This window comes from Chrysemys picta, chromosome 4, assembly GCF_011386835.1.
Source record: "Chrysemys picta bellii isolate R12L10 chromosome 4, ASM1138683v2, whole genome shotgun sequence".
In the NCBI taxonomy this organism is placed as follows: domain Eukaryota; kingdom Metazoa; phylum Chordata; order Testudines; family Emydidae; genus Chrysemys; species Chrysemys picta.
The window spans coordinates 48,642,074-48,714,162 of NC_088794.1; positions in this window are offsets into that span (position 1 = coordinate 48,642,074).

Consider the following 72,089-nt stretch of genomic DNA (forward strand, 5'->3'; position numbering starts at 1 on the left):
CCTCAGAAAATTCAGCAGACTGCAACATGCTTATCATAACATGTGGGGTACCTTATCCAATGCATCAAAATCCCCAATCACAACTATATGGGTGAAACTATGCAATCACTATACTCTCGAATGAACGCTCACAGAAAAATGATAAAAGACAAAAACACCATATCACCCGTGGGCGAACGCTTTTCATAAAGCTTTCATTCCCTATCTGATCTTTCAATACGTGTCCTCAAAGGAAATCTGCACAACGCCTTCAAAAGACAAGCCTGGAAACTTAAATTCATAACTATGCTAGACACCAGAAACCATGAACTTAACAGGGACATTGGTTTTATGGCTCATTACAACAATTTGTAACACATCTTACTGCCTGCTACCCTTAATTGTCCACTTCAAAACCTTTATGCATAACAATCTGACCCCCAGTTGACCATTTCAAGTGACCTCCAACATGCATTATCCCTTCTATTCAACAATCTGTCCCAATTTGTAGTAAGCTCAGACACTCTGCTTTCTTCCCCAGACCTGAAGACGAGCTCTGTGTAGCTCGAAAGCTTATATCTTCCAGTAACAGAAGTTGGTCCAGGAGAAGATATTACCACACCTACCTCAATTGCAGAATACAACTGACCGTTTAATTGCTCTGTCCTGAAGGGAGCACATTACACCTGTGTACCATCATTTGCACTAACTTTCCCTTCATTTCTAGGTGCAATATCAGCGATTGCTTTAAATGGTTTGAGTCCGTGATACCTCAGAGATTGCCCCTCTCTTCCTGATACCATGGCAGAAAAAAGTCCAACCCTTATATGTAATAACACTTGTTTTAGTGAGGAAAATATTTTTTTAAATTTAAAGTTTCATGAAAAGCCCCCAGATTTGTTGCCCCTTTGCATCAACCTTGCTAAAGGTCATTAGGTTTCTGTCATCAGTGCATATGAACTGACCATGATCTATCCAGATGAGGATAAGGAGGATTTCTATAAAATGTTTGATAGCACTGTCGGGTCAGTTCCACATAATGATGAGCTGATCGTTTTAGATTATTTCAATGCCGGGGTTGGTTGTGACTATGCATCATGGGACAATGTGATAGGTCATCATGGAGATGGTCATGCGACCTCTAACAGCTTGCCACTACTTTCTAAATGTGCAGAGTTCAACGTAGTTATCACCACCATAGTGTTTCAACAGGCCAACAAGCATAAGACATCTCGGATGCACCCTCATTTATAACACTGACATATAATCAGTTACCTTATTGTATGGCAAAGAGATCTCCACAATGTCAGTCTCATTCTCATCATGAGAGATGCTGACTGCTGGTCATACCATAGACTTGTGAGAAGTCAAACGTTTCTCCACATTGTTCTCAAGCAACTCTGTCTCAAACCAGTGAAGAAAATCAATATTTCAAGCCTGGAAAACTGTGACAGTCTGAATTTCAACAGAAAATCATGGAAGCATTTCCTTGAGTTATAAAAGCCTCAGTGAATGTTGAGACATCCTGGAAACATTTTTGGGACATGACATAGAACATGGCTGCTGAAGTTCTTGGCTTTGTTAAAAGGAAATATTAGACCTGGTTTGATGAGAATGACCCTGAAATATGACCTCTCTTGAACTCCCTGTATGCTACCCATCGAGCTGCCGCCGCCGCTGCCTCCTCGCCTCGTTTTTCTGGTCCTGGCTCAGCATAAACTCCACGAGAATGCGCGAGGTGTTTACAGTTCATGACTGCTGTTTTGAGCTGAGCGGGCTCCATGCTTGCCGTGGTATGGAGTCTGCAGTGTTCACCCACCCAGGAAAAAAGGCGCAGAATGGTTGTCTGCCGTCCGTTGCTTTCATGCAGGGAGGGAGGAGGTGAGGCTGTACCCAGAACCACCTGCGACGATGTTTTTTGTCCCATCAGGCACTGGGATCTCAACCCAGAATTCCAATGGGCGCGGGAGACTGCGGGAACTATGGGATAGCTATGGGATAGCTACCCACAGTGCAACGCCGCAGAAATCGACGCTAGCCCCGGTACTTGGACGCACACCGCCGAATTAATGTGCTTAGTGTGGCCGCATACATTTCGACTTTATACAACCTGTTTTCCAAATTCGAATTATATAAATTCGGATTAATCCCGTAGTGTAGACATACCCTCTGTTACCCTTTGACCATTTCTGAGGTTACAATTAATGCCCTTCAAGAACTCCCATTAAAAGAAGATCTTGCACTATTCCCTCCTTATATGAGACCATAACAGCAATCAAACAAGGCATATGGGAAAGCACTTAGACAGTAGCATTCCAGTAGAGATCTATAAGCAGGGTTGCTACCACACTGCAAAGCAGCTCACATGACTTTTCTGCATTATCTGGGAGCAAGAGTTGGCACCACAGGATTTCAAGGATGTCAACATTGTCCATCTCTTTAAATTTAAAGGACAGGGTGATAGGGCAAACTGTGGTGATCACCATGGCATTTCCCTACTTTCTGTTGCTGGAAAAATTCTTGCATGGATCATATTGAATAGACTTAATACCGGTCTTGTGGAAACCATCCTCCCCAAGTCTCAGGAGAGATTTCGGTCTGGATGGGGAACTGCAGACATGATCTTCACAGTCCATCTGCTTCAGAAAAAGACTGAGACAAAACTTGTGGTCTCATAGTGTTTGTTGACTTAGCTAAAGCTTTTGACTCTGTAAATTGTGAGGGACTCTCAAAAGTTTTGTTCTTCTTTGGATGCCCTGCAAAGTTTATTTCTGTCATTCTGTCCTTCCATGGTAGGATGATAGCCAGAGTTGTGGAAAATTATCAGACCCCTTTCTGGTCACCAATGATATCAAGCAAGGTGGGTGCTGGCTCCCGCATTCTTTTCCATCCCTTGTTTCAACTATGCTTATGGCTGTATTTCATGATATTGACGAGAAATATATCCTGTTCTGCACTGATGGAAAGCTGTTCAATCTGCAATGTTTCCATGGCCATACAAATGTGGTGGATTTACTCATTAAGGAGTTTTTATTTGCTAATGTCACTGCATGGGTTGCTTATCCTATTATTAACATTCAATTTATAACTGATCCCTTGTGCAGGCAATCATTTTAATTTCATAATCAAATTAATGAAAACTGTAATACTATACCAACCTGTGCTGGGGGATGCACCTATCTACCCTTTTATTAAGATTAACAATGCTCCTCTCAAGTCTGTGGAGAAGTTTTGCTAGGGAATATGCTGTCGTAGCATGCCTCAATTTGTGATGAGATTACTCATTGGTAGAGAGCCCTGCAAATCCATGGATATCCGCTTTCTATCCACGGATGCGGATATAGTGGTATCGTTTACCACCTTTACTGATCAGCTGAAGATCCATATTTTTTTATCAGCATAGGGCTTTAGAGTAGTGGTTCTCAATCAGGGGTCCATGGCCTCCAGGGGGCAGCGAGCCTGTGTCAGGGTGTCTGTGGGGCCCCGGAGGGCAGAAGGCTGTAGCCCTGAGGCCCGGTGCCCCCTGCGGGGCTAAAGCCCAGAGGCCTATGGGGGTTGGGGGGGAAGCGCTGGGACTTGGGTCTCTAGGCTTTAGCCCTTTTGGGGCTCCAGGCTTTCAAAGTATACTCTTAAAAGCTGCATTGCTCTGGGCATCTCGTTTGTATAGTTGACTGGAGAATACCCAAGGCCATATTTTATGGTCAGCTAAAGCAAGGCATTGATTCTCATAGTGGCCCAGGCCCACCGACAGCAATTCCGGGCCCCAGGGCAGAACAGTCAATGGACCCCACGCACTCACAAGCTGTTCCTGCGCGGACATGATCTGCCTGACATTTGAGCAGTGCTGCGCCTCGCTGGCTGGTGCCCAGCAAGCCACTGAGTGCATGCGCGTGCTCTTCCAGCATGGCCAGGGCTTTCACATGCTAGGGTTGCCAACTGTCTATTTGCACAAACCCAAAGACCCTTCCCCCCTGCCCTACCCCTTACCTGAGGCCATGCCCCCGTCCTGCCTCTTCTCTGAGGCCCCGCCCCCTGCTCTCTATTCTGCCTCCCTCCGTCGCTCACTCTCCCCCACCCTCACTCTCTCTCCCCAGGCTGGGGCAGGGGGTTCAGGTGTAGGAAGGGGTGCAGACTCTGGGAGGGAGTTTGGGTGCGGGATGCAGGCTCTAGGATGGGGCAAGGGGTTGGGGTGCAGGAGGGGGTCAGCGATTACTTGGGTTGCTCCCGAAAGCGACTGGCACCCCCCCTCTGGTAGCAGCTCCTAGGTGGAGGGTTCGGGGGGCTCCACACACCGCTGCTTGCAGGTACCACCACCCACAGCTCCCATTGGCCGCAGTTCCCAGCCAATGGGAGCTGTGGAGTTAGCGCTTGGGGTGGGGACAGTGCGTGGAGACCCTCTGCCCCCCCTCCAAGGGCCGTAGGGCCGTACTGGCTGCTTCCAGGGGTGGCAAGGAGAGAGGACAGGCAGGAAGCCTGCCTTAACCCCACTGCGCTGCTGGCCCCTTGGGTCACTAGGCCCTTTTAAATTGCCTAGGCCTCTGGGCAATTGCCCCCTTTGCCCCCCCTGTCGGTGGGCCTGTAGTGGCCAGTACAAATAATATTAAGGTACACTGAAGTCAAACTTGAAAGCATGTCTCATTGGCCCCAGCAACTGGGAAGCAACAGCCCATGACAAAGTGAAGCCAGATTTTCATATCACTGTTAACTGCTTCGAAGCAAAGCACAATAATGTTTTGTGTAATAATCGTGAACAGTGCAAAACAAGGCTACAACAGTCTGCAATGGTCATGAACAATCATGTCTGTCTGGGTAATTCTGTTTGTGGTTCTTGCATTGGTCTGACCTTGCATATATGTGTTCATCTGTGGTGGTTGCTGAATCCTTGTACATTGACATTGAGGTGCAACTCCATCATAAATAGTCGTCATCATCCTTTCTTTGCATAGTGTTCCATGTTAATATAAGCCTCTCTAGCATTTTATTTTTAGTTACTATACAGCAACTGGAAGAATAGGGTACAGAAAATAAGAAAGAAGAGAGAAACTTCTAATACCTATATTAGGTGATGATCCTTCACTTGCTTAACTTTACTCCCATTGATATGAATAGGATTACTCATGTGTAAAGCTAATCATGGACGCAAACATTTGCAGGATCAGGACCTTATTGATAGCAGAAAATCAGACATAAGTGATAAATTCCCCCTTCCATGGGTATGCAATAGACAGCACTTACTGAAGTCATCCGAGGGCAGCATTTCGTCTTAAAAAAGAGAGAAAAGAAACATCTCTTGGTTTTTTAGCCTGAGAAAATATTACAGAGAAATTATTCCACTATAACCTACTGTTTGTCAGGGAAAGTAGCTTAGAAAGTCTTTACAACCAAGGTATCTTAAACCCAATGAAGCAGGAAGCTATGAAATCATCCCTAAATTAGAAAGAGACGTTTATAACACTGGAATTTCAATAAAATTAGGTTTAGTTTAAGTTAACAGTGGACTGTGGGGGAAAAAGAACTAGGTGGCCTTCTTTATGGCAGCCAAAGTAACACCGAAGGCCCAAAATCAGGCCCTCTGACAGAAGCTGACTATACAGACAGCCTTTACATAGAACAGTACAGGCCAGGGCCTGAACAAAACTAAGCTGTACAGGCCCCTGCCAAATACAGTCATGGGCTATGACCAGAGGAGGGAGGGGGAGGGAGCAATGCAAAAGGCTTCAGCAACATAATAACTGCTTGTTTATGAAACATAATAACTGCCTATATGAAGAAATTGCTTCTAGTAAAGGTCAACTTCCCCTGTAGTTCCAGCTAATTGCCAAACTAGCCAATCATATATCATCTTTGGGGGTCCCGTAATAAACCCCTATGTCCTTAACCGTAAAACCCCGGAAAAAACAATATGTACCTTGATGAGAACAACACTCCAACTGGTGCCAAGTACCACCCATGTCGGAAACCATCAAGAAACCCACCCAAATAGGCACCCAATTCTCGTAAATAATGAGGAAGCTACCGGGAAAAGGGACAGACCCCCAACTCTTATTTTCGCATAAATGACGTATTTTTTGTACTATGCTTGCGGTTTGATGGAATAAAAGCAGCCTGCATGCTGTGCTAGGGGTGGTAGTTTTTGGACTGCTACCCCAATGCATTGGTATGTATTGCAATAAACGGGTCTCAGGCTTGAGTCTGTGAACTAAAATCAATGTGTGGGTGACTTTTTCCACGACAATTTGGGGGCTCGTTCGGGATCACTCGACGTCCCACCGGACCAGAGGACCATGGACCGCTTCCACACCGATCCCAGGCGCCAGGTAAGAGACCTTTGTCTCTATTTGGGCTTCGGTGGGGAGCTGCCCGTAGGCTCTGGGTTCAGGTAAGGGCACGCTGTGATCCAAACCTTTAAGGCTAGACTCATTTGCCTGACGCCTGTTCGTTTTGTGTGTGTCTGTTCTGTAACTTGTCTGTGTTGGGTTTTGTTTGTTTTGTGTTAGTTAGCTTCGTGTGGCTCGGCCTTCGGGGATTGGTCCCCTCGGAGGACGATTGACCGGCTGCTGGGTGACCCTGGGAAAAGTGGATCCTATCGTGAGTAGGGCAGAAATCCAAGGAATCCCTGGATCCTACCGTGGGTAGGCCGGAAATCCAGGGAATCCCGGAGCGGCCGAGGGGGTTGGCAGGGCTCCCACCAGCAATAGGTTGGTAGTGGTGAGAGATGCCGTAATAGATATCCCGAAGTAGGTGTGCTGTGTGACTGTGGGCCGTGAGGTGACCCTACCCCTGTTTCCCTTGAACTGCCGAGAAGCAAGGAGGCCCCGGGAAACCGCCCACATACTCCTGGGCAGTAGAGTATCCCATCCCTTTCTCTTGAAGATGGGCCGGTGCTCTCTGCCAGAGGAAGGGTGTGCGGGGACCGTGCCTTTCCTAACCCTTTGTGTGGCTGACCTACCACCGAAACCTTACCCCAGATTTTCCTCTTGGAGCCAAAGGCTCCCTCCCCTTGCTCGGAGAGAGGGGAAGTCCCTGGAAATCGCCGGCCGTACCGGAGGCAATAGGGTACCCTACCCTGTTCCTTTAAAGGACGGGCTGGTGCTCTTTGCCGAAAGGGGTGTGTGCGAGGAACTCCCTTATAAATCCTCCCCATTGGTGTGAATGTTGAGGAGTTGGCCTCGCCTGGATAAGGAGGCCAGGGCTTATCGCAGTAATCCTGTATTGTTTAATCGTTCAGTGAATATTATAGCGTTAAATTAATCACCTCCTTAATTTAGCTAAAAAGTATAAATAAATAAAAGGGGGGTTAGCCAAAAAGGCCACCCTCTTTGCTGAATTGGTAGTAAAACAATGCCTGTGCCCATGGAAAAAAAAGTGAACCAGCAAGAAAAAAGGATCGGGCCCAGACAAGCAGGCAACCGCTGATTAAGGAAGTTAAAAGAAAGAAAGTAAAAGAGTTAACTCTGTAGTTACTGGAAAAAGTTAAGCAGTAACACTACGTAAATGTTTAAAAAAAAAAAAAAAAAAAAAAAAAAAAAAGGTATTATAAAAGAAAAAAAAATTTAGTTTCTTTGCAGCCATTCCTTTGGGAGTGTCTGTAAGGAATCCAGGCAAAAGGATTATTTAAGTGAAATCATTTAACTATAAACAAGTTATTCAAATTTGCTAAAAAAAACACTCCTGGTGTGTACAATTTTTGTTTTAGGAGTTTAAAATTAATTGATGTTGCTTTGGGGTTGTAAAACCAAAAAATACTTTTGCCAAACAAGGTAAACTAGTGTTGTTTGATTTTGGTATTTAGCATTTAATCTTTAAAGTAACTTAATGCTTTACAAAATTTAAATTGTTTTAAATAAAACCAAAGTTGTGGCTGCAGCAGGGCAGACAAAGCCAGGAAAATGGTAAGGGTTCTTGGATGGGTTGCTGCAGCAGTTTGGGCAAAGGTGTTTCTTGGTTTGCCGAAGCTGTTGTGGAGCTTGGTTTAGGAATTTTATATCATAATTTGGCATATCTAAACAAATTGTAACAAGTTGTGTGCAGCTTTATCAATATAGCCAAATGCTTTTAAAGACCACTCTAAATCAAAAAACCAAACTCAGCTCTCATAAATTTCTAACAGAATCGCCCGATGCGACTACCGGCAGTGCCCTGCTGGCCCTGGCTCAGCTAAACAGTCGTTTAATAAATTACACAATAGTCAGGCACTAACAAAATGTGTTAGGTCTTTTTATATACATCAGTCCTGCCATTCACTGAAACCAGGAGACTGGGTCTACATAGAGGTCCATCAGCAGAGAACTGCCCTGGCCCCATGCTAAGGGACTCTTATTAAGTCCTGTTAATTACCAACACCGCTGTAAAGTACTGAGAATTGACTACCTGCCCATGTTTTTCATTGAAATGGCTCTTCGACTGATCTGTCTATCGTTGTTGCTCCTTCTGGACGGCAAAAGTGAAGAACAAGGTAAAAAGCTGGTAACCTCTCCTTTGTCCGCTGACAAACCCACTGAGCCTTTGGATCTTGCTAAGAAAACAACCTCTCCACCTGAGGACATAATAAAGCCTCCAACCAAGCAAGGTGATTGTGCTAGTAACCCCTCCCTTGCAGCCTCATTGCTGGATAGCTAAGTGAACTAGGACTACGAAATCTCGAAGAATAGCTTGCGGAAGCTAGCCAAAACTACCTGAAGATGAAACTTTTGGTGTTCCTCAGCCTCTCCTCCTTGGCGGGCTTGGGGTGGGGAGGGAAAAGTAATATTTTTCTAAATCTTAGCCAATTAGTAGCCTCTGATTTAGCCTGTATCATATTGCAATATGCCCCTACTTATACCATTAATATTAGTGCCTCTTTGCCCTTTGTAAAGGTGTTTAGCCAACAAATGTGGTATAATTCTTCACAGGGAAAAATGTGTTAGTGTGTTGAAACACCGATAAACTGTAATTAATGCCACATTAGGGACCATTAAGTTCACTCTGTCCTTATCCAGTTTTCAAATTACATATTATCTCCACCCTTAGTGCAATAACCCAGAAAACTTGCTAACAAAAATGGTATTAAGTATCAGCAAGTCTAGAGGGGCATTGCAGTGAGATCTGCCATGTTCAAACGTTCGGGATTTTCTGAATGACCAGCTCACGGCCGTTTGGAGCAATCTTAAACATCAGGTGTGGCCTACTGCCCTTATAGACACCTCGAAAGTACCATCTAATCTGTTGCCATGAAGACATACTTAAAAATTTTCTGGGTGAAAGTGCAAACATTCGCAGTGCTCCTTCCAAGCATACAGGCTGGTTAAAAGGATGTGGGCTCCCGCATACCAAATCCTTTCAAATCCGTAAAAAAATGCATGTAACCAATTTATAGTTAGTGCTACCGCACTATTATGCTTTGCACTAAACTAATGTCCTTTGTTTTCTGTCTGAAGACCCCCACCCCTTTCTCAGACCCTGCTCTTCCCCATCACCCAGCCCGAGAAAAATGAAGCTGGTTTCAGGGAGGTACGGTATGCAATGGGGGATGGGGCAAAGTTTGTAGGCCCACTTAGTGTCAGTACCCCTAGCATTTACTCCCTTAAACAGGCCGGCACCAATCTTGGCACTCCCAAGCTGACCAGTTCATGATTCTTGGCCGTGTCCAGCAAAAACGAATCTTGGTGATGCCTACATGGCATCAGAGGAGGGAAATTGTGGGGAAAAAGAAGTAGGTGGCCTGCTTTATGGCAGCCAAAGTAACACCGAAGGCCCAAATTCAGACCCTCTGACAGACGCTGACTATACAGACGGCCTTTACATAGAACAGTACAGGCCAGGGCCTGAACAAAACTAAGCTGTACAGGCCCCTGCCAAATACGGTCATGGGCTATGACCAGAGGAGGGAGGGGGAGACCCAATTCTCATAAATAATGAGGAAGCTACCAGGAAAAGGGACAGACCCCAACTCTTATTTTCGCATAAATGACCTATTATTTGTACTATTTTTGCAGTTTGATGGAATAAAAGCAGCCTGCATGTGCTAGGGGTAGTAGTTTTCGGACTGCTACCCCAGTGCATTGGTATGTATTGCAATAAACGGGCCTCAGGCTTGAGTCTGTGAACTAAAATCAATGAGTGGGTGACTTTTTCCACGACAGGACTTTTTTTGTAAGTTTATGCATTTTGGATGAAGCATATAAATATCCTCCCATGCCACTGAAATAAATTGAAAATCCAGTATTATGAGTTTTTCTGTATTTTCATTTTAAATCATCTTGACTTTTTGCATTTTTAAAAATTCATTGAGGGCCTGATCTCACAACTGATCTGCACTCAAAAATCCATTTGACATTAGTAGGAATTCTACATGCAGAATAATTGCAAGATTGGGCTATTGGTAAATAATATATTGTTTTAGGCAGCATCATATCTAAAAAAATATGTTGTTATAAACTTTACATTGAATGTGAAACACACTGTTGACATAAAGTATATTAAAAATTGAGGTTGTAGACTTGCCCAAGGTCAGGAAGCATGTCAGATGCAGGATTAGATTGCTAGGCCCATGCCTGGTCCACACTTCACCTCTGTGTTTCAATATTTCCTTCTGTAAAATGGGTTGGAGGGAAATGGTATTTACCATAGGCTGAAATCAGAAATGTGTGGCAAAAGATGTCCAGCGAAGATATATGGGGACAAGCATTAGTCCCATTCTGCATACAGGGAAACAGAAATCCAGAGAGGATGAAACAAAGGTTGCACCTTTATCAACCTCACCATTCCCCCACACCCGCCACCGCTCAAAATCACACTTTCACAAAACATTTTTGTCAAATCTTGTCCAGTACTACTGGGGGGATAGGCTTTTGGATAACGCTCTGAACTAGGACTCAGCAGAACTGAGTTGATTCCCAGCTCTGTCATGGGAAGTCTGTGATCTTCAGCTGAACACTTAATCTCTCAGTGCCTCAGTTTCCTTTAATCTAGAAAATGAGGGTGATGGTCCTGATCCACATCCCACTCTATGTCTCTATAGATTGTAAACTCATCAAGGCACGGACTGTTTATCCCTCTCACTGTCTGTAGAATGCATAGCACAAAGGGGGCCGAGTCTTGTTTGGAGTCTCCAGGAGCTATTGTAATACAAAGAATAATAGATTTATCAAACCATTTATTTAGGCTGACAAAAAATCAGGGCAGTTTTAAGTCCAAACTTAAAAATTGTTTACACTGAAATTTTATGACAATTCATAAATTTGGCTAGGTAAAAAGTAAAAACCTTTGTGTGTTTGTACTTCTATTCTTTTTTTTAATACAAAATCTAAATTCCTACCTCTGACTAATCATGTCCCTTTCAGTTTATTTCCCATAAAATTTTCAACTTTAACTATACTAAAGAACTTGCTCATATAAACTATGTTTAGCAAGGACAGTTTTCTATTGATTCCCTTTCTTCTTTTCCTTGTTCTTGTGAAAATATATGGGTCAGTATTTTAAAAAAACGTGTGTCTTAAAGTTAGGTTCCTTGTCACAAGAATGTTCTGGCTGTATAATTGTAAAAGTAAAAGATAAAGTGCTAGTAGATTGCGCTCAATAGTATTTAGCATAGTTCCTGGGTTTTGTAGGACCAATACAGTTATGCATTGCATCAGGGCCGGCTCCAGGTTTTCTGCTGCCCCAAGCGGCGGAAAAAAAAAAAAACGGCGGCACTTCGGTGGCAGCTCAATCGCGCCGCTCCATTCTTCGGCAGCAGTTCGGCGGCGGGTCCTTCACTCCCTCTCTTCCACTTCGGCGGCAGCTCAAAGAGAAAGAGAGGGACCGAGGGACCCGTCACCAAATTCCCGCCGAAGACCTGGATGGGCCGCCCCAATAGCCGATGGAGTGCTGCCCCTTTGTATTGGCCGCCCCAAGCACCTGCTTCCTTAGCTGGTGCCTGGAGATGGCCCTGCATTGCATATGGCTTCCTTTGTGCAATGCTTTACATCAGCTCTTAAAAACTGCTGAGTGTCCAGTAGTTTCTGCTGATGTCATTGGCATAAAATTATCTCACAGTTACAAGTGCTGGTCAAATAATATCTGGCAAATAGATTATTTAACAAATGCCAGTGAAAATTTATAAAGTGTTATATTTGACAGTTTTTTTCTGCTTTTCAACCAGCTTTATTGATGACTGTAAGCTGAGAATAAAAAGCCCTAAATCAGTGCTGTAGTAGTGAAAAGGTACAGCCACAAAACCCTCACAAAATCTCTTAACCTGGGCACTGAAATGTAGAACTGTGATTGGACATGCAGATAACTGGAACTGGCACATAATTTATTGTTTACACACCTTGACTTGATGAGTTCTCGGATAATTATCATACTTGCCACCAATATGGTGCCTTTCATTCAAAGGTTTCAAGATATTTTACAAATATTAACTCTCTCATTCTCTGTCAGGTGGTATTACATTAATTTCACAGATGGTTAAGCCAGACATAAAGAGGTTATGTAAAACAGTGAGTCACTAGCAGAGCTAGGAAGAGAACCCAGGAGTCCTGGTTCTCAGGGTCATGCTCCAGCTGTTGGAGAACACATCCTCTCTGAGCATCTGCTGCATCTTTACTGGTCCTTGAAAAGTTACAGCTCCTCAAATTAGAGAGAGAATTATATACTCAAATGGGATATGTGGAGCATGATAGAGCAGGAAGGGGATAGTGACTTGCAGTTGTTCCTTGATTGCTCTGCAGTATTAAAAACAGTGTCTTTTCCTATATTAATAATAATGTCTGTGTTCTTTCTTCGTTCACAGCTAATGAGAGGAATATATATGACCATTTCATATGTTCCTGCTGTGATTTCAATGGACAAATGAGTTATCTACTGCTGACTTAGGCAACTATTGCCAAATATCTTCACAACAAAGGTGTGTGTTTTTTCTCTCTGAAATATGCTGAATTTTCAAGTGTGGTGCTTAATTTGCAACCTGTCAATGGGACAGACTGAAAGGGCAGAAAAGATAATTGAAACACGCAGAGTGTTCATGCAGGGGACAATGTGGATTTAAATTCTGATTGCCTGTAGGATTTTATTTTTCCTGTGCTCTGGGGGAAAATTTGGTCAAATTTAGCCTTGATATAAGCAGGTGACTTTCCTATTGACTTCAGTGAAAGTTAGATCAGCTTATATCAGGATTGACCTTATTATCTCCCTGCTGCATCCAACTGGCTCAGCTTCAGCTAATGTTACATTGGGCCTTGAAAATGACAAGAAATCTATTTGCCTTAAATATTTATATGGTCCCCATTGCCAGAGTATTTCAGCACCTCATAATCATTTATCTTCAGAACACCTCTCTGAAGCAGGGCCGGATTAACCTTTTCAGGGCCCAGCGCCAATCATAGTTGTGGGCTCCCATATAGTCGTTGTTATGGGCCCCTTCCGAGTGTGGGCCCGATGTGGCAGTGCCATTGGCTCCATGGTATACCTGATACTGAATCTCAGAGACATTTTCCATTTTGATCCTGCACCTCTGCAAGACTATGTGTATTGCCATACACAGCTTTCTCAGCCCCCAGTTTTTGTCATTAAGCTATATATCCATGTGGGTTTACCAGTGTCCACAGTGAGCAGAACTTTCATAGTGAACAGGGAAACTCCCCACAGATTTATCTCCTTCCTCATTCAGACATTCTATAGCCTTGTCTCCAGTACCACTCTATTTCACCAGTCACTGTACATGGTCCTGACCTCAGCTCAATAAAGTTCCGCAGCCAGCAAATGCCTGATCAGTTCTGACAAATCCCTTCCCCAGCACCCTTCCTGCCATTTGAGCAAGCCACTTGCAAACCCCATTTCCCCAACCCTGGCTCAGTGAGCATTTAGCCCCTGGGAACCTGAAGTCACCAGCTTTCTTTCTCCCTCTGCTCCCATCTACATGCTATTCCATTACGTGGTCACCACCACCTCTCCCAATGCTTGTTTCCCTTCTATCTTGGATGTGCTCTTCAGCCAGTGGGTCCTATTCTCCCCCTGCAAGCCTGACCTGCTTCCTCTTCCTCTGCTCCCCTTGACATTCCTTTCCTACGACTGACCTTGGTTCCTTGAGGTTAACTCCAGTTTATCTGCTTCTAGCTTAATGGCCCCCGGTAGACAGAGAGCCACCTGTAGCTTCTCTGGCTACAGCCATGGGGCCAATTGCCAGAGGCCAGCCTTAGACAGCTATACCTACTAGCTGCGGGAGGGGTGGCAATTCCAAGGCTGGGCATGCTTGAACCTTGCAACAGCAGCACTAGGGACTCTGTTTCAATCCTTAGCGCTGGACCTAGACAGCTGCAGACTCTGTAGTAAAGTACTTCCCTACTCCAGGCCATGGCTTTAAGTACCTGAGATGCCCCTCACCTGCAGCAGGGGCCCCCAATTCCCATGCACCCCTCAGCTAACACACAGTCATGCAGAAGGTGCAGCCTGGATGATTTTGGAGGCTGGGGCGCCAGGAGGTTCCTCATCCCTGAGCAGCAGCTCTGCAACAAGCTCACACTGCCCCCCTCTGCTGTGGGACCGGGACCCTATGAAGACAGTGGAGTTGCCCCATGTATAACCAGTTCCACCCAAAGCCCGTTGAAGTCAGTGGGAGTCTTTTCATTGTCTTTAATGGGCTGTGTATAGAAGCAAAGGACTTTATTCTAGACTCTAGGAGCACAGTGCATCCTAAAACTATGCTGCACTGGTTTACTATTGTAAACAGGAGGGTCTCACATTACCTAGTGAATACACAAACCCTCCTGCAGCACTTAACTTTTTCTGAGAGACTTCCCACCCAATTACTAAATGTAAACCTGCTTAGCTTACAAGGTCTGAAAATCTCAGGTGGTATGGTTACAAAAGCAAGGCACTTCTGAATTCAGTAGGCATTTTCGATGTGCACAGAATGCAGGACTGGTTCCCACATGGTTACAGAACTGCAGCAAAGTTCTGTTTGTGTGATTGGCAGATATCTGGATCCATACTGTAAGACTGTCCCACATAATGAGGAAAAATTGAGGTGCCTTTTCTGTTCTTTTGTTCCACTCTTAGGGTATGTCAATACAGCCAATGTTAAAGTGCTCCCAGCGCTGTAGCACTATCTACACTGCCACTTTACAGTGCTGAAACTTGCATCGTTCTGGGGTGTGTTTTTTCATACCCTGGAGCGAAGAAAGTTTCAGTGCTGTCAGTAGCAGTGTCGACAAGGCCTTAGTTCCTGTGGGGAACTTGCCAATGCAAAATTACTGTCATTTTCTTTTTAAACAAATGAAACTAAAAAACAACAACCCAGGTTGTTGAAAATAGCAATTCCAGTCCTAGTTAGCACTGGAAAGATGCTAGCATTTGTTGCTCAAGTTTATCCTACTTTCTCTACAGCAAATTACAGTGGATACACATTTGATTGGAGAGAAATGAAATAATAGAGAGCAGCCCAAATTGAACTTGAGCACTCCTGAACTTTGAGAGTATTAAAATCTGGAAGGCAGGTGCTAGATTTCCTTTCTGGATATTAGATAAATCTGGAAAGGAAAAGTCAATTTCTGCTTCCATGACTCAGATCCTCCTGCATGCCTGGTACTGTACCTAAAGTTGCCCAGGTCCTCTAGTAGAACCTTCCTTCCCTTACCTATCATTTTAACTTCTCCTGGTGGGGATCCACATACCTCCCTTGCTTGGCTTCAGATAGAGGTGCACTGTCCATTCATTCCACCTAATTCCTTCTTTGGGGGCTGCCAGCAGTCATCCCTAATCCTGTCTGGGGAAGTGTTCTGAGGGGGATAGCTGGGCCCAGTGATGAGCTGCTAAAATATTAACAACTGGTTCCCACCTCCTCACCCCAGGAGGGGGTTGTGCTCCCCCAGCCCCCCGGGACTCCTGCCCCATCCAACCCCCCACGTTCCTTGACGCCCCATCCACCCCCCTTCCCTGTCCCCTGCCGCCCCATCCAACCTCTCCTCTCATTCCTGATGGCCCCGCAGAACCCCTGCCCCATCCAACCACCCCTTCTCCCTGTCCCCTGACCACCCCCGGAACCCCTGCCCCTGATTGCCCCCCACTGCCATATCCAACACCCCGGCTCCTTCCTGACTGCCCCCCCAGGACCCTTGCCCCCATTCAATTCCCCTGTTCCCTGCCCTCAGACCATCCCGAATGCCGACCCTAATCCACCCCCCGCTCTCTATCCAACACCCCCTCCCTGCTCCCTGCCCCCCTTACCGCACTGCCTGGAGATGGGGGCTGCGCCGCCTGGAGTTGGTGCCAGGAGCCGTGGGCGCCGGGCCGGAGTTGGGGGCCGGGCCGGAGCTGTGGGCCATCCCGGAGTTGGGGCCGGGGGCCGGGCCGGAGCTGCTGGCCAGGCCGGGCCGAAGTCGGGGGCCGGGGGCTGGAGCCACGGGCCAGCCCAGAGCTGCTGGCCAGCCCGAAGGTGGGGGCCAGCCCGGAGTCGGGGGCCGGAGCTACTGGCTGGCCCGAAGCCGGGGCCAGGCCGGAGCCCTGGCTGGGCCGGGCCGAAGTTGGGGGCCGGGGGCTGGAGCCGTGGGCCAGCCCAGAGCCGCTGGCTGGCCCGAAGGTGGGGGCCGGCCTGAAGGCAGGGCAGGGGGCTGAGTCGGGGGCCAGGCCGGAGCCACACGGCGCCTGGAGCCCTCCTCGCGCCCCCTGCCTCAGCTCACCTGCAGGAAGCTGCTGCTTCCTTCTGAGCCCTCCCAGGCTTCCCGCGCTAACAGCTGATTCGCGGGAAGCTGGGAGGAGGAGACTTCACGGGAGGAGGCAGAGGCCGAGCCGGAACCAGGTGAGCTGGGGCCGGGGGCATAGCAGGGAGCTGCTGGAGCATTTGTTAAATTTAAAAGCCCTTTTAGAACCGGGACAACTGGTTCTAAAAGGGCTTCTAAATTTAACAACCGGTTCCCGCGAACCGGTGGGAACCTGCTCCAACTCACCACTGGCTGGGCCAAAGCCTTCTATTCCTTGTGCATACATGTTCCCCATTCACACTGCCACTCCCTTCTAGCAACCAGCTCCCCATTCACAGCAAGCCTGGTGTCCATCAGGTTTCACCAGCCCTGGCAGCTTCCCCCCTCCCTTTCCTGTTGATAGCTGCCAATGGAATGCTGGGAAATGTAGTTCCTTCCCTGCTCCAGGGCTGGCTCTCCAGGCAGGGAGCTGGCCAAGGAACTACAGCTCCCAGGGTCTCTTGAGCTCTCGGCTCCCAGGCTGGATCCCTGCGCCTGCGGGCAGAGGGTGAGAGCTGGAGCGTTGTTGCCTGTCTCTGGGTGTGGCGAGGGGGATACAATGTATCAGGGCCCTGATACAGTGTATCATATCCCGGGGAAGGGGGCTGGCAGGGCCTTGAAGGGGGAGGGTGTAAGTGTTCTCGGGGGCTGGAGGCTGGGCACTGTGGTAACCAGGATGCTGCTCCTTGCTCTAAGGGCCTCTCGCAGCACTGTGAGAGGGGAGGAAGCAGGTGTTATGGGCCCCTTCTGAGTGTGGGCCCGGCGCCAGGGAGCCACTGGCACCATGGTAAACCCAGTACTGCTCTGAAGTAGGACAGTGCTATTATCTCCATCTTACAGATGGGGAACTGAGGCCAGAGAGAGTAAGGGTTTGTCTACACTGAGCTGTAGTTCAGACTATGGGAGTGTGAATTGCAGAGCACACCAAAATGTTTTGCGCTAATTGCCCTGTGTGGATCCTGCTATTGCAAACTAAAAGGTACCTAGTTTGTGTTAACATAGTTCTGTTTGAAAGAGCCCTTGCCACTGCCATTACCCCAGGGGAAAGGTGGAGTCACAGTGCAGGATCAGGTCAGGGAGTATCTCAGATCCTGGATCACTTTGATCCAGCCCTGGATTTATGCAACCATATTAACAAAAAGAATCCCAAATCAAGAATCTTACAATTAAAACTTGAAATTTATACTTTTATAGTTAGCTAAATTGGTGGTGATGTTGTAGCATTGCTTTTGTTTGCTGATTGGATGAATTATGTAAATAATCAACACAGTACCAATTTTTATTCTATAGTTGTGTTTTCTACGATAACTACTAGTTGTGATGTGCTGGTTAGTTATGTAAGCCATCCAAGCCATCATAGGAATGTAGGACTGGAAGGGACCTCGAAAAGTCATCAATTCCAGTCCCCTGCACTGTGTCAGGACCAAGTAAACCTAGACCATTCCTGACAGGTGTTTGTTCAACTTGTTTTTAAAAGCTTCCAATGATGAAGACTTCACAACCTCCCTTGGAAGCCTATTCCATAGCTTAACCATCCTTCTAGTTAGAAAGTTTTCCCTAATATCTAACCTAAATCTCCCTTGCTGCAGATTAAGCCCATTAGTTCTTGTCCTACCTTCATTGGATGGAGAGCAACCATCCTCTTTATAACAGCCCTTAAGATATTGGAAGACAGTTATCCTTCACTCCTCAGTCTTCTTTTCTCAAGACTAAACATGCCCAGTTTTTTCAACCTTTTCTCATAGGTCAGGTTTTCAAAACCTTTTAACTTTTTTTTTTTTTTTTGCTCTCCTCTTGTCTCTTTCCTAAATTGTGGTCCCAGAATTGGACACAGTACTCCAGCTGGTGATTCATCAGTGCCCAGTAGAGTAGAACAATTACCTCCTGTCTTACATACAACACTTCTGTTAATGCACCTCAGAATCATATTAGCCTTTTTTGTAACAGCATCACGTTGATGATTCATATTCAGTTTGTGACTCACTATAACCTGCAGATCCTTTTCAACAGTACTCCCATCCCCATTATTCCCCATTTTGTAGTTAGTTGCGCATTTGATTTTTCCTTGCTAAATGAAGTACTTTGCACTTGTCTTTATTGAATTTCATCTTGTTGAGTTCAGACCAAATTCTCCAGTTTACGGTCATTTTGAATTTTAAATCAGTCCTCCAAAGTGTTTGCACCCCCTTCCAGCTTTGTGTCATCTGCAGATTTTATGAGCATATGCTCTACTCCATTATCCAAGTCATTAGTGAAAACATTGAATAGTACCGGACCCAGGATTGACCCCTGTGGTATCCCACTAAAAAAGCGTTCTCAAATTGACAGCAAACCATTGATAACTACTCTTTTTGAGTATGGTCTTTCAACCAGTTGTGTACCCAACTTTTATAGTAAATTCATCTAGACCACATTTCCCTAGTTTGCTTATGAGAATGTCATAAAGAATTGTGTCAAAAGCCTTACTAAAATCAAGATACATCATGTCTACTGTTTCTCCTCTATCCAATAGGTCAGTAATCCTATCAAAGAAGAAAATTAAGTTGGTTTAGCATGATTTGTTCTTGACAAATCCATGCTGACTATTCCTTATAATCCTACTATCTTCCATGTGCTTACAATTTGATTGTTTAATGATTTGCTCCAGTATCTTTCCAGGTATCAAAGTTAGGCTGACTGGTCTATAATTCCTTGGGTTCTCTTTGTTCCCCTTTTTAAAGATAAGAACTATGATTGCCCTTCTCCCGTCTTCTGGGACCTCTCCATCCTCCAGGAATTCTCAAAGGTAATAGCTAATGGCCTTAAAATTGCTTCAGCTAGTTCCTTAAGTACCTACAATGAATTTCATAGGGCCCTGCTGACTTGAATACATCTAACTTCTCTAAATATTCTTTAATCTGTTCGTTCCATATTTTGGCTTGCATTCCTTCCCCCAGGTTATCAATATTAATTGTGTTGAGTTTTTGATCATTTATAATCTTTTTAGTGAAGACTGAAACAAAATAGGCATTAAGCACCTCAGCTTTCTTGATGCCAGCAGTTATTAGCTCTCCTTCCCAGGCCCAGCTAAGTAGAGGAACTACATTTTTCCTTCATCTTTCTCTTGCTCCTAATGTATTTAAAGAACCTCTTCTTACTGCCTTTCATGTCTTTTGCCAGGTGTAACTCATTTTGTGCCTTAGCCTTTCTGATTTTGTACTGTTCTTTTCACTCTTCATTGTTGAGGATGTGAGGGAGATTCCCAAACCTGAGCCATTCTTTTTGGGTGACAGATCTAAAGGAACTGTCCCAAATTGAGGTGTCATTAGAGGAGGTTTTGGAACAAATTGATAAACTAAACAGTAATAAGTCTCCAGGACCTGATAGAATTCACCCAAGAGTTCTGAAGGAACTCAAATGTGAAATTGCAGGACTACTAACTGTCATCTGTAACCTATCATTTAAATCAGCTTCTGTACCAAATGACTGGAGGATAGCTAATGTGATGCCAATTTTTAAAAAGGGCTCCAGAGGTGACCCTGGCAACTACAGGTCAGTAAGCCTCATTTCAGTACCGGGAAAATTGGTTGAAACTATCGTAAAGAACAAAATTGCCAGACACATAGATGAACATAATTTGTTGGGAAATAGTCAACATGGTTTTTGTAAAGGGAAATCATGCCTCACCAATCTACTAGAATTCTTTGAGGGGGTCAACAAGCATGCGGACAAAGGAGATCCAGTGAATATACTGTATTTAGATTTTCAGAAAGCCTTTGACAAGGTCCCTCACCAAAGGCTCTTCAGCAAAATAAGCAGTCATGGGATAAGAGGGAAGATTCTCTCATGGATTGGTAACTGGTTAAAAGATAGGAAACAAAGAGTAGGAATAAATGGTCAGTTTTCAGAATGGAGAGAGGTAACTAGTGGTGTCCCCCAGGGATCTGTACCGGGCCCAGTCCTATTTAACATATTCATAAATGATCTGGAAAAAGGGGTAAACAGTGAGGTGGCAAAATTTGCAGATGATACAAAACTACTCAAGATAGTTAAGTCCCAGGAAGACTGCGAAGGGCTACAAAAGGATCTCACAAAACTGGGTGACTGGGCAACAAAATGGCAGATGAAATTTAATGTTGATAAATGCAAAGTAATGCACATTGGAAAACATAATCCTAACTATACATATACAATGATGGAGTCTAAATTAGCTGTTACCACTCAAGAAAGAGATCTTGGAGTCATTGTGGATAGTTCTCTGAAATCATCCACTCAATGTGCAGTGGCAGTCAAAAAAGCGAACAGAATGTCGGGAATCATCAAGAAAGGGATAGATAATAAGACAGAAGATATCATATTGCCTCTATACAAATCCATGGTACGCCCACACCTTGAATACTGCGTGCAGATGTAGTCATCCCATCTCAAAAAAGATGTATTGGAATTGGAAAAGGTTCAGGAAAGGGCAACAAAAATTATTAGGGGTATAGAACGGCTTCCGTATGAGGAGAGATTAATAAGACTGGGACTTTTCAGTTTGGAAAAGAGGCGACTAAGGGGGGATATAATAGAGGTCTATAAAATCATGAGTGGTATAGAGTAAGTAAATAAGGAAGTGTTATTTACTCCTTCTCATAATACAAGAACAAGAGGCCACCAAATGAAATTAATAGGTAGCAGGTTTAAAACAAACACAAGAAAGTATTTTTTCATGCAACGCACTGTCAACCTCTGGAACTCTTTGCCAGAGGGTGTTGTGAAGGCCAATACTATAATGGGGTTCAAAAGGGAGCTAGATAGATTCATGGAAGATAGGTCCATCAATGGCTATTAACCAGGATGGGCAGGAACGGTGTCCCTAGCCTCTGTTTGCCAGAAGCTGGGATTGGGTGACAGGGCATGGATCACTTGATAATAACCTGTCTATTCATTCCCTTTGGGACACCTGCCATTGGCCACTGTCAGAGGACAGGATACTGGGCTTGATGGACCTTTGTTCTGACCCAGTATGGCTGTTCTTACGTTCTTATCAATTCGACAATGTTTCAATTTTTTGCAGGATTCATATAATCCTAGAACTGTTAAGGAACAGAAACATTGTGTATTAATGTAAGGGACCAGTAGAACATGAATCACAAATAATTGCAGTACATGAATGCTCAGCAAGACAAGAATGACTCACTGAAACATTTTGTGAATATAACAAATTTGAAAATGTTGCTATCTCTTCATGGACAATTTGTGAACAGAAAAAACAACACTCATTGAAAAAAAAAGTTGATCTTGATCAGGGTTTCTCAAACAGGGGTCACCGCTTGTGTAGGGAAAGCCCCTGGCAGGCCAGGCCGGTTCATTTACCTGCCCCGTCCGCACGTCCGGCCGATCGCGGCTCCTGGTGGCCGCAGATCGCTGCTCCGGGCCAATGGGAGCTGCTGGGAGCCGCAATCGGCCGGACCTGTGGACGGGGCAGGTAAACGAACCGTCTTGGCCCGCCAGGGGCTTTCCCTACACAAGCGGTGACCCCTGTTTGAGAAACCCTGATCTTGATTCTCAAATGTTATGCTAGTTTTAAATCAGGATAATGCCACTGAAATCATACCATGGTTTAAATTAATAATGTTACAATAGCATAAAACTGGTGTAATGGAATGAGAATCAGGCTTCTTATTGATAGCAAATTATTTGCCCTGCTCTACCCTTGTATATAGATTCCGGGGTTTCTGTACTACTATTTTCTAAGTTCCAAGATGTATGGTGGTAAGTAAATGTTATTCATTCAGTTCAATACAAATAATTCAATACTAGACTCAGATCATATGTTTTCTAAATCCTACTATTTTATACTGACACTAACCATTTAGCAAGATGATAAATGAACACAATGCAGCCCTAAGACTAGAGCTATTTTCATAGAACCTATGGGGGTGGGAGAGGAGCCAGCCATCCTGTAGGTCCTGTGACCACACAGCCTTTGTTTGAACTCCAAGTTGTTGCTTGTGGTGTCACCACTAATCTATCATGTGCATCATCATTATCTAAATCTGCTGCCAGGAGCAATTTACATGCTCATCAGTTGTAATCTGCAGAATTGCCTGAGAGTGAACTTTCTTTGGAGGCTGCTTTAATTGGTTCACTCGTGTAAATCATTTGAATGGTACTGTCATGAAGTGAGATCCCTCCACCCCTCCCATTCTGTGCAGATCAGTGCAGTTTGGCTGCATTTGTTATTCACATCTCTTCTGCCCTACTAATCTGAAGATCAACAAAGACTTCTGTAGGGAGCACTGAGGTAGGATAATGACCAAGAAACAGAAAGGGATGTATTCTAGCATAGCTATTTTGACGAGTACCTTTTATTCCCCAACAATCACATAATCTTCAGACTCTTGATGATAGTTACTGGGGCTGTGTATGTGCCTGGCACTTGCCATCATGGATTCTAGTTTATGCAAAACTAATAGGTTTTTTTCTGTGTCAGGTTTCAGAGTAGCAGCCGTGTTAGTCTGTATCCACAAAAAGAACAGGAGTACTTGAGGCACCTTAGAGACTAACAAATTTATTAGAGCATAAGCTTTCGTGGGCTACAGCCCGAAGTGGGCTGTAGTCCATGAAAGCTTATGCTCTAATAAATTTGTTAGTCTCTAAGGTGCCACAAGTACTCCTGTTCTTTTTCTGTGTGTTAACCTCAAAAATTATATAGGTGAGAAATGGAGCAGGCTATGGGTGGGAAGAAAATGGAGAATCCAGGTCTTCAGAGTCTTTTCTGATAGACTGCAAATCCCATGGAGATTGTGAGACTGGGATCTGCCTCAGGAGATGTCTTTGAGAAGGATATCTACAAAGAGACTAATTCTTTGGATGACACCAATTTACCTGTAAGGTTGGGAAGATAGGAAAAGAGTAAAGGGAGAGTCAAATTGATTGCAGTGACTATTGGAGCTTGAAAACAAACAACCTCCTCTCCAAGATAAGGTGGTGAGTGTGGTCAGAGTACCTTGTGGTGACCTTATTCAAGACTCCTCCTCCTTCCCTTCTAGACTGAGGGCATGGGGCTGTACTTCAGGCTGATGGAAGCACAAGCCTATAGTAGAAGGAGGCAAATTGACAGTAAAACTGGTCAACATTTTTCATATGAAAAGGTGTGTGTGTGGGGGGGTTGGTTGGTAGTTGGTGGTGTTTTGTTTTGTCAATGGCCTTTTATGAAAAAAAATATGTTTAATATTGACATTTTAATTTGTTGTGTTTGTGTGGTATTTTTAATTGGCCTTGTTGAAAACATTCTCAAAATCATTATCAAAATGGTTATTTCCATATTTTACTATGGAAAACCTGGTTTTCAGTAAAGTGAAAAATTAAGATAACATTTTCATTGCACTGATGCAACCGTTGCTGGGATAAAGTTCTGGTGTCCACAATCCAAGAAAGATGTTGATAAATTGGAGAGAGTTCAGAAAAGACCCAGGGGAATGATTAAAGAATTAGAAAACATGCTTATAATGGTAGATTGAGCTCCTTGAATCTATTTAGGTTGACAAAGAGAAGGTTAAGGAGTGACTTGATCACAGTCTGTAAGTAGCTGTATGGTGAATAAATACTTGATCATGGTGTTTTCAGTCTAACAGACAAAGGTATAACAAGATCCAGTGACTGTCTCTCACTCTTTCAAGCTTCACCCTGGAGGCTGACAGCTTGAAAGTCTCTAGAGAGTTAAGACTTGATCCTGAACCCATTTGAAGCCAATACCTCTTTTGACTTCAGTGGTGCAAAATCAAGCCTTTAGTCATCAAAAAGAGAGAGAGAGCAATTCTCACATATTTAAAAGTGGTGTGAGATCAGACTCAGACCCATTTTGTTTACTGCCAGGATTCTATAAGAGAATGAGAAAAGAAAGGACACACTTGTGAAGGTTACTATTGAATAATTAATATTATCAATTAACACCAAAGCTAGTTAAAATTACAATCCTCTTTCCAGCCTTGATCAGTCTTCAAACAATTTTAAATAATATCATACTTGCAATTATAGGGTTTTTGTTTGTTTGTTTGTTTTTTGTTTACCAATAAAGGCTTGTCAGGCTTAGATTTAAAATTAATTTGTTTATATTTTCATTCTGATTATATTTGTTTCAGTGACTTGACTATTTGGAAGGCTCATATTTTGCAAGCATCTAAGTGCTGACAAATTGTCTCTAAGAATAAAAGTCAGCTACATTAGGTTTCTTTAGCACAGCAAGTATGCCATAATGATCTTATGGGCCAAGCCAGACACTTCATTAGTTTCCATTCTGATTGTGCACTGCATGAACAATTACACACCCAGTACAGTGGAACACCTAGCAGAAGGTGGCGTTCACCAAAGCAGATTGGAAGAGGCAGAATAAAGGTGTTGCACAAGTCACGCCACTATTTGTTTTTTCAGGTGATGCAAAAAGGCTGACGATTGGGGTGGGGGAATCTGCAGATAAATCACTTCATCCTTGTTTCCCTCTTCTATCTGACATAGCTGTGCTGAAAGCATGCCATCCACATACATGGCAAACATGCCTTAGGAGCAAAATTAAGCCAACCAAAATGACAAAAAATATATCCTTGTAATATGTGTTTCTGCTTATTTTCTCATACTGCTCTACGTTCTGCCTGAATGTGCCATTTAGGGTGACCAGATGTCCCAATTTTAAATCCTGATACTCAGGACTTTTTCTTATATAGGCGCCTATTGCCCCCCATCCCCTGTCCTAATTTTTCACACTTTCTACGTGGTCACCCTAGGGCCATTAGAGATTATTATGTCTGTGAAATTGTAATTACAGATGTACAGTACTTTCTTTCCTTCCCACTTTCTGCTTTGAGATCTGTGAGAAGTAGTTGTCTTATAACACATTTAAGCTTCTGTGGGGCTGGACTTATCTATCTCTGCTAGTTTTTATAACTTCTTGCTTAATCATCGGTAAGGTATCTGCCCATCTTCCCTCTCTTTCTTCCCACCTGAAGATGCCCATTTTGAATTTACTTCAGAGCATGACATTTTAGTAGTGCACCACTCTCAATAGGATATGGGTACTGTTATGCATGGAGCATCCTTTCAGCTTTCTAGCTTCCTTATTTTATGTCGTGGTGTTTCCTTTACTGAACCACTGCTCCCTTCAGAGAAATGTTAAATCATTATCACACAACTTGGTGTCAAACTACCCCAAGGAGCTGATACAGATGTGTCAGCTCTATGTAAGTATTCATGTAGACAGAAATAGTCAGAGTAAAGCCTTAACTCTTGCCTTAATTCCTCACTCTTATGTCTTGGAATTCCAAGGTTTTCAAGTCTTATACAGCACACAAACTACAGACCTGGTAAAACAGGATGAGTTCAGGCTTCATTTCACTCAATCTTGACTCAGAGGGCTGGATTCTTTAATCTGCTATGGCCAATTTGTGTCACTCAGCAGCACAAAGTGGCTATATTCTGGTTGGAGGTGGCCAGTGGAGAATTCCTTTTTTGTAGGGGAATTTTGCACTCCCATAAAGCTGGGAGAGGCAGTGCTAGCCACCTTCAGAGTAGGGGCCATGTCAGGGTAAGGAGTTGTTAGTATCAGTGGTTGCCTGCTGGGATGAGGAGTAACTAGGAATGGGGCACTCGAGACAGAACAGCCAATTGGAAAATCTCCCACTGACTCATCTCCTCCCAGAGATCATCTGTAAGTGAGTTTGAGTCCTGCTTCTGATTTTCAGGTTTTATTATATGTTTACTTTAAAGTTGCAGCTTATTGTGCACTCAGTTTTGGCCCCACTCAAATAAACAAGGAGTTCTGTCATTGACTTTAGTGGGAGCAGGATTTGTCCCTACGCAAGTTGTATAATAATTCTGCATGTGGTTTTCTTTGTGAAGCAGAGCTTAAATTTGTTAGCTTTTTCAAAAATATAGTGGCAAAAAATGGAATATATACTTGGCTTTGGTCTTCAAACACTTTACAAAGATAAATTAATCCTCCCAACACCTATCACAATACAGTTCAAGATGAATTTGAATTAAATGTAGACAGATTTGAATTAATGGAGATATCCTATCTCCTATAACTGGAAGGGACCTTGAAAGGTCATCGAGTCCAGCCCCTGCCTTCACTAGCAGGACCAAGTACTGATATTTGCCCCAGATCCCTAAGTGGCCCCTTCAAGGATTGAACTCACAACCCTGGGTTTAGTAGACCAATGCTCAAACCACTGAGCATGTGGGGCCACCTCCAGTGTGTAAACCCCATATTAAGCAGCCGTTAAAATATATCTCCTAAGGTTCCCTGGACAATTGTGGTCAACCTCTGAGGTTTTTATCAGTTTCATTGTACTTTTTTCTTTGAAACTGATCTAGAAGGTTGGGATGGGGGCAGGAGAACTAATGAAACTGCATATATCAGGAATCTCAGATGTCTTTTTTCCATCTTTGTAGTCACTTCTTAATAGAATAACGCCAAAAAGCTGTGGAGCCAGATGAGTCAGTTGTGCGTGTGTGGTGGTGTTAGTCCCAGTTCAGTGCTTTAACCACACGACCATTTTTTCTCTCTTAACTAGATCATTATCAGACAGATTATTTTTCTGTCTGTAGATTGTGAGCAATATGGGACAGGGCCCAAGGCTTTTTCTTGCTTGGAAAGTGCCTAGAACAGGGACGGACAACTGGTGGCCTGGTGGCTGCATTCACTTGACAGATCATTTTATCTGGTCCACCATAGCCTAGCTCTTGGCACGCTATCCAGCGGCACCAGGGCCAGGAAAGTTTCAGGGCTTTCTTGGGAGTGGGGCCCTGCCTGCACATAGATACATGTGTCACATGACTCCGTGACATGAGCCAATTGGTTGGAGCAGGAAGCCAAGTCCCACCCCAAGGGACAGGAGCAGCCACTGTAGACTGAGTGCAGGGTGGGCTTACTCTCCAACCCTCTTGTTTCCCTCTCCACATCATACCCCTTTAACAATTTTGGGGTTCATTAAATAACAAACCAGTGAATGAGACAGGAATAAAACTTTAATAAAACATGGAGAGTGTCTCTCTGGTGAACTGCTGCACACAGCCATGTGGTGTTTCCAACTCCTGCCTCCAGGGCACATCTCCAAATTCTCACACTCCCAACACAGTCCCTTATCAGGGAGCATCTTTCATATCACAATCTTTCATAAACATTTATCTCTACCCCTTGGCCCTGCAAAGAGTTGTGCCTCTACTATTGTAAAGTTCCCATCCTTGGTCTAGAACGCTGAGGATGCTACCAGTGATAAATAAGAACAATAGCACTTTGCAGCTACTGATAAAAAGTAAATCTGTGTGACTAAAAGTACCAATTTATTTTGGCACATTGCTTGATAGGTATACTTTAACTAAATCCAAGTACAGTATTGGTAGGTGTGATCACTGCCAAAAAGTTACAAGATGGGGGGGGGGGGGGGAAGTGACCCAATTACCCATTCACCTAACTAATATGTTATTACTTGGTCGTTTATGACCTGCAAAGCGCAATGAAACAAGGTATCTCTGTTCATTGATCTCTCCATAAAAGCTAGTAGAAATATCCCACATTATTAACCACTGCAGCCTGGCATTTATTGAAGGTTTTATTTTCATCTGGGAGGAGGAAGGTGATATAAAACCGGATTTTGAAGTTGTTGGTTTTACCAGTCAGATTGACTGTGGACAGACTTTTCATCTTTGGTATCAGTTTCAAAGATTTATAGTGAAACCTTTTTTCTTTTTAATATGGCTACTAATACCTTGTGACTAGTCCTTCATTTTTATTCATTTTCATCTTTGACTTGAGGTGAGAGTGAGGGCTTGATTCTCATATACATTTGTGAGGCATGGTGACAACATTAAAACTTCTTTGTGCTGCCAGAATGATATAAAAATGGCCTCAGTGTAACTGAGAATTCAGGCCTGGATGTATGCCCTCAGTTGCCTGGGCTAATACCTGCACTTGGACGTTATTACATTCCAGAAGAGGAAACATATGATCAAGCACTTGAGGTACATTCCATCACTGAGTACACACTTCTGGGAAACCAGCATTCCATTTTTACTGTGGAACAGGTGCAAGTATAGTAAAAGCTACGGACAGACATGTGACAGTTGTGAGTTTGTTGTATTTATTTTGAACTCTGCACACTAGTTCTTTATTGTCATTTTAGATGACGTGGTTTGGACAAAGACTAAGTTGCATATTAATTATAGCTCACAATCTGTAAGAGGTGAACAAAGGCACTTTGTTCTGGGATGCTCGTTTGGCACGTGCCAAACTGATATAGTAATGATTCGTGTGATTGTGTGTAGGGATATTAAAGAAGGTACTAACAGTGATTCCCTCAAGTGACAGTGACACCCCCCCCCCCCCAATTTGTCCCCCACACTTTAAAATCCAACAGTTTCACCAAGTACAAAAAACTCTTGGGTCTTCTATTAAAACTTGTAAACTACATCTGTAGAAACCATTGATTATATCTGTCCTGTGAAAGATACTTTATTACTATGTAAAACTTACAAACAAGTTAATTGACTATGTTCTTGAAGTGAACACTATGTTACCACCCCTTCTGTGAGCCTTAAGCTGTTAAGTGACTTTCACTTCATTGTAACAGCAACGGCTCCTGGGACAGACCCCCACCCTCTGTGATTAAAGGGCCCAGAGTCTCAAATGAATTAGCACAGACCCCGAAAGTGGTGGAGACAGTAAATTAAATTATGGTTAAGATATGGAATGTATGTTGATGAATGCTTGATGTACATGAATGGTTAGGGAGGTGCCAGCCTAAAAAGGGAGTATCCATCAGCCGCAGAATGTGTTAAATGGACCACCAGACAACCCCCGGAGGGTAAACTGGGATCCGTCCCATCACCTGGAAGGATGAGAAACACAAACTTTGGACAGTGTGGAGCCACCAGGAATGTGCCACTTTGGACAGTGTGGAGCCACCAGGAATGTGCCATCTGCTGATTGAGTCAGCAACAGCAGGCTGAAACAGTTCCCATAGACTAACATAGGAATTAATTCCTATAAAAATGGACTCTAAAGACCGAGGACTTTGAGTCTCTGGTTCTGCTGCCAACCTCCAGGAGCATCGGGTGCACCTGACATGGACTCGGCTCCATCCTCATGACCAAGATACCTGGCCAGTAACTTGGCATGAGCAACTTCTAGGCTGGTAACTATAACACCTATACAGAACTTGAATGAATGATTGTGTGAATGAATATATAATATATATATATGTGTGTGTGTGTGTATAAGGAATAAGTAGTGATAGGAATAAGTAGTCAAACAACGTTGTTTACTTTTATCTTTTGCTTTATCATTATATTTACAATAAAATGTGGCATCTTTTGCCTTATCCCTCTTAATAAGATCCTGCTGGTTTTTATTCTATTGGTATAACACGTGAAACTGAATATATTTTCCCAGAGTCCCTTTTACCTCAACAATTCTTCTATTACAGCAGTGTTAAGGGTCTATGTCTTTAAATATTACGTATTTGAAAGGGTGCTTTTTATCTAGCAGCAAGCTGAAACTTGTTTTAGAAGGTCTCTGCCTTATTAGATTTAAAACATAATGTTCTGTACTCATCCATGAGAAGGTGATGACACTTACATATGCAAAGTAAATAGAAATAATGACAATGCTCAATGACTGAGGCAAGGGCTTTGAGCTCTTGTTTCATCCCAAGAACCCTTTTGCTGTGGTTTTTTTTTTTTTGTTTTTTTCTAAGCATTGTGCTTTTTCTTAGTTGTGCACTTCAAAGGTTTAAGAGAAAACAATTTTCAAAGGCTCTTGAAATAAAAAATCAGTTGCCTCTTGAACACTTGGAGGCACTTCTCTTCAGTGAAGGTTCCTTCCATGCCACATTTCAACCTTAGAACCCTCAGCTATTTTATCTTCAGAGCTGTTCAAAATCACACTTTTTAAAAGGGAAAGTGTATTTTATTTTTTAAATGCTCTTTGTTCTCAAAAAGTCTGTCCTGTTTTTGTTCAGACTTTCCAAATAAATTCACCTTTGGGCAGAGATCAACACTAGAAAATTTCAGCCTGAAAAGTGATTAAAAAAAAAAAAAAAAAAAAAAAAAACCTGTGGGTGGCAGAAACAGGGTTTGAATAGAAGTTTATATAGCCTTAATGATAATAGTGGCCACTTCCACTCCTATTATAAAATACCACTTTCTGTTTCTGCCTGTGGAAAGAGATACATACAGATCCTGCTAATGTTTATGCATATGAGTAATTTACACATGTCAATAGTCCTGTTAGCTTCAGTGGGACTGTTCACATATATATGTGTTTGCAGGATCATGGTCATACCACAGCAAGGTCCACATGTAAATATAAGCATGGAAGGATTCGATTTTTATAAATATTAATTTCAGTGTACACACACAAACTAATGAAAAAATATTTCCATTGATGATAACTGAAATGTGCAGATAAGCTAATTAAGAAAAATGCTGCTTGATCTCATGAGGCCCCCCTCAATGTGTATAAATTAGTTATAATGAAAGTTGCATACAGCACGTATTTAAGCTTTGCTAAAACAGGCAGCTTATAAAACTCTAATGGTTTGAATCTTAGTGTTTACTGTCATTACATAATTGTCTGACACTCCCAACCCCTTGTTTCCTGCAATTTTGAAAATTCAAATGGATAAAAATTGAAAAAAACATGTGTAAAGCCCTTCATTTCTTGCAACTGTGCAAAGTTAAATAGATAAGTGAAAAAATGCTTAAAATAAACATCAATATTATATGTCAAAATTATAAAAAAAATCTAATTCTGCCAAGCTATTTAAAATCCGATTGAAATCACTAGGTATTTTGTTTGCATTGGGGGTACAGGATTGAGATAAGACTAGACAGGACATTCAGAAATGTAAGGGCTAAATTTTAAAATATTTTCCTGGACTCTGCATTAGAAAAAGAAAGGAAACAGTGCGGAGTCTGAGCTGCATACCTGTACAGTCCCACACAGACTAGGTATCAGTAGCATAGCAATGAGGGCAGTATAAATGTTTAGATATATGTAGATTTTTTGTCTGGTATACAAAATTAGACTCTGTAGTAGTGAGTGCAAAGGTGAACCTTTATTAGCCAGCCTGAGATCTGATATTTTCCTATGTCTCTAATTCACAGATGGACTAATAGTCCATAATATTACCATAAGAAGGGCCACATTTTCCCATTATATAGGCACATTCAACCGGATAGGGACTAACAGGGCCGGCTTTAGGACCTGCGGGGCCTGATTCCAATACCCGGCAGTGGTCCAGGTCTTCGGCGGCACTTTGGTGGTGGGGGTCCGCATCTTCCGCGGCACTGAAAGACCCCCCCCCCTCGCTGCTGAAATGCTGCCGAAGACCCCAGAGCGGACCCCCCCCCGCCGCCGAAATGCCACCGGGAGCGGACTGCTGCCAGATGAGCCTGAGGCGCGGGGCCCCAATTCAGGTGAATCGGCCTAAAGCCAGCCCTGGGGACTAAGGAATCCAGGAGTAGGCTATGGAGCATATTACAATACACCTACCATAATTAAAGCTGGGTGCCAATTAAACTTGGCCAGGGGAAGATGTGTCTGTGTGACACTGGAAGATCATAGATCTGTGGGAAGGAGTTTGATGCGAATGTCAGCTCCCTGCTTAGAAATTTCATCATAATGTTATATGAATTGGCCCCAGCAAGGGTTTCTAGTCTCTTCTGTCTCCAGCCCTCATGCCAAGCATGCTGGGGACAGTGATCTAAGGGCTTTGGTAGCCATCATAGTTGTTGTCCTTTTGATAGAGCCCCCCCCACCCCACCCCCCCGAGGCTCAGACTCAAATGCCAGGAGCTGGGAAACTCCAAGTAGGAGTTACATATAAATTCCTCACACCTTGGGTTAAACAAAAATCACTCTTGTTAATCCCATTAATCCTTTCATAAAGCACTTCACAAATAGACCAAAGTAACTTTTTTAAGTAAGTAACCTTCCCGGTGTAATCTTTAGCAGCTAAGATTACTGCTCTGCGTCTCCATGAAGCATCAGTTGCAAAATGTCTCTTTTCTTAGCTATTGTGCACCTGTTTCATGGAACTTGCTGAGTGGAATGTATCTAGCTTTTCCCCAAATTTCAGACTGTAAACTGAGGTATTTGGGATGACCTGGGGAAATGAAACTCAAACGTGTAGAAAATGTGTGGCAAGTATCATACATATAAGGAGAAAAAAAAAACACAAAATTTGCTTTTACAAAGGCTTTGTAGTCAGGCAAAACTGCCTATAGCATTTGCTCAGGAATTCTGCTGTTAAGCAAAACATAGTTTTCATCAGCCTTTCCAAAGCAAAATTGGCTTCTGAATACATCTTTCTCCAGTGCTTGTTCCACAAAGTGAAATAGAATTGGTGCCATCTGTTGAGAAATGTGCAAATACTTTAAAACTTGGTGCCACCTGCAGGTTGATACCACTGGAATAATTAGCACATATGAAGTTGCTATTCTATGTTGCGTTGACAGCATGCAACCCATTAGCAGAAATTATGATACCCAGAGAGAATTTTCAGGTTTCTGTTTATATTGATGGATACTCAGGAAATAAGTGATTCTTTTGCAAAATCTCATAATTCATGCTGTAACATTACAGTACCCTTGCGGGCAAATGACTGTAAAATGACAAAACAAAGCTTGTTCCTATAGTTTTTACTCGGGCAAAACTCAATGAAAACAATAAACCAAATTCATCCTTGTCTTGAATCAATGGAGTTATACCAGGAATGAACTTGGCCAATTGAGCCCCACTATTGAAGGGCTACTCCCATTAGCCTTTAGTGAGCAAAAGACTAAGACAAATCTTCATAGCGTCTATTCTAGTGCTCACTGGCTGTTATGTAGTCCCAGATACAAAAAATTATTCTTCTGCACTAAACTAACAGTTAATTGAATGCAACTAATTATCCCTTGATCCTATATTTATCTTCTGAATGTCACAAACCCTGATTTACATTTGACAGAGAACTTCTTGAATGGAGGAATGGTACACATGGCAAAATCTCTTCAAATCGCATTGCTTCAATTTGAAGTCTCTGAAAGCTACTATAAGTTACTTAAGGCCAGATGGTGGCCCATATTGCATGACTGTTCAGGAGAGTAAAGAGACATCAGACACTCCTTGTTCCCTGCCCTAGTTACCCTGACCACAAGGAGCAGCATGGAGGGGAAAGCAGCCTCCATGGGGTTGCTACATCCTCTCTAAGTATGTGGGCAGTAGTTTATAAAGAAAGGCTAGAGCCTTGGCTCTATCCTCTAAAATGCCTTGTGCACCTGTGCCAGCACATCAGGGGAAATACGATCCACTAGGTATAGACTCCCCCTGCTCCTATCCTACGAGAAAACTGGGAAACAGATTGGGACTTTGAGGCACAAGGTGGCTACCATTCTGCTACTTGAGTGTCACAGCTACAAGCCACACAGCTATATGAGTGGTCTTTGTGGGCCAAATCCTGCCATCTTCAAGACTTACTTGCACACAACTCCCACTACAGTCAATGGGTAGAGTCTTGAGTAAGGACTGCAGGATATGGCCCACCATTTGGAAACAATGAACTAAATTCTGTCCTTACCTATAATCATGCAATATCTCTAAAATAGGGTTACACAAGCCTAATAGAGGGCAGAATTTAGCCCTATAAGAGTAATGATGATGGTGTTCTGCTCTGTCTCCCACATACATGGAGACAAGTACAAAGAGTGAGGCAGGTTTTTATTTTTGTTTGTCTGGCTATGGTAATCCGCAGTGGTGTTGATAAGCAATATAGAATTGTATGGTTAGAAGGGACTGCAAGTGTCATCTAGTCTAATCCCCTGCCAAGATGCAGGATTTTTTGTGTCTAAACCATCCAAGCCTCCTCCTGAAAATCTCTTGTGAAGGAGCTTCCACAACCTCCCTAGGCAGTCTGTTCCATCTTGAGGTGAGGACCTCAGAAATTCTGCAGAAGTATGTGGAATTTCCATGCTCCTTGTGTTCTACTGGGCCAGTGGCTCTCTACCTGGAGAACTTATGAAGTCTATAATGTGGACAGACAACAAACCAAGGGGTCATGAAAAGATCTGGAAGTTTGCATGATCCTCTGGATTGATCCAAAGTTGTGTGGGAGAAGGGCTCAGTTCATGTATGGGACTCTTGTGGTGAAATCACTGAGAGTTCTTGCTTCTATGAGGAAGCGGGTTGCATAGACTGAGGTGACCTTTCTATTGCTAAAGCATCCATGGAAGTTTGGGTCTTGAATGCTCCAGCTAGTGATGCTGAGTGGGGCTAGTGAAATTTTTTCCATTGAAACGTTTTTGACAGAAAATTGGGTTTTCAATTAAACAACTTTTTGTTGTTGTTGCCTGAAGTGTCATCTTTCCTTCAACAATTTTCAACTTTTCAATGAAAAACTATTTTTGGCTGAAAACAATGAAAAATGTTTTTTTGCTTTTATGGTCAAAAGGTGAAGTAGCATCAGTGAACCAAAGTCAGAAAGCTTTGTAGGAGTGGAGTGAAGAGGAGATGCTCTTAGTATTCCTTTTCTCTTAAAAATAAACAAATAAATAAAATTATCACACTGGCAGTCACAGGATTTGGCATTCAGAATGGCAAAGGTTTTGTCTATGACAGTGGGTCATTGTTCCCTTCACTGTCCAGCTGTGTTTGCAAATTTTATAATTACAACACCCAAAGGCCAAGATATGTTGCATTTCATCACCCCCGATTGTGTGTGAGACCATATATCCCCATGTATTTATTTTTATATTTAATATGCAAATGTATACAGTACCTATTATATGTTATATCTAGATGCTGAGACAAAAATTAGAAAATGGAAAATTACAAATGGTTTGGTAATATAGACATGAAATTGGTAAGCTCCAATTCTATCCTGTTTCTCCTTTGACCTCCAACAACCAATCCCCTGCCTGTGAAAATACCAGGCTAAGCAGTTGCATTACATCTTAAATGCTGCCCAACTGTGGACCGTAGCTGGAATGAGTTCTAAAAATGATAAGCTTCCATTGAAAATGCCTTGGAGTTCAACTCTGAGCTCCGATAACTCCAGCTGGCGGTAACTGCTGGGATTGGGCAAGGGAGTGTGTGTTTGTGAATGGTTAATACATTATCTTGTTATCCTTCAACAATGATAAATGCTGTGCAAACATTCCTCTTTTCATGAATTTTAAACTGTCGCTTCCTTTAAACTTTTCATTCCTCCCTTGTTTATGGATGAATTTACTCTTCCTGGAACTGAAGGACAAATAGTAAGGTCAGCCTGGCACAGTGTGAGTTAGGGCAGGGCAGAGTCCTCTGCTCAGCTGTCTATGCATCTCATTCCTGACATACGAGACCCACTGCTACTCCAGTCCAGAGCTTCCCGTGATTCTCTAACAGATACTACTGAAAATGCCAAGCAATTTTGTGATGTACATGAATGAGGGAACTAGGACAAGAGCCACAGAATAAATCATAGTCAAAAGATTATTTTTTGTTCGTAAAACAGTCCTGTTTATCTTGATAGGCAGCATTCTGTGTTCCAACACCAAAGAGACGCTTTGTTCTTTAGGGACCTTGTACTGTGCTCTACATGGAGTGGCTTCTCCATTTATTACATCATTAGGGTGGTTTTATTCAAGTGATTTAGAGCAGAAAATGATGCAGCTTGGCAGGGCAGCAATGGATCACGGTAAATTATCTTCAGATGGTTTTAACCATGTTCCAGTTGAATCTGAATGTCAAGCCTTATTCCTCACAGTATTTAAACCTGAAAAATATAGGGACTTTTGGAAAAAAGCATGGCCATAAAGCTGTTTATCAAGCTGTATTTCACATTTCCTGGAAATTTGCAGCCCTATTCAGCACTATACCGAACAGATTAAAAATGTGCTGTAAACTATCTCTGCTGCAGGCTTAGGAAATTGCATCCTGCTCTTTAACAGTGTATGTGCTTCTAGAGAAGTGAAGGTTGCATCCAATTGGAAGCATGTTTACATCCATCAGAAAGTAATGAAAAAAACCTTTTACAAAAGTAAAATATGTACTAGGTGGTCTATTTTAGAACGGTGTAAAATAAGCCACCTCTTGCTGAGACCTTCCAAATGAGGAAGGACAGTTGGTAATTTAATATTACAAGAGACACCGTGGAAATGGAATGCAAATTTGTTTATATAGGACTTAATTGTGTTGACAGAGGCATAAAGTCGCTAGATTTAAAATCCTCATGTGTGCACCTGAAGTAAACCAAAAGCATATATGTGTTTTTTTTACCACCATACATTGCCTGGCTTTTATATCCCATTAAATTTCCAGGACCATTGTGACGGATGTTATACTGAACATTTCTGACAGATGCTATCTACTTTTTACTTGCACCATTTTTTATTCATACTATATCAACCGAATTTACCAGCTGCCTCGATCCAATGATTTAAGAAATGTATTCCGTAGCTCGCAGGCATTTATAGTTAAAGCTCTTTTTTATTTTTTTATTTTAGGATTAGATTTCAAGGCTGGCCAAACTGTAGCCTTGTTAAATGTGGCCTGTCCTCCAAAGGGAACACATGCAGCTTTCCCATTGTCTGTATGCCTTTCTCATTTGATTGGAAAAAACCATTTGTGATGGACCAGTAGCATGAATGAGAAGTGAAAGGTAGAAAGATGCTGCCGAGGAGGAGGAGAATTTAATATTGCTATTGTTAATTCATGCTGAGACTGTACATCTAGGGCTTCTTCCAGGTCAGGGCCCTACCCTGCTAGGCATTGGGCACACATGTAGTAAATAACAGTCCCTGCCCCAAAGCACATACAGTTTAATAGGCAAAACATAACAGGTAGATGACCACAAACAAACAGGTAGGCAATGGTGTGAGGGAGGACAAGGTAACAAAAGTAATAGGATGTTTTAGTATAGACTAGCTGTGTGTGCATTTCTTAGCCAATCAGTAGCAGTAAACACAACTCACTACCTGTGAGTAGATAGAAGAACACGATTCCTCATTTTCAAGATTGATAAACAGCTAACAGCTTTTCAGACATCAGATTAGAGGTCACATGTTACTCTGCATTGAATATTGCCCCAATTTAAATTGGAGAATTGTTTTCTCCACCACCTGTTGGTGTCTTTCAGATATAAAGAAAAAATGTCATGGAGATTTTTGGAGAGTATCTGTTGGTTTTGGGTTACCTGGAAATATCAGATTACACTCCAGAAAGTGAAACTGAACATTTCTATTTCCATCTGGATTTTCAGCTGTGTTTCTGTATGTTGCAGGATACTGGATTCATGCCAAAGCAAAGCAAAGATCTTTGTTTTCAAAGAGTGAGATGTTGAACTTGTGACAACATTTTTGTGTAGATGTTACCTCTATTATCTAAAATGACCTAGGCAGATGCAATAATTTTATCTGATAAATACTCTGTATTACAGTGAAAGATGTTCTCTACTAGTACCGAACCAGAATATTTGGCAATATGAAAGACTTATTAAGCTATTTAATCCACTCTCTGCTATTGTTCTGGAGCTGGACAATACTTTTGTAATGAAAACCAGGCGAGACTCGACTGGTGCAATGTTTCACAACCATGCTGTTTATATGTGAACATGCTAATTTCTAACTGGCTGGAGATTTGTGTTTCTTTAACTGTTGTCCCTGAATAATGACCACATACAATATTGTCAGAATCAGGGTGTCTTCTTTTGTCCTATTAAACTGCACTCTTAAAATCAAGCAATAAAAATATAAATGAAATCACACATTTTGAATTTGATATTAGTCAAACAAAGCACAGCCCCAAATCCTCAGGTTTTATGTGGTTTCTTTATCTGTTGTACCAACCCAAAGTATCAAAAATCATGAGTCAGGGCCCAAAGCATCATGAGAGTTTTAAAAGATAAATTCTGGGTTCTTTTTATTTGTTTTGTGAATTTTGAACCTTTAGGGTGCATTACAGTCACAATTTCAAGCTATTCTCTGTAACAAAATATATCAATTTGGCTATTATTTTTTTTAAATTGAGATTCTCACATGTAATCACTTAGCTTTAAGAATTTGGGGATTTTGTTGTGGCTTTTACTCTTTACACAGCAGTCATAATATGAAGGAACCATACAGGCACAGAGAGATCCAAATAAGTGTTTCCTAAACATCTACAACATAGAAGGCCTAGATTCATAGATACATTTCTGCTCTGGGAGGGTTCTGGTGGCTTCTGAAACATAGAAGACAGTAAGGGCTATTAGAACGGTCACAAACTATTTAATGGGGATACTACCCCATTCCTATATACTACAGCTTTAAGTAAAACATCAACTCCTGAAACTTGCCATGAAACTGTGAGAGTTTGCAACACGGCTTTATGTTGCACTGTAAACATGATTTGGCCATAAATCCATTTTGGCTGGCTAGGGAGGACCATAGCAGTGGAACCTCAATAGAGCCAACCCTGTGAATTCAGAAATCATGAGATGGGACTAATGCTAATGTGATTGTTATTAATTATTGTTTTTAAAAGGAATAAATCATGGGGTTTGGTCTGTTTTTCTGGATGCCCTCAGCCCACACCTCTATGTGTGAGTGACGATTACAGGCTGAACATTTTATCTTAAATGAACACAACATGCATGCACGCGCGCGCACACACACACACACACACACACACATATCTATATCTATATATATATATGCAGGTATTGGCTTCCCTGTGCACCTGCTCCTCAACTTCCTCCTCTTCCCCACTGCCTAGAGCCCCCCCTTCTTCCTGGCTTCCATAACCCCCAGTCTTCTAGCAGGTTCCCCGCATTCCTCTCAGCAGACTCCCACAGCCCTCCATTCCATCAGCCCCTCCCATTCCTCTAGCTGGTTCTAGCAGTTGCCCCCTCTCTCCAACCTGCAGGGGAGGGGGCTTCCCCTGTGCTACTTTCATTACCCCCATACCTCCTGCACTGCACTGTGATATGGGGGGATGGGGCAACCCTGTCTTCCTGCACCTGTTCTACAGCTCCTACCTGCTCAACGAGGTGCTATGACTGCCTGTAGCACAAACGGCACAGTGGCCACTAGCAGCCAAAAAGGGAAGCGTCAGATGGCTCGGGCATAATTCCTGAGCTGCCAGTATTTTATCACGAAATTACAAAAGCCCCTCAAAATAGGCCTGAACTCCTACCACTGAAGGATAATATCGTGGGTTAGTCACACTGAAGAGTGACCCTGTCATGGTATGGAGACAACATAGATACTTCTATGCCATATGCCCTTCCTGATGTTTGGTTATAACAGGAGTGAGGGTACAGTTACTGAAAAAGGTGGCTGAGAAGGCTGCCCCTAAGTCATTTTGCTCCTAGGCCATATTTGCAGCATCCCTGTGGCTGTTAAAGGCTCCAGTAATCTAGAGCAACCTGCAGGCTGCCTTAATGTAGTGCTGTGAGAACTACATGTGCAGAGCAGTACCAAGCTGTAGGCAGCCCAAGGAGCAATTTAAGCCACCTTTGTATATGCACCCTGTGTGTTTTGGCTGTGTTCGTGCACCAGGTGTTACAACTGAGATACATACATGTTTATAATGATCCCAAAAGACAAGGGGGGCCCAGAACTAATCTAAAACCTTAGTGCTCAACAAAATACATACAGCCTTTTCTGTGGATGCAAGATAATAGCTTGCATTCTCCTCCTCTCCCACCTTAATTGATCTAAGAGTCAGAGCTCCCCACGAGTTGTCTTTAATAGCTCTTCTGCCACCTGTACTGCCCATCATCTATGTATTGTCCAAAACAATAGATTTATTTTGGTGTGATATAGCATATTCCCTACAGTCAAAGTCATCTTTCCTATTGCAAGTTCTCTCACCATTTCTCTTCAGAGTCCAGATGGTCCTCAAATTCAGAAATATAGAAACTGATTAGGATTTAGTTCTTTATTTTTGGTAGGCTGCCAATGGAAAGTGTGCTGATACGTATTATACAAATACAGAGTGTAGGAACACAAATATCCCTCCTGAATACAGTAGACTTTCATCTGCTTTCACTCTGCAGGGATGCTGCATATTTTTTGCAGTGATTCTATTTTATTTTTTTTCAGATATGATTTGGCAGCCTAGGGTGTTTCATTTGCACTTATGCTTCTCAATTCTGCCCTCACATACACCCTGTGCATCTCCAAGTATAGCAAACAGGCACCGGATCTTCACAATTGTATAGATGTACATAGGATGATGTTTTCAAAGCCAGCTAGGGCACTAATTAGGTGACTGTGAACATCTCTGCCGTAATCTGTGATTGTGAATATACTGATTGCAAAGGTGACTTAGAAATACGCTAGCCATGATTCAAGTGACCAGAAAAAGAAAAAGTTGTCTTAAAAATTCCCTAATCCTGCTGAGACAAGTAGATGAGGTAATATCTTTTATTGGACCAACTTCTGCTGGTGAGTGAGACAAGCTTTCAAGCTTACACAGAGCCTGTTCTTTTTCAGGTATGGGAAACTAACTCAAGCTATCACTGCTAAATAGCAGATGGAACAGATTGTTTAGCATAAGTAGTTAACACATATTTCAAGGGACTTCACTTTAATGGTCCCTTGAAATATGTGTTAACTACTTGAATGGTCCCTTGAAATGTGTGTTGACTACTTATGCTAAACAATCTGTTCCACCTTGGCCATGACTACACTCAAAACTTCAAAGCGCTGCCAGGGGAGCGCTCCCGCAGCAGCGCTTTGAAGTGCGAGTGTGGTCGCAGCGCCAGCGCTTGGGAGGGAGCTCTCCCAGCGCTGCAGGTACTCCACCTCCCTAAGGGGATTAGCTTACAGTGCTGGGAGCGCGGCTCCCAGTGCTGGGAGACTGTTTACATTGGTACTTTACAGTGCTGTAACTTTCTCCCTCAGGGGTGTGAAAAGACACCCCCCCTGAGCACAGCAAGTTGCAGCGCTGTAAAGCACCAGTGTAGCCATAGCCCTTGTATTTAGCAGTGACACTCTGAGCTAGTTTCCCAGACCTGAAAAAGAGCAGGTTATGTGTAAACTTGAAAGCTTGGGTTTGTCTACACTTACATTTTATAGCGCTCTAACTTGCTGGCTCAGGGGTGTGAGAAATCACCCTCCTGAGCGCAGCAAGTTTGAGCGCTTTAAAGTGCTAGTGTGGACAGGCTCTGAGCCACGCTCCCAGCTGTTCCCCTCGTGGAGGTGGATTACCAGGAGTGCTGGGAGAGCTCTCTGCAGCGCTTGCGCGTGGCCACACTCACACTTCAAAGTGCTGCCATGGGAGCACTCCCGCAGCAGCGCTTTTAAATTTCTAGTGTAGATGTAGCCTTGTCTCACTCACCAGCAGGAGTTGGTCCAATAAAATATATTACCTCATCCATCTTGTCTCTCTAATATGCTGGGACCAACATGGCTACAATACTAATCCTGCCAGTTAAGCTTTTTCTAAATCTGCAAACAGTGCATGCCTTCTTTATTACACTTATTCCAATCAAGGAACAGAAACAACACCACGGGACTAAAGTGACCCATCACACTGGTTAATGATGAATAATAGCAAATATCTGTAGCAAATACAGTACACGGAGAACCAGAGACTGAAAAGGTTTTGCACAAAACATTTCTTGTAGTATCATATACTCCCGTTTATCCAAAACTCTATTATCTTAACCGCCGCATTATCAGAATCCCTTCCTTGTCCTCCATGTATTTCATGGTGGGGGGCAAGGAAGAGATTCCAGTGCTGTGGAGATTTGAATAATAGAGCACAGACTCCTGATCAGGACTGGGAGGAGGAGGAGGAGGAGCAGGAGGATGAACCCCCAGCAGCAAGGGAGGTCACCCTGCTGCTGAATGGCTCCTGTGGCAGCACAAGGAGCCTTCTGCAGTCCCACTGCCCTGGGAGTGAGTGGGTGGGGCCATGACAATGGAGCTGCAGGGGGCTCCCTGCACTGTTACAGCCAGGGCTGGTGACCCCCTACTCCCTGCAGGTGCAAGGTGTCGGCGGGGCTGTAGTCCTGATGGGGCAGAGCAGAGCTCTGGCTGGGAGTCTCTGCTGTGCCCTGCCAGGACTGCAGTCTCCCCCCACCTCCCACTCCCCAAACAGCTTGCATCTGCAGGGATCAGAGGTCACCTGCCCTCTAGCAGAGCAGGGAGCCCCCTGCAGCCCTGCTGTCATGTCAGTGTGTGAGCGGGACAGAGCAGAGACACCCCCCGACCCCCCAGGACTGTGTGAAGGAGGACAAGCCCCTGACCACAGGGGTGGCCACCCCACTGCTGAATGGCTGAATGGTTCCTGCCCTCTTGATTATCACAACTCCCAGTTATCCGAATAAATTCAGTATCCCCCATGCTATTTGGATAAATCGGATTATCCTGTATTTGACTTTATATTGTTTTAAAGATCAGTCTATTTATCAAGAATTTGCAATGAGAAGAAAGGTTAAATTACTCCAACGATTCATTACAAATTATTTTCACAACTTTAGAAGTAAGTTTCCCTTTATTATTATTGTTTTATTAAGATTATGGTAGTACCTAGAGGGTCCAACTGAAATCAGGCACAGTGCAGCCACATAGTAAAAGAGAGTTCTTCCCTCAAAGTTATGGTATAATAGATTAGACAGAGAACCAGATGGTTAACTGTGCCACAGAGCACATGGGCAAGGTCCCAAAGGAAGACTGTGGCAGGTCTAGGAACAGAAGCCAGATGGCCTGAGTTCCAGTCCAGTGCCTTCACCTCAAGACCACCCTTTCTTCTTTATGAGGAAAATAGTTCTGTTTCAGTCTATTTCAAGAAAATTTGAGTGCTGGGGATAATTAAAAGCAGGAGGCAAAAGAATGAGGAAATGAAAAAGAAGTATTGTTGACATGAAGCTTCTTCCTAAAACTTTTCTTAGCATGTAAAATCTATGTTCATTTCACTTATTCTGGATTTTCTTTTCTAAGGTTTTCCATCCTAACTCTCCGAGCCAGTATTTCTTTCTTGATTGTAATCACAAAAGGTAGAAATGGGAGGCAGAGTTTTCTATCAAGATGTCACATTTGAGACAAGCTAGTCTGGTACACACTCCCTCTTGATCTCTCGCGTTCTGTGCAATAAAGCGTTCCCAACTACTGTACCCATTTCAGGAGCCTGAAGCCCAAGCCCCGCCACCTGGGCTGAAGCATGTAACTTAGCTTTTAAAGCTGTGGCCTGGGGCTCTAAGCAATTGCCCTGCCTGCCACCCCGTAATTCTGGCCATGCACTTGTGACCCCTGCCCCCAAACCCATCCTGTAACCCCCAGATTGAGAAACACAGATCTAGATGTGTTGACATGTACTGCCTGGAGGACCTCTGCGTACCCCAAACCACTGCAATAAAGGATGGTCCTTTTAGTCTCTAAACCTTTTTATTGGCAAGTCCATCATAATGAACCAGGCTGCGTTCCAGCTACCAGAGCTGTGGCATATACTGTGTGCGGTACAGATTTTAAAACAATGGGAAGCTCAGGTGGAATTTTAAATGTGATGGAAGCTTAGTGCTGGAGACTTCTGGTGCACAAGGAGATAGAGGTTTTCAAGGAGGATCGATGTGTGTGAAAGATTTATTGATGAAACACGAGCAAAGTTAGATGCAGACTGCAAGAATGACCCAGTAGAGGGAAAGATCTATTAGAAAATAGATTTTAAAACAGAAAAATAATGAGGGTAGAGTAGAGTGGTGAAGACGTATGTATAGTAGCTGAACGGGTTCTATTCTTTTCTAATATCCCAAAATAGATTACAAGACTGAGCGGGATATTATCAAAGTTCCTGCTTTGAATCATCCATTGTTAACTTCCTTGGTTGTAATATTTCACCACATAATGATTTTCAAAAAGAAAACCAAAATAGCACCACTATGGGGGAGACATTTGCATAGTATAAGCTAAATTCAGTCTTCAGTTACATCTGTGAAACTCCATGCAGTTCACGCAACAACGCTGTAACTGAGTGGAGAATTTGGGCCTACATTTGAAAAAAAAAAAGTCCATCTTCCATTCTGGAAGCATAAGGGAGGAAACAATACAATATAATATAACAATATAATAATTTTATTATTAAAGAGCAATATGTACCAGAAGCAAAAAAGATCTATTATACAAATAAACACTGTAAAAAAGAAATACCTTGTGGCGTGAGACTATAGCACGTGCTCCAAAGTTCAGCTGAAAATTATCCCCATCAGAATAAAACTCAAGGGTCTGATATGTGCTTGTAGGAAAATTTTCTGAATGAAAGCTCTTACATTCTGATAGGTTGGTAAGTATTCGTGTATGCATGACTAGATCTAAAAATATGGAGCTATACCTATCTCATAGAGCTGGAAGGAACCTTGAAAGGTCATTGAGTCCAGTCCCCTGCCTTCACTAGCAGGACTAGTACTGTCCCTGACAGTTTTTGTTTTTTTCCCCTCAGATCCCTAAATGGCCCCCTCAAGGATTGAACTCACAACCCTGGGTTTATCAGGCCAATGCTCAAACCACTAATACCTAAGGCAATTGTTCCTCTGATAAAAATGCAGATATTGTTTTACTTGATCACTATGCTTCTAACAGAATCCTATATAAGGGCCAGATTTTCAGGTAGTCAGGACCCACAGTTGGGGCCAGATTTCAGAACTCTCATTGTGACACTTGAAGTAACATGTTCAAGAGCTAAGTAAGCCAACATGCTGTGAATGCAACATGCATCCACCAAACAAAAATACTTAAATGGGAGATTTAAGCTGATCTAAATGTTGAACAAAAAGAAAGAAAGGACAATCACTCTTGGAACAAAACTCACACAAATATTAGCCCAAGTATGTTTATGTAGATTCAGGAAACATAAAGCAAACCATAATTTATGTGTAAAAAATAATAGCATTCTCAAGTAAACCTGACTAGATTTAGAAAATGATTGGGATAATAAATTACAAGGATACAGAAACTGTAGAAAATTCAGACTTCTTATTCCAACAGATCTATTTGACTTAAAAAAGGACATTATCTCTGAAGAAATTGTATATGCAGACAGGATCCCATAGAAGAGACAGCAGGGATTGATGTAAAAGGTAAATGTAGAAAAAATGATTGTACAAAACTCAAGGGCAATATACTAGGGAAGATCAGGATGTGTTTATGCAGATTACAAAGCCCTGTAAAAAAGGATAAAAACATAGATCATGTAGTATTTCAATTATCCTTACAGTGGCTCAGGTAAGAATTGTGGAATGACAAAGGAAGCATTTAGGTTTCTAGAGATAGCATGGATAGTTTCCTAGGAAACCCAACAAGATCAAATGCAGGTTCAGGCTTGGTTCTTGCAGTACAGAGACCCAGAAGTGTAGGATATAAAGTCAGAATACCCAGGGCCGGTGCAAGGATGTTTCGTGCCCTAGGCTAAACTTCCACTTTGCACCTCCCCCCTCCCTGAGCTCTGCGGCAGCTCCCCCTCCCCCCCCGAGGCGTTCCCCCCCTTGCGACAGCTGCCCACCTCCCCAGCCCGAGGAGCTGTGCGGCAGCTCCCCACCCCAGCTCACCTCTGCTCCGCCCCCTCCCCGAGCCCTGCGGCAGCTCCCCACCCCTCCCACCCTGAGGCACCTCCCCAGCGGCAGCTCCCCACCCCCTCCACGCCCTGAGGCGCCTCCCCCGCCCGGGGAGCAGTGCAGCAGCTCCCCACCCCAGCTCACTTCTGCTCCGCCTCCTCCCCGAGCACACTGTCACTGCTCCACTTCTCCCGCCTCCCAGGCCTGCGGTGCCCCACTTCTCCCGCCTCCCAGGCTTGCGGTGCCAATCAGCTGTTTGGCACCGCAAGCCTGGGAGGGAGAGAAGCAGAGCGGGGCGGCATGCTCAGGGGAGAAGGCGGAGCAGAGGTGAGCTGGGGAGGGGAGTTCCCCTGCGTGCTGCCCCCCCCCCCACTTGCTGCAGGCAGCCCTCCCCGCACCCCTCCTGCCCAGCTCCCTCCGCCTAAATGCTGACGACGACCGGGGCGGCCGAAGATCCAGCCGCCGTGGTCGCCACCAAAGAAAATGCTGCCCCCCAAAGCTCTGACCAAGCTCAAGCAGCATCAAAAGTCCTTAGTTCTGGCCAGGATTGTGGCTGTATGACTGTAGACTGTTAGCAAAGGCCATTGGTTGAGGCACTGGGGTCACTTTGGTAAAATTTATTAGAAGAATTGGGACCAGCTATGGGAGAGTAGAGGGAATTTTGGAATGAGGGGTGATACCTGGGACTTGTAGTAAATTATTCCTTTCCACCCTGAAAATGGCAGAACAGTCCCATATTTCACACATCAAGCCTGAGTCAAAATCTCCCCATTCATACCATACAGCAAGTGGCGGGGGAGGGTGGGGAGAGTTGTCATTTTAAAACTGTTCTAGTCCATCTGTTAATTTATAATCTCTGCAGTATCTGGACATGTGCAGATTTTTTGTAGGAGTATTATTTTGTGATAAATATATTTTATAGTTTTGTACCAAGAGAACTTAAAGTCCCAATAAATCATTTACCAAGCGATCAAGGAAATTGTTCCAACTGCAGTTCAGAACAGCTATGCTCCCCTTTCCAAACTGTGATGTAACCACTGACAGCTGTCACCATGGAGGTGTAGGGAGGAAGATTGGGGAGTTGATGAATAGATACAGTGTGTAATATCACAAGGACAACACCAGCTGGCTAAATTAAAAACAACCTAAGTTAAACAAGTAGAGAGATGAAATCTTTAAAAGTGGCAGTGGAATGGTATCTCAGTAGGACTTCATGCATTAATCTAAGCCTTGGTTTCTTTAAGTGAATGCTGAAAATCAGGCCTCTTTAAGGTGTCTCAAGATGGGTACCCGAAAACTGAAGCAGCCAAAATCACTTGGTGTACAATTTTCAGAAGCACTTAAATCCCATCTTCAAAACTGAATTAGGCACTTAGAAGCCTACGTCCTACTGACTTTCAGAGAGGCTTATTTTCAAAGGTATTTGGCCATGTACAGATGCAGATAAGTGCCTACTAGGATTTACAAAAAGTGCCTAAGCAGCCTAGGTGCCTAAATCCCATTGAAATTAATAAGAGTTAGGCATCTCACCTGCCGAGAAGTTTTTGAAGGTCCCACTAGATCTCTATTTGAATCTTTAGGTGCCTAATATTTTTGAACATCTAGCAGTAAATCACTTTTGAGCATAGGACTTTGGCTCCTAAGTGTGATTTAGGTGCTTTAACAATGTTACCCCCTAGGTACTTCTGAAAATCTTGGCCAAGATTTCTAAGATTTGGGATGATTCTAAACTCAAAGAAACAGTGAATTTATGCAACTCAGGAGAAGGGGAGGAGGGTTGTGGTGAAGGAAGAAGGACAAACAAACAAGCAAACAACCCAACCCAACCACAAATTTACATCAATTAGACACATAGATGATAATTGTAGTTCAGTACAGATTAATGTTGAATAATGAATTTGAAAATGAGGGATACAAAGAGAAGCAGATGCTATAGCATACTGAGTGGGAAAGAGTTTTGTGAATTTCTGTACAAAATTCTGTAATGCCTCCAGGCCAATGCCAAGTATAGCTTCAGTGAAAATAGGTGTTTTTTTTTTTTTTTTGTGCTAACAGAATAGCACAAAAGTCAAATGAACCACTGTTCCCTGTATAAGGCTAGATCTTGTATAAACAGTAATATAGCCTAAAGCATCCCAAAATAGATAATTTCAGAGACTTTCCTTCTGCTTAGTCTCCCAAAGTTCACCTGGCTCCATTGTAAATAACAAAATGTTGAAATGAAGTTAGTAAAATAGCCGAAGGGTGAATAAAGCAAATAATGCATTATTGAAAAGGACAGAAGGGGTCACTAAGGCCCCAATCTTTCAGTCAGATCTGTATACACAGATCTTTATGCCTACACAAAGTCCCATGGAAGACAATGAGGTACTGCACAGGTGCAGGGTCACCTGGATTGGGTCCAAAAACTGGCCATCAATTACCTCAATGACTCTAGAGGATTGGTTCATACAAAGATTTGGAGGCAATGAATGAGGAAGGGGAAGAAGAGGGAAAATATACTAATTATTTGAGTTAACCAAACTCTTTGTGTCTAATTCTGAATCCAGTACATCTTGGATGCAAAGTTCAGAAGTCATTTAACATGACTTTTGCTTTACTCACCCTAGGAGAATAAAATTGTATTGTACTTTTTGCTATTCCTACACACAAATGTATCCATTTAATACACTATAGATAAAAAACATATACTTCTTGTCTTTTACTTTGAGTGCCCTTCATCGCCTACCCCCAAACTACTTTTTAACTCTCATTCAGTATTGAGAGGTTGGCTCCGACCTCCAACTGGCCCATAAAACCAGCCTCCATCATCCACTTGTTAAAATTGCAAACACCTTGATGCTTTCTCCCATGCTGCCTCTTGCACTTGGGAGAAGAACCCTGTAAACATCTGCAAAGCCACTTAATTTTTCTTCAGATCTCTCCTTAAAATTCTCCTTTGCCATGATGCCTACAAAAAAACTTGACAGCGGCTAGGCTGCTAGTGTATGGAAACCGCTGCCTATCATGCTGACCAATATTGCCTGATTGGTACCTTGCGCTCATGGCAGTCTTTAGTCTGTGTGTCCATCTGTTATCTGTTTTCCTATATCATAAGCTCATTGTGGTGGAGACCATCTTTTTATTCTGTGTTTCTACAGTGCCTAGCATGATGCGGTCCTGGTCCATTACTAGGGCTCTGGGTTACTACGATAATACAAATAATAAGTAATATAATAATGTTGTTACAAAATGTATGAAAAAACTTCAGGGTAGTGAAAGTATACAGTGTAGATACTTTGTTTTCCACAGATTACAAATGGTAATGTTCATTAAAATCTATCGGTATTAAAAAGAATTTCTGCAATTGCTTTTACCTTCTGAGCTAAGATGAATTTGTTAGTATAAGAATTATAAATAAAAAAAATCAAAACAAAGAACTGTCATTTACTGATGCTTCCAATTGTAAATTTCCAAACTGTTAGCTGTTCTAAAACTATGGCATCGATCCTGCAAACATGTTTAACTTTACTAAAAGCAGTAGGACTATTGATGATCTGAGAAAAGTTAAGCAAGTGCATACTTGGAAGGATCAGGGCCTATGAAGCTCTTTGTAAGCAGAGAATAACATGTAGATAAATATTTTAGTATTTATACCTAGTGATAAAATGGACTGTCCCTTTAGTCATAGCTATTTGACTGAAGTAGCCATTTTAGGCTACATTGCTGCAAACACATATTTAGTAGCTCAGTAGTTCCATTGAAGTCAATAGAAATATTCAGGACCCTGATTTAACTGGGTGCTTAAGCATGTGTCTTTCTTCAAGCACAAGTAGCCACTGACTGCAGTGAGACAGCTTAAAGTTAGGCATGTGCTCCATAGAACTGGTCAGGAATTTTTCACCTAATATTTTTCAGTGGAAAATTTGATTTCTGCAAAATCAAAATTTTCCACGGAAAAATGTTGGTTTTGCTGAAACTTTTTGATTTCTGATCAGGAAAATTGAATTACTTGTTTTGTTCAGGTCAACATGAACTTGCACTGCAGCAGCTCAGCCAGTAGAGAGAAAATGAAGCATAGCAATATCATCTAGCCAGAGAGCCCAGCCCACAAGTGAGAATCGGGGCATGAGACATCTGGAGTACAACTCCCACGAGGAGCTACGGCTGCTCAAGCAGACACAGGTAATATAAAACTGACCCGATATGGAATGTTTCACTTGGTTTTACAAAACAAAACAAAAAAAGGTTTTGATCTGAGAATGTCAAAACATTTTGTTTTGATTTAAAAATATCAAAACACATTGGTTCAGTATTTCCAAATACAGTTTTTTCTGAACTTTGTTCCTTCTGTATTTTGACTTTTCATCCTAGTTTTGGATTAGAACGAACATAGAAATATCAGAATTTCCTGCAGAATGGAAATTACTTTTGTCATTCAGCTCTAGTGCTGATAAGTAGCTTACTGAATTATGCCCATTGACTTGGGCCATGTAGGGATTATTTGCAGGTTTAAAATTAGGCACATACTTAAGTACCTTGCTGAAATGGGGTCCAGGAGCTTAAAGTTAAATTTTGAAGTGTTTGCAGCATAAGGATTTTAATTGTTACCTGATCTATTGATTGATTATATGTTAATTAGAATGCCCAATTTAACATTCTGTGGTTTGGCAAGGACTTGCCTCAGGATCAGACCCAGAGTTGTTATTAGGATGAGAACACGACGTGCATGGTAGAGACACTCACACTTAGCAAAGGCTTTATGGCTTTGTAATATCTTTATTAGCACAACTAGCAAAGTCACAAACACTCCAACCCAGCAAAGAAGGTAGCGATCATATAAAATGAGCATCTGAGCATCCATATACTCACACCAGCCTTTGCGGAAAAACCCCAAGTGGTATTCATCAAACTTATCATCCTCACCATCATCATCATCATTGCTGGAGCTTGTCCTGGCATCTCCCCAAGCACAGAGGCCAGGATACAGCTTTTATAATGCATTATGCTGACTCCCTTTATGCCTAATTCATATTCAGTAGGGGTTTCAGACCCGTTTCCTTATCTGTATTTCCTCACCCTACTAATGTTGGGGTACCCTTCTCTCGTAGGTTACGAGACCTTTCACCTCAAGCTTATTAGCATTATCAGTTAGTTACTATGGCATTCTTGTGGTCAGACAGTTGCTGTTGTCCCTAACTTAAAATATCTAAATCGGATATCAACTGGCATCTTGTGGTTAGCTGTCAGCAGTTTAGTCATATTTCTGTATTACATTCGTTCTTGTGACAGCTTATGAATAAGGCTATGTCAAGGCTCCTTCCCCACTCTGAACTTTAGGGTACAGATGTGGGGGCCTGCATGAAAACTTCTAAGCTTAATTACCAGCTTAGATCTGGTCCGCTGCCACCACTCCCAATGTGCTAATTCCCTTCCCTGGGTAGCCTTGAGAGACTCTTCACCAATTCCCTGGTGAATACAGATCCAAACCCCTTGGATCTTAAAACAAGGAGAAATTAACCATCCCCCCCTCCTTCCTCCCACCAACTCCTGGTGGATCAAGATCCAACCCCCTTTGATCTAAAAACAAGGAAAATCAATCAGGTTCTTAAAAAGAAGGCTTTTAATAAAGAAAAAGGTAAAAATCATCTCTGTAAAATCAGGATGGAAAATAACTTTACAGGGTAATCAAACTTAAAGAGCCCAGAGGAACCCCCCTCTAGCCTTAGGTTCAAAGTTACAGCAAACAGAGGTAAACACCCTAGTAAAAGGTACATTTACAAGTTGAGAAAAAGATAAAACTAACACGCCTTGCCTGGCTGTACTTACAAGTTTGAAATATGAGAGACTTGTTCAGAAAGATTTGGAGAGCATGGATTGATGTCTGGTCCCTCTTAGTCCCAAGAGCGAACTCTCCCCAAAAACAAAGAGCACAAACAAAAGCCTTCCCCCCACCAAGATTTGAATGTATCTTGTCCCCTTATTGGTCCTTTGGGTCAGGTGTCAGCCAGGTTACCTGAGCTTCTTAACCCTTTACAGGTAAAAGGATTTTGTAGTCTCTGGCCAGGAGGGATTTTATAGTATTGTACACAGGAGGGCTGTTACCCTTCCCTTTATAGTTATGACAGGCTACAATTTAGTCACGGGTTATTTTAACAAAAGTCATGGTCAGGTCACGGGCAATAAACAAAAGTCATGGCCAGTGACCTCTCCATAACTTTTACTAAATACCCCGAACTAAATCTTAGGTGCTGGGGGAGAGGGGCGGGCGCTCCAGCAGGTGCTGCTGCTTTGGGGAGGGAGATGCTCTGGCGATCGCTACTGCTCCGGGGGGCGTGGGGTGGCCCAGGGCTGCACTGCTGCTTCTGGGGGAGGGGGGCTGCTGCGCCAAGCGGGGGGCAGCCCAGGGCCCCACTGCCACCGCCGCTCTTCTGGGCAGGGGCCCGGGGCGATGCTGCTGCTGCTGGGAGAGGAGGGGACGGCCCGGGACGCTGCTGCTGCTTCTGGACTGCTGCTCTGGGGCAGCGCCCGGGACCAGCTGCCTGGGGCCACCCAAGGAGCGGCCAGTACGGCTGGCCTCAGGGCCACTCCAGCTGCTCAGGCGGCCCCGGGGACAGCCACACTACCCGCAGAAGTCACACGGAATTCCCGGAAAGTCACGGAATATGTGACTTCCATGACCTCTGTTAAAGACTCACAGCCTTACTTATGATCTAGGGTTATTCCTGGTTAGCTGCTTACACTGAGGCTTTTGGGGTCTGTTGCCTCCGTTAATTTAACTAAGCTACTGTCTTACAAGCCTTGACACTTGTAGGTTCATTGCATTACTGTCTTAACTTATACCTATGCCTTACCTAGCAAATACCTATACCTATAGGCTACCTAATATAACATATAAATAGTAAAGAGACCTCTATGTATACTGAAAAAAAATGCAACTTCTATTCTAGCCCCACATTTTCAGTTATTTTTACCATTCACAATTTCCTTTTTGTGCTGGAATTTTTCAACTTTTCTTTGTCTGAATTTAGATTTTCTATTTTTCAAAAACAGTTGAGCCTTCCTAATTTTGTTCTGATAATGCACAAATATATCACTGCTAAAGACCTGAAGAAAACATCTGTGTAAACTTGAAAGTTTGTCTCTCTCAACGGCAGAAGTTACCTCAGATATTACCTCACCCACTTTCCCACTGGTCCAGAAAGTCAACCATTGCTTGTGGAATTTATAAACTCTATGCTGAAGAGAATTGCTGAAGTAGGCATTAGACCTGCCTTTCTGTCCAGGCCAACCTCCCATTTAAATCTTGGTCGTTTGAGTTAGCTTTCCCTTGCTCCTGAGTCCTAACTTGTGTAAAACGTTACAGGTGGTTTTCTGGGACTCTTGGATGATGCACCATAATCCAGGCTAACTAGAGCTGTTCTTTTCACGTATCTATCCTCACCGCGTTTCCTATCTCTTTCCAGATGTGAATTGTTAGAATTTTCTATGCCAGTAGCCAAAATCTCCCCTCACCATGTGGATTTCTCCAGCATGACACCCAGTTTGAGTAAAATCACATTTAGGCTTCAGATTTTCTGAAGCAGTTAAAAGAAAAAGATTATGCTAAGCAATAAAAACCTTGGGCTGTGAATAATTTGAATGTTCTGCATTGGTTAGAGACAATGATTATTTCAACCAGCGAATTGTAAAAAAGCATTTGACTGAATTAATCTAAAAATACATTTAAATGTCTTCTGCAATATATATATAGAGATATAATGACATATCTCAAAATTCCTTCTGATAGATTTTTTGTTTGAACAATGAAAGTAATAAATGGTCATATTTTATCTGAACACTTCAGTTATTTCTCTAGACGTGAAAAGAAAAATAAGCACGTAGATTAGTAAAATAATGGCAAAGAGCTCAGCGTGCAAAGTAGTCAGAAAACGATAAAAAGCAGAGGATCAGACCACAAGAAAACACAAAGGGGAGTGGATGACTCAAAGGATTGGTAATGGACAATGGAGCCTTGTACCTCTAAGGCACACATAGGTACCTAGCCCTGTTAGTAGTAATTGAAAGCATAGGCACAGGAACTAGGGATGCAGGGGGTGCTGCAGCACCCCCAGGTTTTACACGGGGCCGCTGGCCCCATGCCCAGGCCTCCACTCCCTGCCCGGGGCTTGGGTCCCAGCCACCAGCCCTGTTCCCCAGCAGCTGATGGAAAGTTGCTACTTCTAGTGTGTGTGGGTGTGCGTGGCTCTGGAAGAGGGAGGGGTGCAATAAAACCATTGATTCTAACAAGAACTTAAGTGAACTGCATGTTCAAAGAGAGCATTATCTGAGCTCCTCTATCCCGCAAAAAACAAAGTGACAAAGTACTCCACCACCGAATACCAAGTTTGATGCATTGCATTACCAGAACTTGGGCTTTGCCCAATAGTTTCATAGTAAGGCAAGATGATGTGGTGATTAAAATGATGGCCTAGGACTCTGAAAGAGACTTTTCATGTGCCACTGGGCAAATAATTCTATCTCTGTGTGCCTCAGTTCACAGTCTGTAAAAGGGGAAGAATTATACTTCTGTTCACTCACTGTGTCTCTCTCTCGCCTATTTAGACTGTAAGCTCTTTAGTGTAGTGGTAGAAAATATATATAGCACCTAGCAGAATGGGGATCTGATTTCAGTTGGGGCATTTACTCACTACTGTTATAATACAAATAATAACCTGAACAAAGGTATTGGCTGATCACGTGCTGGTGGAATGATGTCGTTGCTAGCCAGTAGCTACTTCTGACAGCTGCCTTTCATGAGTATCAGACACACCACAGTTTGTCACCTATTAATTGGTCAATGACCTCTCATATAAATTTGTTGTCAGTCCAGTTCCTAGTGGACAGAGGTCCCGGTGAAAAGGCCACTAACAGAATTGGTACGAATTTTCCTCTCCCCTCCGCCCCCCGCCTCTCCTGTTTACAGGCTCAGCAGAGAGATCAAGGATTTCCAGGGGACTGGACTAGATGACCTCTCGAGATCCCTTCCAGTCCTATGATTCTATGATTTACAGTTGAGCCATACTCATGGGGAAGATTGCACTGTCATTTATTATGTTAGGTTTCAGAGTAGCAGCCATGTTAATCTGTATCCGCTAAAAGAACAGGAGTACTTGTGGCACCTTAGAGACTAACAAATTTATTTGAGCATAAGCTTTCGTGGGCTACAATCCACTTCTTCAGATGCATAGACTGGAACATATAGTAAGGAGATATATATACATACAGAACATGAAAATGTGGAAGTAGCCATACCAACTCTAAGAGGCTAATTAATTAAGATAACCTATAATTAATTAGCCTCTTAGAGTTGGTATGGTTACTTCCACCTTTTCATGTTCTGATGTATATTGTGACAGACCCAGACCAGTGGGGTACAGGAGTCTGGTAGAGGGCAAATATACTGGTCACTGGATGAGTAGTTTTCTGTTCCCTGAGTGACCAGAGCAGGGGCTGCACTAGAGTAATCAGGAACCTGCTAGAACCAGTTAAGCCACAGTTAAGGCAGGCAGGCTAATTAGGACACCTGGAGCCAATTAAGAAAGAACTGCTAGAATCAATTAAGGCAGGCTAATCAGGGCATCTGGGCTTTAAAAAGGAGCTCACTTCAGTTTGTGGTGTGAGTCTGAGGAGCTGAGAGTGAGAGGGTGTGCTGCTGGAGGACTGAGGAGCACAAGGGTTATCAGACACCAGGAGGAAGGTCCTGTGGAGAGAATAAGGAAGGTGTTTGGAGGAGGCCATGGGAAAGTAGCCCAGGAAGTTGTAGCTGTCATATAGCTGTTACAGGAGGCACTATATACAGTTGCAGTCCACAGGACCCTGGGCTGGAACCCGGAGTAGAGGGCGGGCATGTGTTCCCCCCACACCTCCCAATTGACCTGGATTGTGGGTTCTTCCAGAGGGGAAGGTCTCTGGGCTGTTCCCCAACCCACATGGTGAATCTCTGAGGCAAGAAAATCTGCCAATAAGTGCAGGACCCACCAAGATAGAGGAGGAACTTTGTCACAATATATATCTCCTTACTATATGTTCCATTCTGTTTATTATGTTGTGGTTAAAGAAGACTCAAGTATCCAGGGATTTTACTGCGGTCAATTCCATCTACACTAAAGTCACTGGAAAGAAAAGAAATTTGAGTACAGAATGAGTATTAATTTGAAATATGTTCCTAAATCCACATTCTACTAGTGTAATTTAGGTTGGATGATCTTAGAAAACTAAGATTCCAGTAATGAGATGCATTTTCAGTATTTCATTTTTCTGCTTTTCAGAGAGGCAAAACTTATTATTTGCCTTTTCTGAAGCTGGACAAAATATCAGACAGTATCACACTTCAGTTACAAAATTGAAGCATACGGTATTATTTTTCATGCTTTTCACATCTTTCTTGTTGTAGCTATTATGCCTTACAGAGTGGATCATAAACCAGCCACCACACAAGTGCATTTTTCATGCTTTTAGGCTGACAGGCTACAGTGCAAAATGAGAACATATTGGGAAATTTCCTATTTCTGGATTTTCATATACTTGTCATCTGTGAATTTAATAACTAGAATTACAGCTAAACTTAACAGTGCCTAGGGAACTATTATCCAGCACTGACTGGGGTAGCCCTGGACTCTTAAGAAAAAACAATGAATTTTCACCTTTCTTAAAGAGAAATCTGAAATAAATGAAGACTGCAGTTTATGTACTGTGGTAAAGCCAAATTCTGTGGAAATTTAAACACATCAGTAAATTTTACACATGAGTGGTCCCCTTGACTTCAGCAGGACTCCCTTGTGTGTATAAAAGTTACTAATGTGCTTAAATTTCTGCAGGGTAAGGCATAGGTGTCCTCTTTCTTAGGTGTCCAGTGGTGCTTGAACTCCCGCTCCACCCCAGGCCCTGCTCCCACTCCATCCCATCCCACCTCTTTCTGCCCCCACTCCACCCCCGTTCTGCCCCACTCCACCTCTTCCTGCCCTGTTCCGCCCTCTGCCCCGCTCTGCCCTTGCTCTGTCCCCTCCCCCCCGCACCTCCTGCATGCCATGGAACGGTTGATTGTGATGGGCGGGAGGCACTGGGGGGAGGGGAAGGCGCTCACCGGGGAGGCTGCTGGTGGGTGCTTTTTCTTCCGTGGGTGCTCCAGGGTTGGAGCACCCACAGAGTCTGCGCCTATGGGATAAGACACTCAGACTATATTAATTCCAGTTGATTTTTATATCACTCTAATAGTTGAATCAACAAAACAGCATCCCTGCTGCTGTTGGCAACTAATTAGAAAACCTCTACACCAAATCTTTAGTTTGCCTTTAATTTTTTCCTTGATATTTATAGTATGTTGTGACAAATTGGAGCTGTGTCTGTCCTGCTTATGAATTCTGGATGGTACTGTGAAGTTGTATTATGAAAAACTGCTGTATAATGAGTACCTATATGTCTGTTTATCCACCACTGCTGACAAGTCCTGTAGCAGATACACACCAGAGAGGGACAATGTGAAATACTTAAGGTTAATGACAGTACTTTAACTACATAAAGGTAATGCTGAAAAGCAGGAAATCCAGTTTAGCTGACTCCTCTGAATGAAAAAGAGAAAGTAGGAGCAGTGGAAAGTTACCCAAAAGACAGAACAAAGAAAGACTGAGAGGATCGGTGGCTTTAAATAATGAGCCTTACAGGAACAGAGTGAGCCAGACAGGTAGAGAAAGCTTTGGGCAGGAGAGATCACGTCATCCAACATGTTGCAGCCTCATAGGGTACGGGGGGGCCAAGGACTCTGGACAACCCAAGGGACTCTGACCTCAGACCAAAGCATGCCCTAGATGCAGGGAAAATGAGGCAGGAATGTTCGTGTAGTGTTTATTGCTTTGTTTGCTCTTAGGGTGACCAGACAGCAAGTGTGAAAAATCGGGACGGGGATGGGGGTGATAGGCGCCTATATAAGACAAAGCCCCAAATATTGGGACTGTCCCTATAAAATCGGGATATCTGGTCACCCTATTTGCTCTGTACTCTCTTGTGCTTTATATGATTAAGTAAAGGAGCAACTGTGTTAGACTCTGCACAAAGTATCTTTCTATGTGTTAACTGCTTCACAACTGCTACATGTCCCTGAGACAGTTACACTAAACCAGAAGCTGTACACCTTTTGGGTGAAGTTCTGGGAGAGGGGGCTATTTAAATTCCTTCAAGACTCCTGGGTAGTCTGAAGGGTCAGTGTTGCACCCAGAAGGGGTAGGTGGCTGGACAGAGCGGGGTCCAATTCTCAGGATGGGGTGCTAGGTAGTAGGCTTGTGCCCTGAGAATATGCTCGGGGACCTAGGGTGACCAGACAGCAAGTGTGAAAAATCGGGACGGGGGCTGGGGGTGATAGGAGCCCATATAAGAAAAAGACCCAAAAATCGGGACTGTCCCTATAAAATCGGGACATCTGGTCACCCTACGGGGACCCCAAGGTTGGGGCAGTGGCTCCAGGGGCTTAAAAGACCTGCGGGATCCAGGGACATAGAGGCCTGGATCCCCTTCACAGCAGTCTGGTGAGTGGCCAGCAAGGGGGCACCTGGTTGTATCTGTGACATACATTATCACACAGTCCTGTGACATTTTGATGCAAAATTTTTATCAGTTGTGTAAAGTAAAAACAAAACAAAAAATTTAATTGCTTATACAAAGTGTTATGTATAGAGGTGAAGGGAGAAAAGACCAACTAATAATCATGTAGTATAAAATATATAGTGTTCTAAAACTCACTGCAGGCCATGAAGAAACAGTGCAAAGCCCTTATCAGGAAATGATCATGCAGCTCAAATCACCAGGCTGCAGAGTATTTCCATCTGCTCCGGGCACGTCAGCATCAGACGCACAAATGAGTCTGAAAAAGAAGGATCCGGCACTACTGGTGGCAGGAACTGAAAAGAGGTACCCAGTATTAAAATACTAGCCTTCTTCATAGGGTTTTATGCTATTCCTGTGGTTAGAGGGTTTTGTCCACACTTAAAATGCTACAGAACAGACACTCACTAAAGTGATGGGTGGGGTTGTAGTTAATCAACCTCCCCAAGAGGTGGTAGCTAGGTCGTGGAAATAATTCTTCTGTCGACCTAGCACTCTCTACACCAGGGATTAGGTCAGCTTAACTACATATCTCTAAGAGATGTAGCTATGTCGATGCAAGTTTTCAGTGTTGACCAGCCCTAACGTTCTGAACCTTCCAAAAGCGCCAGAGCCCTTAAAGAAAACATATTTATATGAACTGGGCACTTATGAGTGTGTGGGGTCTAAGCACTGACTGCAGCAAGCATATTGCATGCAAGGGTTGTGCAAGATCAGGCAATGCCGAAAGGTAGCCTTTACACCTTTCCTTTGTCATTTTAATATAAGCTTTTCCAGAAAAGAGATGATCAATTGTATTAAATGGCATAACACTTTGAAATGTGGTCAAATGTCCAGTAGGGACCATGAATTCCAATCTCCAGGGATGAAGAGAGAACATGCCAGCCCACTAACCCATCTAATCCACTCCAGTGAACTCTCCTTAAATTTCCTTGCACGTCTCTACATTGTTGCCTTTGTTTTAGTCTTCCCTCACCTTTGAGAAAATTAGCTACTTTTAATGGAACGGACACATCCAAATATGGAAAAACCCAATAATGTCCTCCTTATTTTCAGTTGGTATAGCTGCTTCTAATGAAAACCTCCCAGGTGTGAGGAATATCCCAAGATTTCAATCTCATAGTTAAGAAGGTAATCTATCAAACAGATGTTTCAAATTGCTCCTTTATGTTAAGTTTGAGAATCAGTGTCTCCACTCCCTACTAGGATGATTGCAATAAATCAAATGTCTATTTTTTAAAATAGTAATCAACAAACTAAGAAGGTGATTTATAAGAAATTCTGAAATAAAATCAGCCTTCACACTTCAATTAAAGTCAGCAATAAGTCAAATGTCTCTCTCTGTTCATCTGGGAAAAGGGGGGAAATGTCATTTTCAGTTATTTCTAAACAATAAATTCTTCCTTAAGAGATGTAGCAAATCAGTTATTCACAGGATGAGAAAAGAGTAAGTCATTTTCAGGATGTACTTTTATGAAAGAGTTGAAAAATATCTCCATTTCTATGGGAAGAAGAAAATCTGAAGATTTTTGGTTACTTTTCAAAGACATGAAAAGAAAAATAAGCAGAAGGAATTGCTAAAATGATGGCAAAGAGCATGGAAGGAAAAGTAATCAGAAAATGATGAAAAAAATAAAGGTTTTGACATAAGGAACGTGAAGTAGAAGCAAATGATATTATTTTCCTATCCATTCAAGTACAGGGTATTCAAGGCAGGATCTCATATTTTCTAATTCCAAATATTCTTTGACAGTTTGCCAAAGATCCCTTTTGATGTATTCATGCATAAGCCCATACATTACACTACAGTTACTGACACATCATCTTTCTTTCTCTCTCTCTCTTTTAATACAGCAATAAACCCAAATGGCGAGGAAATATTTTGTTAGATACATCAATGCAGATCCAGAATAATTCCATTGACTTCACTGGAATTACTCCAGAAGTTCATTGGTGTTAAAAAGTTTACAATTGTTTATAATCTTTGGAGTTATTGTTCATGGTAGTATTTAATTTCTCTTTTTAATTAAATGTTTCTGTAGAATACTTGAGATCCATTTTAGGAAATATTTGTTCTAAAAAATAAGACTTGCATTTTCAATATTTGTCATAACAGTTGAAAACATGAAAAAAGTTTGTTGTTGGCTAAACTGTGTTTTACAGGTGGAATTATATTCCGTTATTCTATTGGCCACCTTCTTGTCATTCTCTCCCTAAAATGGCAGAAATGAGTATTCACTGCTTCCTGTTACTTTCAAGAACACATATGGCTTCTACAAGTTCTGATTTGATCTATTAATGGGCTAGCACATCAACTGCAGGAGTAATGATAGAAGATTTTTAACAAAATTAATAATGGGCCTGCCTCTGTCACCCTTACTTATGTTGTCAGTAGCTACCGGTGTGGTGCTCTGCTCTTGTTCAATGATAACAGTCGGCTGAGTGCATGTTCCCTCTGTGTGCTGCCCCAGTTCTGCGCAGATAGCTGACACAGCAAACTCCGAGAGAACCCCCAAAGACCACAGACTCTAGTAAGGTACGAAGGAACCCGAGCCAGGTTTATTGTCCAACGAAGCACAGGTATAGTTTCCTATAGACTCTACAGGACATACTACAAATATGTGCCCCCTGGCAATGGACACAGCTCAGTCAGTGGCAGGACACTCCATTGCCCCCTAGGCCGGACAAAGATGTGCATTCTGAGACCTACTTTTATACAGTTACAGGACAGATTACTCATCCCTACTGATGTATTGAGGTACAGTCCCTTGACTCATTAGGGTGCTGTGTCCCTCTTTGATCATGTTGTTTCAAACAGATTTGTCCATCATGCTGTCCTTTTGACCCTGTCTTTAAGATGCACCTGCCTATTCCTCGTTATCTCTGTGGAGTGTTCTGATGCCATCTTGGCACAAGTTCCTTTTATTAGCACTTATGTGTGGATGCACCTACTTCTAGCAGCCCTCTTCTTGCCAACTTCTGTGAGTGGGGCCTGCCTCTGGCCATTTATTTTGTTGCCTAAATGGGAGCTGAGCAATTTTGAAACTCCTGTCTCCCACTTATGGGTGCTGACCTTTCTGAAGATTCTGGTCTAAATCCTTTGATAGACCAAGTATGGATCTGATCCTTCTGTGGGTTCAAAACCTCAGGACTAGAAGCACATCCAATAGTACATACAGCAAGACAAAGTGTGTGAGCAAAGTCATGAGCCAGATTTAGTCATGCATGTGTGGCTTTGGAATCAGGGCCAGCTCTGGCTTTTTTGCCGCCCAAGGCAAAAAAGCCTCCCGCCGCCCCCTTCCCCGAGCACGGCAGGAGAAGGCGGCGAGCCCAGCCGGTGCTCTGCTCTCCCCGGCAGCCACAGCGCCGGGAGGAGGGCGGCGAGCCCGGCCGGGGCTCCACTCTCCCTGGCGGCCGAAGCCAGAGCACCGCGCCGCCCCCGTCCAGGTGCCGCCCCAAGCACAAGCTTGGTGGGCTGGTGCCTGGAGCTGGCCCTGTTTGGAATGACAGAAAAGGCAGCTGTGAATGTAATGGGACCAGTCATGGAAAATGCAGAGGATGCATCTGCACAGGCAGTGGGGAGCTGGAAAAGAACGTTTGACATGACTGTAAAGAGAGAGAGTCCGGTTGCTCACGGTGCTGTGCACAAACATGTCTACAGAAGAAACTAAAGAATGCTGCAGGGGCTAGGAATGACTTACAAAGTCACCAATTTTAAATGCTTAGTGTATTGTAGGTAGAGTCACTTTGGAAGGAAAAATGGTCTACTCTGCACTCCTAAGATTCAATGTGTATTGTCCGTTTCCCCCCCACCCCTCCTCCCACCTTCCAATGTGTGTTTTCAGAAGAGGCTGTGTGACGTTATTGACATAAACTGGGACCATATAGATCATTGTTGCAACCAAGGTCCTGTAGTGGCACCCAAATCTTGTATAAAGGGGGTCAAATGGGGTGTCTAGGACAAGGTTATGGTTTACTGGTTATGATTATGCTGTCTATATGTATGTATCAGTTTTGTAGTCGAAGTTATGAATATTGGCTCTATACTGTCTGTATGGCAAACTTATGCTATGCTTCTGGGTGACATCCCAGACAAGCTGAGTTTAGCTCTGCCTAGCCTGCTTGATGGCCCATTAAGGACCATCAGCTATACAATGGACCCATTGAGAGAAGGCAGATACGCCTTGTACCTCAGCAAAGTATGCAGGGACTGGCCCACGTGACTCCAGACTCCATTTTTGCTGTAATTTTCCACAGTAAGAACAAAGAGGTGATCTTACACCTGGAAAAGACTATATAAGGCTGATGCCTGATCTCCATCTTGTCTTCAATCCTGCTTCTTACCTCTGGAGGGACTTTGCTACAAACTGAAGCTCTGAACAAAGGACTGAGGACCCATCCCAGCGGGGGATGTATTCCAGAGACTTGATTTGAACCTGCAGTTTATTCCATCGCTGCTGCAAGCCTGAACCAAGAACTTTGCCATTACTGTATGTAATTGATTCCATTTAACCAATTCTAACTCTCATCTCTATCTTTTTCCTTTTATGAATAAACCTTTAGATTTTAGATTCTAAAGGATTGGCAGTAGCGTGATTTGTGGGTAAGGTCTGACTTGTACATTGACCTGGGTCTGGGGCTTGGTCCTTTGGGATCGGGAGAACCGTTTTCTTTTACTGGGGTATTGGTTTTTATAACCATTTGTCCCCATAACGTGTGGCACTGGTGGTAATACTGGGTAACTGGAGTGTCTAAGGAGATGGCTTGTGAGACTTGCGGTTAGCCAGTGGGGTGAGACCGAAGTCTTAGTCTGGCTGGTTTGGTTTGCCTTAGAGGTGGAAAAACCCCAGCCTTGGGCTGTAACTGCCCTATTTGAGCAATTTGTCCTGAGTTGGCACTCTCAGTTGGGTTCCGCCAGAACCGCATTGTCACAGTGGCGTAGTCGTGCTTGGATCCACAGAACCAGGTCAATTAAGCTTTGGGTCAGAACCCCACGCTATCCAAATTTGAATTTTGGGATTGAGAGTTTTGTTGGTTAAAGAGCTGCTGCAATGGCTGAGCAAAGAGCATATGAGGGACTTGGCAAAAAAGCCCTGGAAAATTTGTGTTCAGAAAAGAGGATATGCTTTAGAAAGAAAGCTACAAAGGAAGAACTGAGAAATCTGTTAATAGCCAGTGATCAGGGGGCAAGAGCACAGCCCTTGCCTGAGGCTGCAGAAGATGCAGAAAAAATTAGGATGCAAAGGGTGACAAGTAAACTGCAATTTGAGCATGAACAGAAGCTAGCAGATCTTCGATTGCTGGAGAAGCAAAAAATAGCAGAGTTAGAAAGAGAGAGAGAGAAAGAGGCTGCTGAGAGAGAGAAAGAGGCTGCTGAGAGAGAGAAAGAAGCCGATCAAAGAAAGAAGGAGGCTGATGAGAGAGAAGAGAGAGCTCATAAGGGACGTCTAGAGCTGCTCGCTGCTGAACAGGAGACGGCCAGACTTCAGCTCCAAGTAATGGAAGAGCGGAGAAAGTCATCCCCACCTGGTACTCCACTTCCCCCCCACCATGAGAAAAACTGGGAAAGGATGTGTCCCATTTACAGTGATACTGAGGATATAGAGGAGTTTTTGTCTACCTTTGAACGCCTCTGCAATCTGTACCAGATCCCTGAGGGTCAGCGAATGCCTGTCCTGCTGACCAGACTGACTGGAAAAGCCAGGGAGGTGTTTAATGACTTGGGGGAACAAGAAGCCTTAAATTATGAGCGGTTTAAGGATTCTGTGTTAAGGCAGTTCAAGGTTACTCCTGAATCTTACAGAGTTAAGTTTAGAGAGTTTAAAATGTCTAAGGATTGTACTTTTGTAGAATGTGCTCATAAGCTGATGGGTTTTGTTAAAAAGTGGGTTATGGGAGCCAAGGTTCATGGGAGTTTTGAAAAACTGCTGGATTTAATAACTTTGGAACAGTTCTTAGACATTGTGCCGGACAATGTGAGAGCAGCTGTGTGTGACAGGGACCCTGAGTCAGTCCTACGGGCAGCAGAGATTGCGGATGCCCATACCCAAAACAGGGCTCGAGAAGGGTGTAAAACCCCGGGGAAAACTGATCACCATTCTCCCCAGTTCAAGAGGAGGGAAGGATTTAAAAATAAACCTGACTCTTCTAAAGGAGTTCAAGGGGGTCCGGGGGGTAGGAACTCACATCCCAGGACGGAACAGGTTACATGCTATCACTGTGGTATGCTGGGCCACATGAGACCAGACTGCCCGACACTGAAGGGCGGCCCAAAACCAGCAACCCCAAATGCCACGGCCAATGCTAACCCTGTTGTTGTAAACTCACAGGCAAGCCACACAGAGCCCAGCATTGGTGCCCTGTGTGCAAATGCTGTTTCTGTGGTCTCGGAAGAATTTGACCTTAAAACTCACATTAGAGCTAAATATGGGGGAAATAATGCAGAGTTTATTAGCAGTGCAGAAGTTAATGGAGTGAGGTGTATGGCATGGAGGGACACCGCAGCAGATATTACTCTGGTTAAAGCAAGTCTTGTCAGGAAGGAAGATTATTTGCCAGGTGAAGATGTAACTGTTGTACCTTATCTAAGTATTTTGTCAGGGTGCCTTTGGCTAAAATCCACCTGAAATGGAAGGGATTGGAGGGCACCATGGTTGTGGGAGTAAAAGACATAATCCCTAAGGATATTATGATTGGAAATGATATTAAAGCTATGGTCAGTCAAGTTAATACAAACCAGGCACAAGAGAGGATTGATCCTAAGGTTGTGCCTATGGAGGGTTTCTCCAAAAGTTTGTCTTTGGAAAGTAGCTGTTTGGCTGTGAATGAAGTTTCTGAATATCTATCTAATGTCTCAGAAGTAAATCTGGAATTAGATCAAGCAAAGGGAGAGGAGAACAAGGAGATTTTGGATGAGCCTAGGCAGTCTTGTGAGCTGATGGCTTTATCTAGTCAGCAGTTTGGGAAGGCAAGGAGAGTGGAAGATGAGTGTCCCTATACCTTATCTGTTTCCTGTGCGAAGAATAGTGACAGTGAAGGAAATGTGCCTGTGTCTGTCAGGGGTATTGACTTGCCTATGGAGGAAGCTACCCCAATCTCCAAGCAGTTGTCTGTGAACAGCCCGGTGTGCTGGGACAAGGGAAATGAAATCCCAAATTATATGTCTAGTAAAGGAAAATGCGTCTCCAACTCTTTTTTGTCTGTGGAGCAGACAGAAGGTGCCTTTCGGCCTGTGATGGTTGAGAGTAATTTAGTTGTCTCAGAGTTGGTTCTGGATTCAACTAAAGCCCAGGAAAGGAATGGTCCTAAGTTTGCATCTGCTGGGGAGAATGGCACCGTAACTAGGTTGCATCCAGTTAGTGTCTTAGCAAAATCCCAGAGACCAGACAATTCTGATGCTTGTATTGGGCCTGTTGCTCATGTGTGGTTGGAGAAGGGTGTAACAACTCTGTCTGATCAGGGTGATACCCTAGCCAGGGCACAAGGGGAGCAGAAAGGTAATTTGGTTGTGTTACCTACGGACAGTTTAACAACTTGTAGCAAAAAGGAAAAAATTCCTAAGCTGGTGTGTGGCAAAGAGAAGGGAAGTATTTCTAACCTTTTATCTAGGAAGTCTATGGGTTCACCTGAAAGGGGATTGTGTAGAGATCTGCCTGATGGGCCAGAGGTGATCCTGAATGTAAGTAAGACCCAGACAGAGTCTGTTGTTGCTCAGGAAAGTGTGCCTTTAGAGCAAGCCCTAGGTGAAGAGGGTAAGGGCAGAATTTCTGTGAGGGGTGAATTGCTGCTTAGAAAAGCTCCTGGAAAAAGGAATCCTCATGGTACTCGGTGCAAGCAGTTCCCTGCAACTGAAGGGTGTGAGAGTGATTTAATCAAGGAAGTTTCAGTTCCTAGCAGCCAAAAATTGTCTGTTGTGAATGGATCCTCTGACTTTCCTTTTAAAAGATCCAGTGTGGGTAGCTTTGAGAAGGTCTCAGAGGAAGTAAAAGTTGTTAAGGAATTGAGGCATCCCTATAACCGAGTGGCTGTGTGGGGCCAACTTGTTGGGGAGACAATGGTGTTGGAACAGGAATGTCTCCTTTCTGATTCTTTAAATGAGCAGTTTGTGCTTCAGGGTTTGAGGACAGATTTGGTTACTGATGTGTCAGAGCAGAGCAGTTTTATGGCTAAATGCTTGAGGATGCGGGGGAGAGCAAGCAAACTCTCACCCGCAGACTCTTTGGATTTGTGTGGTATCTCTTTAAGACAGAGTCCAGCCTTGGAGATAATAGCAGTTACGAATATGAAAACTGGTGAACTGGCTCTGGTCTGGGGTAGTGCAAATTACTTGCCTGGCTGGGAAAGGAAGGACTTGCTAATAGCTGTTAGCACAGAGGGCCCACCCCATCAGCCAGTAAATTCTGTTAAGCAAGAGAAATCGGGGTTTGATCCTGCAGGACAAGGAGGAAAGAGAAAATGGAATTTTGCAAAGGGAAGCCACAGGTTAACCCTAAAATGCCCAAACTCCAATGGTATGGAGCCAAAGGTGTGGCATGACAAACATGACTGTAGATGGACACTTGCAATGAACTTGTTGTTATTGCTAAATTTTGTAATTAACAATGTGCCTAATCTTTTGGAGAATCCCTTGGACATGTTAAAAGGAATACATGAAAACACACCTTATGTTAAAAGGCCTTGTTACACTGGGGTTTCACAGGTAATGCCTATAAACAATATGGGAACTTTTCACAGGGGAAAAGACATTCCAGACCTAATGTGCTGTATGAAAAGGAAGACTGAGGCACACTACCATATTGCTTTCATGGCTAAATGCCAAGATTCCTGGACTATGAAGAACATTAATATCTGCATTTATTCGATGTTAATTGGGTTCCAAACATTTGCCCGAGCTTGTATGGATAAAGTAGCAGTTTTCTTTAGCTCTTGGCAAGATCACATGGCACATACAGGAACCATGCTGCCAGAGCAGATCCAATCCACTATTGTTCTAACTAAGTGTTACCTTGAGTTTGTAAAGAGGTTCAATCATGTGGTTGAACATGATTTTGATAAACCATTTCTGTTATACACTGGTACGGCTTCTAACCCAATACTAGCTGTACTGAGACAGAACCCAGGATGGGGAGCTCTTGGGATGCAGTCAGTGATGTTTGTGTCATCCCTTCCTGCATCAATTTTGCGTTGGGGGTGTGACGTTATTGACATAAACTGGGACCATATAGATCATTGTTGCAACCAAGGTCCTGTAGTGGCACCCAAATCTTGTATAAAGGGGGTCAAATGGGGTGTCTAGGACAAGGTTATGGTTTACTGGTTATGATTATGCTGTCTATATGTATGTATCAGTTTTGTAGTCGAAGTTATGAATATTGGCTCTATACTGTCTGTATGGCAAACTTATGCTATGCTTCTGGGTGACATCCCAGACAAGCTGAGTTTAGCTCTGCCTAGCCTGCTTGATGGCCCATTAAGGACCATCAGCTATACAATGGACCCATTGAGAGAAGGCAGATACGCCTTGTACCTCAGCAAAGTATGCAGGGACTGGCCCACGTGACTCCAGACTCCATTTTTGCTGTAATTTTCCACAGTAAGAACAAAGAGGTGATCTTACACCTGGAAAAGACTATATAAGGCTGATGCCTGATCTCCATCTTGTCTTCAATCCTGCTTCTTACCTCTGGAGGGACTTTGCTACAAACTGAAGCTCTGAACAAAGGACTGAGGACCCATCCCAGCGGGGGATGTATTCCAGAGACTTGATTTGAACCTGCAGTTTATTCCATCGCTGCTGCAAGCCTGAACCAAGAACTTTGCCATTACTGTATGTAATTGATTCCATTTAACCAATTCTAACTCTCATCTCTATCTTTTTCCTTTTATGAATAAACCTTTAGATTTTAGATTCTAAAGGATTGGCAGTAGCGTGATTTGTGGGTAAGGTCTGACTTGTACATTGACCTGGGTCTGGGGCTTGGTCCTTTGGGATCGGGAGAACCGTTTTCTTTTACTGGGGTATTGGTTTTTATAACCATTTGTCCCCATAACGTGTGGCACTGGTGGTAATACTGGGTAACTGGAGTGTCTAAGGAGATGGCTTGTGAGACTTGCGGTTAGCCAGTGGGGTGAGACCGAAGTCTTAGTCTGGCTGGTTTGGTTTGCCTTAGAGGTGGAAAAACCCCAGCCTTGGGCTGTAACTGCCCTATTTGAGCAATTTGTCCTGAGTTGGCACTCTCAGTTGGGTTCCGCCAGAACCGCATTGTCACAGGCTGCTGGTGCACTATAGAAAGAGAAAGTAAACTTGGGTGATTCTGAAATTTGGCTACTATGTCTGCTACTTGTGCTTGGAGTAGAGTTCAGTCTTCTTTCTTTCTTCATTTCTTTACCTTAGACTTTCCTCAACCATTGCCGCCAAGCAGTGTAGGGATATTAAAGAAGGTACTGACAGTGATTCCCCCAAGTGACGGTGACCCCCCAATAATTTGTCCCCCACACTTTAAAATCCAACAGTTTCACCGAGTACAAAAATCTCTTGGGTCTTCTGTTAAAACTTGTAAGCTACTCTCTGTAGAAACCATTGATTGTATCTATCCTGTGAAAGATACTTTATTACTATGTAAAACTTACAAACAAGTTAATTGACTTTGTTCTTGAAGTAATTGATACAATGTAAACAAACACAATAAACCGTTAAGTGACTTTCACTTCACTGTAACAGCAATGGCTCCTAGACCCCCACCCTCTGTAATTAATGGTCCGGGAGTCTCAAATGAATTAGCACACACTCTGAAAGTGGTGGAGACAGTAGTGTGACTGCAGCAGGGCAATCAAAATCAGGAAAATAGGGAGAGATTCTGGATTTTTTTTGTTTGTTTGGTTGGTTTTTTGTTTTTGTTTGTTTGCTTGTTTTGGGGTGGTTTTGTGTGTGTGTGTGTAACAAAATAGCAGATGAGAGCTGTAGTAAAAGAATAAGAAATTAACAGTGCCCCTCTGAAGCAACAGCAGGGGTGAGGTGCACAAAACAAAAAGAAGCACTGTTAGAAACACTAAGCCTTAAAATGGCTCTGTGTAATCAGACTGTCACTTTAACAAGGGTACATGAAGTATCAGAGAGGTAGCCGTGTTAGTCTGAATCTGTAAAAAGCAACAGAGGGTCCTGTGGCACCTTTAAGACTAACAGCAGTATTGGGAGCATAAGTTTTTGTGGGAAAGAACCTCACTTCAGATGCAAGTAATGGAAATTTCCAGAGGCAGGTATAAATCAGTATGGAGATAATGAGGTTAGTTCTATCAGGGAGGGTGAAGTGCTCTGTTAGCAGTTGAGGTGTGAAGACCAAGGGAGAAGAAACTGCTTCTGTAGTTGGATAGCCATTCACAGTCTTTGTTTAATCCTGATCTGATGGTGTCAAATTTGCAAATGAACTGGAGCTCAGCAGTTTCTCTTTGGAGTCTGGTCCTGAAGGTTTTTTTTGCTGTAAGATGGCTACCTTTACATCTGCTATTGTGCGGCCAGGGAGGTTGAAGTGTTCTCCTACAGGTTTTTGTATATTGCCATTCCTGATATTTGACTTGTGCCCATTTATCCTCTTGCGTAGTGACTGTCATTGGCCAATGTACATAGCAGAGGGGCATTGCTGGCACACGATGGCATATATAACATGGTACATGAAAACTCTGTAAAAACAAAAGGAAGCAGCTGCAGTTTGGCTTCTATGGAAAACCTGTAACAAGGTATTCCTTCAATTGGCTAAATGTAAATCTTGGTGCAGTTTTTCATTTTTACAAGCCTCTGCTGCAAAAGCAGAGAAATAAAATGTATGTCCATTAGTACCCAAATCCAGTTAAATGTCCTTAAGGTTGGGTACAGAGAGTTAAAACAGCACTCTCAAACCTTACAGCAGCAGTAACATCAGAAGAAGGAACATTTAAGACCCCAGAAGGGGCAGATTTTTGGGACCCCTCTGGAGATTGGGAAGGGGAATATTGGGAATATTTGGGTAGATTCCTCCTCCCAGGGCCAGAATGCCATTGCAACAGTAACAATAGTGCCTGCTTCTGCCTCAGACCTCCAGGCCATGGCAAAGTGGCTGGGGATTTTAAAATGCAAAAAAAAAAAGTAAACTCAAAGAAATGCACAACTTAATTAGCATTTGTGCAGCCCCAAGTACCGAACACACTGTGGCAGAGACTAATCAGGTTCTGCCATGGTGGGAGCACTGTGCTAATTTGTTTCCAAGCTTCTATCTTTCAGGATCTGAACCAGAACATCAGGAGAGCTGGTGCCAGCTGAAGAGTTATAAAATACCATGGTTATAGTATCATGACAAAGTCTGTGTTCAGTGTTCTGTGTTGTGTTGCATGTTCTATGTCTGTCTCTAGTGGTGTCCTGTGCTAGCATTGGGTCCAGACAAAGAGGGGATACTACACTAGACAGGGCAAATGTCTTTTCCTCTCTCTACTTCCCCCATGTCCATCCAACTTATCAATCACCACTTGTGTCCAAAAGACTTTGGGCCCCAATGCATCAGGTTTATTTTTTATTAGATTCTCTAATAAGCATTTTGTTATTAAGTTTTGTTATTGATACTGGTACTCCTACAAATCTTATTTCTTGTGTATATTTAAGGGTTAGGGTTGACATTTATTGTTTGATGGCTATTGCAGTATCAAACTTGGGCCTCATTTTGTTAGTCAATGTACCCAATTATTGTAATGGTAATGGTTTTATTGTATTCCCAATTATTATGATTGTGATTGTTTGCATTTCTGTTTATATTATATCTGGTGTTTAGTCAATTGTAATGATTTTAGTTATACTCACCTGGTTATAATTGTTTGGTTTGTTTACAACAGATCACCTGTGCCCTAAAACGACAACAACTACTGTACTGTAATTATCACAGATCAAGGGGTGGAGTGTTGTAAGAGCAGCAGTGATCTGTATGCAAACGGCTATAGCTATGGGATGCACTGAAATGCAGATACTTGCCCTATTTACTTTGGAACATGAAATGTTTTGGGTAATTTGGGGTAATATTAAGGTTTTAATGCATTTGTTAAAACAAAGGAAATGATCTCTGTTTGATACTTACCAATATGACTGGATGCAGTATGTTTCCAGCACTGTGAAATCAGACTGGTTAATTGGGGAAATAATTGTAAAAATAGCACATCAATAGTCTCTGGAGGCAAAGGCATGGAAGGTTAGCCCACTCCCCATATTACACATGGGATCATTCTGGCTGCCTCGGACCTCAAGCCAGTGGGCCGGGGAGGGAGGA